The sequence below is a fragment of the Callorhinus ursinus genome, unplaced genomic scaffold (genome assembly GCF_003265705.2).
Source record: "Callorhinus ursinus isolate GAN/ISIS: 27379988/994484 unplaced genomic scaffold, GSC_fseal_2.0 scaffold14, whole genome shotgun sequence".
NCBI lineage: Eukaryota > Metazoa > Chordata > Mammalia > Carnivora > Otariidae > Callorhinus > Callorhinus ursinus.
In genome coordinates, this window is record NW_027397076.1 from 15,263,974 (window position 1) to 15,325,280 (window position 61,307).

General features: G+C 42.9%; 1 protein-coding gene and 1 long non-coding RNA gene across 5 annotated transcripts; one reads left to right on the forward strand and one right to left on the reverse strand.

Annotated features, from left to right (window-relative positions):
* Positions 1–8,601: 8,601 nt before the first annotated feature.
* Positions 8,602–15,602, reverse strand: SOCS2 (suppressor of cytokine signaling 2). Of its 4 annotated transcripts, none has more exons than XM_073900523.1 (3): positions 14,569–15,602; positions 11,843–12,200; positions 8,602–10,087 (listed from the first exon to the last, which is right to left on the reverse strand). In XM_073900523.1, exons 2-3 carry the CDS (start codon positions 11,979–11,981, stop codon positions 9,630–9,632), a joined length of 597 nt encoding a protein of 198 aa, XP_073756624.1. In that variant the 5' UTR covers positions 11,982–12,200; positions 14,569–15,602; the 3' UTR covers positions 8,602–9,629. The 4 variants fall into 4 exon arrangements, with proteins under 4 accessions (XP_073756624.1, XP_073756623.1, XP_025738401.1 ...); XM_073900522.1 differs by having other exon boundaries at positions 14,538–15,602; XM_025882616.2 differs by lacking the exon at positions 14,569–15,602 and adding an exon at positions 13,499–13,840.
* LOC141374087 (uncharacterized) lies at positions 12,238–54,006 on the forward strand. Its single transcript, XR_012380653.1, has 7 exons — positions 12,238–12,865; positions 19,091–19,185; positions 19,265–19,478; positions 21,150–21,272; positions 36,389–36,477; positions 36,967–37,120; positions 53,897–54,006. It is a non-coding gene; the product is annotated as an uncharacterized lncRNA (long non-coding RNA).
* The last annotated feature ends 7,301 nt before the right edge of the window (positions 54,007–61,307 follow it).

Below are 61,307 nucleotides of genomic sequence, written 5' to 3' on the forward strand. Positions count from 1 at the left end.
AAAGTGTCAAGAGCCGCGTCTGGCATTACTAAACGTTCTAGCTTTTTCCAGCCCCCTGGAAGCCCAAGAGTTGGCTTGTTATTTAAGGGCCACCTCACTGGCATGCCCTGAGCGTAACCAATCCCATGGCCTACTAAGTGCAGCTTCAAGCTGGATCTCGTGGGAGTGCTCAATCATGACTGAACTCCCCCATGGAGTTCAGCCGGCGACAGCTGCACACCCCCATAAGCTCAAAGGTGTGCCCCGCTTTAAAACAGATCCAGGAAAGTCCAAATATGCAAGGTGGATAGATTGGGGGCAGGATCAATCACGCTCCAAGATTCTTTTCATTTTACCAAAGAATCCAAGATTCCAGTAGTCTTTTGCAGGTTTTTTTTTCTTCTTCTTTTCTTTTTTTTTTTGAATGAACTGCTTGACAAAGAAAAGGAAAACAATAAAGCTCTGTGGTTTTCTTGTCCACTGAGGATCAATCAGAAATGAGAATAATCTATGTAGGTGGAAAAAATGACTCATGAAAACACGGCCGGTGCCCACAATCTTCTAGGAGCCCATCTCTGACCTTGGTCGGGGAGCAAAGACAGCCCTCCATGTCCCTCGATAAAGAAAATGTATCCAGAGAGTGGGTGTGAGAATAGATGACACACATCAGATTTCTGTTTCTCCATCACAACCAAGATCTAAAGCCCCCAACTCAAACTCTTCGATTTGAGGTCGCCTTTGAAGAGCCACAGCCAGGTGAAAACACAAAATTCTTCTAAGTAAACAGGATGAAAAACGGAATCAATGGACTCCAGCTGTGCAGAAGTCCACAGTTAGAAGGAAGTTATTATTTTTTTTCAAAATAAATGAAAATATATTGTGGCATAGAGGTAAAATCTACACTATAATTTATGTTGAAACTGAGACTCCAGAAAAATGTGGAGCCTGCCTCTCCTGGGGCCCCTCCCATCCCAGTGGGCCCACATCTGCGCACATGGGCTACGTCACTGGAAGGGGTTAAAAAAGCAGGAAGGTGCCAAGCTTCTCCTTTTACAGATGAGATAACAGAGGCCCTAAGAGATTCAGTGTCTGGCCCCATGTCAAATGACCAGAAATGGACCCCAAGTTTTCCCAGTCCTGAAAGACGATGTCAGCTACCTGCATTTTGACCTCAGCCCATTCTTTCTAATTGATTAAATTCTTTCAGCTTATCTCTGAACTCAGGCAAAAGACCCTGCAGGCAAAGCACCCTGTGATGAGAACCAAGACTACCCCCTCAGGCAATCAGGACTGCCCTGACGCCAGCAAGACTCCGCGTGATTGACCCCAAGACAATGACCAGCCTTTTACTGCTGACAGGCCTGTACCTACCGACCTTTCTCCCACATCTCCTTACAGAAACCTGCGAGTGTTCTCGGCACTTGGGAAGCCGTCTGTGAGATGTCAGACTGACATCCTCCCGGTGTGGGCCTCACTGAAGTAAATCCCTTCCTTGTTTCACGCCCCCTCCTCTCTGTGCCTTTGGATTTTGTCAGCAGCAAGTGGCTGAACCTGGTGTGTTTGGGACCCCCTGAGCCAGGTGCTCCTGCACCCCTACACCCCAATTACAGTCGTAGTCCACAATTCTGCTCCTGCACCACCACGTCCTCCTTTCCTGAGAATGGAATCGGCCAAGTCCCCCCGCATGCCTGGTGTGGAAGCCAACCTTCCAAGGGAGGCATCCATATGCAAGACCCAAAGCCCCAGACTCCAGGGCAAATGTGAGCCTGCAGACAGGGAAAGGGGTCAACCTCTGCACCCCTCCCCATCTTCTCCCAATCTTGTCTCCTCCTTTCCCCACACCTAGCAGCTCACACCTACCCAGTCTCCTTAACTCCACTCTTGCTTTGTACAGGACATTTTCCAGAGGGGCTCCAGACGGATGATATAAACCACAAACCTAGTTTAGTTACTCCCCCCTTTAAGAAGTTTTTATCCACAGCCCTCCGGATAAATTCCAAGCTATTAAGATCTACAAAATCTACCCCAGCTCACCCCTACCCTCCTCTCCAACCTCTCAGAGAAACACTTTCCCTCTCAGGAAGTCTAAAGACTCCTTGCAACCACCCTTCCATGAGCAGACACAAGGCACTTCCTTTGAGGTCTTCTCTAACCCCTCAAGGCAGGGTGATGGCACCTTGCCCACAGGTAACTATTACTGCCTTTAGCCAGGCATTTTACAATAAACCATTCAGAGAATTTAAGCTCCTGTGCAACATGGGATCCTGAGACACAGACCTTGGGCTTCAGAGCCCAAGAAAACCGGGGTTCAAACCATGATTTCACCAGTTCCTTGTCAAGCTATTTTCTTTCTCCAAGCCTCAGTTTTATTTTAAATAAATGGGGAAATACCTACCTTACCAGTTTGTTGCAAGGATTAAACGGAATGATAATGCAAGCCAGAGAACCCAGGAGATTGTTTACTAAGTGTTCTTTCCTCTCCTCTCCATCTCTTCCCCTGGGCTATCAAAGTTCAGTCATGCAAGAACAGTTTTTTACTCTTTTGTATTCCTCATGAATAATACAGTGGGCATGCAATAAATGTTGGCAGAACAAAGGGGAGAGGGAAGAAAGCAGGTTGAGAAGGGCAGGAGGGAAGAAAGGAAGAAGGAAATTAAATAATGAAATGAATCAATGAATGAATGAAGCCAGAAGCAAAAAAGAGACGCTGATCTGTTAGAGCTAAAGAGGTATTTTATATATTAGTCATAGGACTTTGAGAATGTCCTGTTCTTCCCTACTCTCTCCTATCCCAACTCTGCAAGGATATCTGCAGACACTACTGTGTCACTAAGAAAAGATACTCAATCAAAAGACTGGCTGATCAACCACGAAGCAGTGTAGTTCAATATAGGATTGGCACACGTATTTTTTTTTTTTTAATTTGACAGAGAGAACACAAGAAGAGTAGCAGGTAGAGGGAGAGGGAGAAGCAGGCTCCCCACTGAACGGGGCGCCCGATGCGGGGCTCGTTCCCAGGACCCCGGGATCATAACCCGAGCCGAAGGCAGACGCTTAACCGACTGCGCCACCCAGGCACCCCACGTATATATATATTTTTTAATGCATTCCTCAATTTGTTCATTCCTATTCTGCTCTAAACACTGGACTTGTTACAAAGAAGGATACAAATAAACTGATCTTACTCTAGTGAGGTCTCAGTTACAGAGGACATATAATACCTAGGTCACTGGTGGTGTTAAACCAGTCATCCAGGGAGGAAAAAAAAACAGCGAATTTGTTGTGTCTGCCAATTTCTGTGGGGTAACTATTCCCACCGTGGCCGATTTCAATCTGCCAATGATTTACTCATAATGATTGAGCTCACAAAATCCCTAAGTACAGTGGACCCCCCCCTTCTCCACGGGGGATGCATTCCAAGACCCCCAGTGGATGCCTGAAACACGGGTAATACCAAACCCCACATATACTATGTTTTTTCCTATACATGCCCACCTACAATAAAGTTTAACTATAAGTTAGGCACACTAAGAGATGAACAGTAAGGCTAACATAGAACAATGACAGCAATATACTGTAAGAAAAGTTTATGTGAATGTGGTCCCTCTCTCAAAATATCTTACTGTACTCACCCTCCTTGTGATGAGATGGGAGATGATAAAATGCCTATGTGAGCAGAGGAGGCAAAGTGAACGAGGCAGGCGTTGCAAGGTCGTGCTTGGCTACCGGGGAACTTCTGACCCTACGTCAGGATGAGGATCACCTGCCTTGGGGACCGCGATGGGTCATGGGTAATGAACAGAACCGACAGTGAAGCGCTGGATGAATGAACAGGCACCACTGCATCTACCACCGGCTCTCAGGAACCCTGGGCGGGCCACTGATCCTCCATCCCCCGTACTTTCCTCACTCGGCCATCTTTTTAGCTACTCTGCTGTTTATTAAGAGCCTCGCTGCCTGACGGATGAGGAGAATAAAATGAGATCAGAGAAGCAGCTGATTTTTCTGTCAGTGGTTCGAGCAAAGGAGACTGAATGGGGAGGAAGTCAAAAGTATTAGCTAGAACGTGTTTATGGGCTTCTATTATCCCCATTCTCTCTGCCCCATATTACTGCAGTTAAGTGAAAGCAGATGCCCTAATCAAATGTGCAAAATACAAACACGCTTTCTGACCAAATACCGACTTGATAGCCACAACCTGGAAACAGAAACAGGGAGAAAGCAGCTATAGTGGAAACCTCAGAAAGGTCAAATTCATCAAGATGGCAGAGGGGATGTTAAAATGGGACTTTCTCTGGGTAGGAACAACATGGAAAATATTTTTTCTGAATGTTAAAGATCACAGCAGCTTTCTGGACCCAAATCTAAACAGGCAAAAGCATACCAAACTAACAAGGGAAAACCGTTTGGCAAAACAAATTTTTATCTTAACATGGCTGGAAACCGGGTAGACTCAGGAAGGTTTTCGGAAGTTCTGCGATGAAGTCTCACCCTCTCTGCCACAGGAAAGGGGCTCGTTGGGTGGTTATTTAGTCTTTGACAGAAGAGGAAGGTGGCTGGCACCATCTCCTTCCCTCTCACTAGGACTCTGGCTTGCCTTCCCCTTCCCTGAGTTTCTAACAGAGGCAGCACCACATGAGTAATACTTCACACAATGTGCTCCGATCTCTCCAGCAAGGCAGAGTTCCTCCAGGTGAAGGATGTAGTTCAGAGTTAAGCGTTGTCTATACAAGCACTTTTCTTTTTATGGCTCGGTACATGTTTGTTGATGTGAACCCCGTTCCCGGTGACCACACTTGTCCATCCAGTCTGATCCAAAGCTCCTGAAGGCGTAGGAAGGAATATCTAGCTCTGCTCCATGATTTCAGCTTCCTTACTGTCTAGGCATTTGGGATCCCGGGGCTCTTCACCGCCTACGGTAGTGACAGCTGTTACTTTACTTTTGTAGTGAAGTGAAGGAACCCGAACTCAAGCCAGAGACAGGAAAAAGCAGAAAAATCAAAAATATGTGGCGAGAATCCGAGGACAAAAGAGGCCTACGTGGGAGGACGGAAACAAAATGATCACAGATTCACGCTTTCAGAGGTGACAAAGGAGGGGTGGAGGGCATTTCCCTTCCATTCCAATGGAGAGCAATTTAACAGTGAAGAAGGAGCGTCTGGTACTTTACATTAAACACACACACACACACACACAAATATGCCCATAACCAAAGTGTGGCATTTGGGGCCACCTCCTTGTTTCACAACCTGAAAGCAATCAAAGAGAGATTGGGGACAGATTTAATCTTCAGATATTCTAAATCACTGGGTTACCCAACTCAAGGAGAATATAATTACTCTCTTTCACTGCAGTAAATAAGCCTGGGCAGGGCTGTGTCAGATGAGCTAAAAGGCACATTTATGACACAACGGGGAGAAAGGCAGGCAGCAATTCACTGTGCCATTATGCCCAGGAACAGGCAAAACACAGAAGGAGCTCCACTGGTGAGGACGGGAGGGTGGGGGGGGTCACCCAGGCACCCATGGCTGGGTATGAGTCCCCTCTGGCAGAGGGAGAAAGGAGATCACAAAACACACATGGATGGCAGGTTTCAGATTTTAAAGCAGCAAATAGATTAGAAACGTAGAGGAGTTAAAATTAACGCCGCACTCTAATGTGGATCAGGACATCATGAACCCCGGCAGAAGCTCTCCCCAGGGTTGGGGTGGAAGGAGCCAAGAACTGATATTATCCCACATAGCATTCCAAAGGCCTTCTCTAAATTTTCAGAGGCAGAAAAATGTGATGTTAAAAGCACTGTAGGGGGGCGCCTGGGTGGCGCAGTTGGGTAAGGGGCTGCCTTCAGCTCAGGTCATGATCTGGGGATCCTGGGATCCAGTCCTGCATCAGGCCCCCTGCTCAGTGGGGAGCCTGCTTCTCCCTCTGCCTCCTCCCCGCTGCTCATGCTCTCTGTCTCTGTCTCTGCTCTCAAATAAATAAAGTCTTTAAAAAAAAAAAAAAGGCACTGTAGGGCTTGCAGGGTAGCAAAGAGGAACACGGACCATTCACACACAGGATAGAAGGGTGCAGCTTTCGCAAATATGAAACCCGAGGTTAGACGACCTGGGCTCAAACACTAACCCTGCCATTGAGCTGCTGAACCGTGCGCACGCACGGGCATGTACACACAAATCTCCTGGGTCTGGAAAACCTTCTTCAGGAAAGTGTCAGAACTAAAACATATGATCTGAAAAGTGATTTCAAGCTTTAAAATTCTAGGAAATAAAATACTGGGAGAGGTGACAGGCCTCTTAGTAAATGAAAGGCCTAGAATGAATGACAACCCTTAGAAGCATTAGAAGCGAGACCCTGACCAAGGAGCCAAGACAGGCCTCGGCCCAGCTGTTTAGATGGAACCACAGTCACTCAACCCCCACTACCCTGTGCCTAAACCGACAACCGAGAAGGGCACGGCCTGGTCTCAGGACATTCCATCCCTTGGATTATTTGATGACGTCTCTGTCTCCTAACCTCCTACCAGGGTACAATTTTCTAAAAGCAGAAAAAATCCTTCCCAAGAAAATAAACACTCGAAACAACTGTCCCATTCTGTTACCTATTTGGATTACATAATTACTATGAAGTCAAGACTTTCTTACTGACATGCCAAAAAAGAACTCTCAGCTCATAAGCTAAACTGCCTTTTCTTCACTGTCCAAAGCTCTAAAAAAAACCCCAAGTCCCTAAAAAGCAGTCCCTAGAGCCCATTCCGATGGAATAAAAAACTCCACTGTCACAAATCTGCTCAAAATAGAAACTCACATCAAAATATTTTAAGTCCATGGAGATAGGTAAATTCTGTGTACTCTATTCTTTTAACAGTAACAACCATAAGACAACATACCCTCACTAATGCCCCAAAGTGCCCTCTGTAGGGAAAGAATACTGGCGATTTTTCCTGGCTCTGCTGAGGATAATTTAGTCAAGTGCACATCCTAACTTTGTGGTTCGGCCATCTGTAAAATGGGGCTAGCAACAATCGGTAATGGGCAGCATTTACCAGCAACTGAGTAAGACAGTTAACCCTCTCCCGACTTACCTCCACACCAGAAAAAAAAACCCACTGGGCCAAGGTGATGTGAATCCCACAGAGTACATTAATGAAGGTACCCATACTTCTCCCATTGAGGCAGCAGTAAAAAGGCTGAGGCTTCCTTTTACAGCCTGTTCTAACTTGTCCATCTGGATCAATGTAGAAATAGCAGCAATTTGCTCTTTGTAATTCCTTTCCAGGAATAAAAAGGGCTGGGATGTTCCTGGAATGCCTCCTCAGGTGTACCTCCTGTGATCACTGAACTTTGCTCATTCGGTCGGGGTGAAGATTAAATGAGATAATGCATGTAAAGTGCTGAGCGAGAACTCGAGTCGGTCAACTCAGTAAGTAAAGGATGTTTGTAAACAGCACAGCAAAACAACCCCCACACCCACGCCCTGAAAAAGACTGTCTCCTGATGCTTATCAGCTTACTTGGAACAGGGAAGATTGAAACATTAAGGCAATGGTTCTAGAGCACACCCCAGAGATCTTTGCTCTCCTCTGGTTTTCTCCTAACTAGCCACCTGCTAAAGCTAATGCAGACCTTGTCACAGTCCCGTGAGTACTCATACCCCCACCTGTCTGTCCAACTCTCAGCAGTGACAAGTATCAGAGTCCGAATCAATGAGAACAGAAATGCAAAAGACCTTAAAGAAATTGCAAAGCCCCTGGCCCCGATCCTTTGGAGGTTTGCCAGAAAAGTCAGACACCCCACATTAAACAACTGTTGTCAGTGGGGAAAAGGGGCAAATTAAGCACAGAATCTGAAGACCCTAATGAAAAGGTCCCCATCATAGAACAGACCCCCAAAAGTATCGCTCTTCTTTAAATTTTAGGCTACAAATAAATCTCTTCCTAAGGCACACCTAGCAATCTTTTGTGTTTGGCTCTGCTGTTTGGACATGCATAGTTAGGTTTTCCTTCCAGGCACAAAACGATTTTTCAAGGGCTTCCTGAAAATGTGAATATTTTCATGACATGGAGGTAAGCAGATTTTACTATAATTTATAACTAAGTTTTCTAATTCACTTTGGGGCACACACATGATCTACAATGTTCGCTTTCCCAATGACACACCAGAGTACGTAACTACACAAGGTATTTTTTAAGGCTGCAAAATGAATACTGTCTGGACTGTAAAATTTAAAGATGTTCATCCGCAACAGTCATGAGACTGTGTGACAAAAAATAAATAGCCATAAAACTTTTAATTTTTATTTTGAATTATGCCTACTCAACCCACAAAAGACCAGGATGTGTACAATCTTTGTAAGTTTCTAAACCATGTTTTTGGAAGCACCCAGGGCATTAGTGTGATGCCTATTCAATGTGTAAAAGACCAGGCCACTGGACAATACTTGTCCTGTCGAAACCATGCTTTCCAAAACGCAAAGGGCTAATGTGGCCCATAACTTTAGAGAAGGGTAAGTCATGTTCTACCACTTGCTGAATAGTTGGCTGATTTCACGTGACATGAGTTTTTATGGCAACTGTCTATTACCATGAATGTGTCCGTTCTCTACAATTCAAAGTAATAAGTGCAACTTGTAAAAGTCAAGTTTTTTTTTATTTAATACATTCTAGTCAAATAGTAACAGCAGTAAATAAACACTTTGAAAAAACAGGCAGGTATCCCCCTATATCTGGAAGAGAATTAAGTCAAAGTATTCTACATGGTAGAAGGGAGACAACTGCTGATGTCCATGGTTAGACAATTTAAGGACAACTTGTTAATTTCTACAGCCATTTCCAAAAAGTCAATGGCAACAGGTTGGGACACAGTTACTTGAAAGGATCAAATGTCTGTATCTACATGGTTTTATTAACAGGGATTGAGTTGCACCTGTAGAGCATGACATTCTTGTCTTTAGCCTTAAAGGAAAAGACAAAGTCTTTTCCGTGTGCACCAGTTTGAAATAGTTCTGAGATAAGGCTCCCTTAAAACGGATTACTACAGTACTCATTCACATGAGAGAGTTCATACGTGTAGTAAAAAGTCATATACAGGATTTCATGGTCACCTTTTTGGTTGATTTGGTTAATTGCATAAATGAAGGATAAATACTCACAAGCTTATCTGTTTAACAAAACTCCTAGGTACATCAAGAATGCAAAAAGAGAAAATGGCCTAGAGGGGACTCTGACCACCAGGCATCTAAAATGGAGGCTAAGCCCGGTGTCAGTTGGGTTCCTCCACTCCTTCTGTACTCCTGCATCCAGTTCTCTCCCTACTACCAGGGCGTGGACCTTTGACCTAATAAGGAGGAACCTCAGAAAGGCAAAGGCATTCTGATAAAATGTTCCTTTCAGCCTTTCCTTGGGACATTTTGTTTTTAACTTAGGATTAACCGGTCTTGGTCAGCCTTAGGAAGGTAAGCATCACTCTCAGGTGAAAATATTTGGGGGAACTTTAAATAGCTAGCTACCTCGGCACAGGTTTAAATTAGATTGACTTCAGCTGTTTTTAGAATCCCGAGTAGTTATCCAGAGCAGTCACTCAAGTTTTGGTTCTCTTTGACATAGCTGCATTCGGAGAGACTCTATACGAGGCATGGTTAGAAAAAGAGAAACACTTATACCTGGAATTTATATTCTTCCAAGTAATCTTTTAGTCTTGTTGGTAAAGGCAGTCCCCAGATGGTACCGGTACATTTGTTAATGGTGAGTCTACAGAGATGCTGCAGAGGTGGCGCTGATGTGTAGAGCGGTTTGGTCAGGTAAAGGTGAACGGTGCCGTTCCGGGGGGCTTCTGGGCCCGTCCGCTTATCCTTGCACATCTGAACATAGTAGTCGATCAGATGAACCACACTGTCAAATTGTTTAAGCTTGGACTTGACACATATGATAGAGTCCAATCTGAATTTCCCATCTTGGTATTCGATTCGCAGATTAGTTGGTCCAGCTGATGTCTTAACAGATATTGTTAGTAGGTAGTCTGAATGCGAGCTATCTCTAATCAAGAAAGTTCCTTCTGGTGCCTCTTTTAATTTCTCTTTGGCTTCATTAACAGTCATACTTCCCCAGTACCAACCTGGGGTTTTTGTTCAAAAAGAAAAAGAAAAGAGGGTAAAATAGTTATTATAAGGAATTTTTAAAATAGGACAAATACCTGGCAACAGTTTTTCTAGCTCTAAGTAGAAATGTGTGAGTGAATATTTACCAGAGACTACCACAAATAATTTCGGTAGAAATTTAATGAAAATTAATTTTCATTAAATTTCGGTAGAAATTTAATGAAACTTTAAATGAAAATTTAAAGAAACATTATACTTTATGAACCCAAACTAAGAGTCAGCTTTTGGCTTTAAAAAATAGCTTTCTGTAGCTGTTCCTTAAATTATCCAAAGATTTTTCTCCTAATGAAACAAAAGAGTATTTGCAGTATGACACACTGGCTGACAAAGCATGATGCTTCTAGCACTATTCAAGTGAAATCAAAGCAATTTAGAGATAAATCAGAAGTTAGAAATAAAAGTCATGCCCTTAGAAAAGTGGAAAGCCCAACTCCAGTAATTCCAACAGGGTAAAAACCGAAAAGAACTTTTGGGAAGGTTGGTATCCACCCTCCCCCTCCCCAAATCTGTTCAGGGCTGCATCTGTGTTCAAAGCCCTTGGAAAGCACTGCTATTTACGTCTTCTCAAAGTGCAGACCCAGTCTAACAGCTTGTTTGTTGCTTTGATTACAACTACCGTATCAGTCATTGAGAAATGAGGGAAACCCCAACTGATAATTAGCACTTCAAGTTTACAATCTGCAACTCCTTCGGACTTTGCCCTAATCCAAATCCGATCACAACCGTCGGTCTCCCCAGCATTCTCGATTTGATCGGCCTGCGTCCATCCCGTTTTCAGCAATGACTTCGAGACCTTCTGCTTAAGAAGTCTGACAATTTGCTTTCTTCCCCCACCCCCACCCCCCAAAAAAACAGCTCCGATACCTGCAATCTGCCGGCCTGCCCCGCTGAGGGAGAGCTGGTGGTCGGCACTCAAAGACCGGAACTGCGAGTGACTCTTCCCTCTCCCTTGTGCCACCAAAACTTCAACTTAGCCCCAAACGTAAGCTTTTAGGATCCAGATTTTGAAACCTTGCGTAGTTTGCCAGATTGTCCTCCCCCCCCATCTGTTCTTTCAGACGCCGAAAGACGACAGCGGGCCACGCAAAGCGCAGGACTGCCCTCGAAACCAGCAACACCCTGGGCGCGCAGCCCCTGAAGGCCGCGTTCTGCGGGGGCTCCGCCGGCCGCTTTCCGCCCGGCTCCGCGGCAGCCGCCTGCGCCCTAATCTGTCGGTGCTTGGAACTTGGCCGCCAAGATCCCGGGCTGCCGCGGCGGCTCTGCTCGGGAGCCGGATGCAGCTGGAGCCGCAGGCAGCGCAGCGCCCACTCGCCGCGCGGGTTCCCCGCGGAAAGGGAGGTGCCTGGCACTTTCTCCCGCCAGGGTTCAAGCCCGTGTACCAACTCCCGAGCGGCCGCGGCAAACAAAGGTTCCAGCGCCCTACTAGGCTATTTTCAAGAAGCCCTTCTCGCGTTCTGCCCTCCCCTAGGCCTCAGAGTCCCTCGAGAACCACTTTTCTTTCGCATTCCCAAGGACCCAGGGCCGTGCGGGCATCCTCTCCGCGGTCCCCCGCCCCGAGGCGGAACGGGAACCGAGGGGCCCTAGTTCCATCCCATTCTCTGCTCCCCACCGCGGCCCCGTTTCCTAGCCGCGCTCCCCGCCAGCAAAGCCTGCAACCGCGTCTTTGGGGAAGCTACCCCTGTCGCCCGCGTCGCGGCGTTTCAGCTCCTTACCTGTTTGACTGAGCTCCCGTAGGGCCTTCGCCAAATGCGCCGCCTCCGGGGACGACTCCTCCGCGGACCCCGCGGTCCCCCATTGGCTCTGCGTCCCTTCCGCGCCATTCCCGGAGGGCTCGAGGCACCGCAGGGTCATGGGAGAGGGGTCACCGCGGCAAAGACAGGTGGCCACCCGCGATGGGGTCAGAGCGGGGCACGCGTCCTTCTTGGAAGTCAGTGCGAACCCAAAAACGAGTCCCTGCGGGGTATCCGAAATGGTGGAGAGGGAGGGGATGGGGTGCTTCTGGTTCTTCCTCCCCAGGTTCCAGTGGACGAATGGCAAAGTCCCCTGCAGGCGCGGTCACCCACAGTTTGCCTGCAAAAAGAAAGTATGGGTTTGGGTCAGTCCAAGCTGGACCCCCGAGGCTGGGGTGTGGGTGGGGAGACAGAGACGCGGAAAATCCTGGGGACTCCTCCGCGTCTATGCTCCTGCACCATTTAACCCCAAGCATCCAGTGACTGCCCCGGCCCAGCTGTAGAGAGAGGATAAAGAGAGAGCAGGGCTCCAAGACGCAAGAGTTGCCGAGGGGGGAGGGGGTGGGGAGGGACAGGATGAGGGTGGGGAACAGGGTGTCTTCCCGCCCAGGGCTACTGGCTGAAACCGCAGACTAGCAGAGCAAAGTCACCTGCGGGTAGGGTGGCAAATAGGCCCTAGTCAAGGACAAGCAGAAAAATCGGAAAGAATAGGAGAGATCCCCAAATTGGCACTCCTGTGTCTCACTCGCCACAGCCCGGGGGCTCCGGGACGAAGCACCCTGAGTCGCCAGCCCGGGGCGCCAAGGTGCAGAAGCTGCCGCACCCTCCCCTCCGCCCGTTTCCCAGCGCCAGCGTGGGGCAGAGGTGGGGGGCCCCGCCGCGCGCAGTGGCGGCAGCCGCCGCGGGCGCTATCGAGGAATCGGCCCAAGCGCGCAGCCCTCGCGGGGGCTCGGGGCTGAAACCCCGGCCGGGGCAGAACAGGCGGCAGCAAACGCCGCTGGACGTGTAAGACAACGATCGCGGAGCCCTTACCTCGGCCTCGGCCGCCGCCTCCACACCAGGCAGCCTCCCCAGTGGACATGGGGCGGGGGAACCGGGAGGGGCCCGGGAGAGGAGGGGTGTCTGCCCGAGTTTCCCCTGTTGACTTTTAATTTGGGAACGAGATGCCTGGGGATGCGCTCTGCGGCAGCCAGAATTCTTGCGCAGAGGGCAAACAAAAGCGCCGGGGACCATCGCCTAGAACCCCCGGGCTCCGAAATCCCCCACCCTGGCCAGCTGCTGGCTTTTCCTCTGGCTGCGACCAAGGAGGTGGGAAGAAGAGAGGGAGGAGGAAGGAGCTGCTAGGGCGGGAGGCAGGCGGGTGGGGAGGAGCGGCAGATCAGGTTATTAGGAGGATTATTAATTTGGATGGCAGTTTGGGGCGGGGGAGAAAACTCCGCGGAGACTTCCCGACGTCTAGAAGGAGCCGAAGAAAGCAGGCTGCAGCGCCCGGCTGCGGGACAGAGCCGCGGCTCCGACTCTGTCTCCGGCGGTTCTGAACTGCGGAAGCCAAGGCCGCCCCGCGCTCGTGGCCGCGCCCCGGTGCCCTCCCCGGCGACCCCCCTTGGGGAAGAGCCTTCGGGCTCCTCGGACCAGTACCTGCCGCCAACGCCCGGCCGAGCTCCTCCGGCGCCCCGGTTGCGGGCGCAGGGGATCCTGAGGTTGTGCGCGCGGGGCCCCGGGGCGCACTGTCCGCGGCCAGCGCAGCGCCGGTAGCGGCGGGCTAGGAGGCTCATGCTTCAAGGGAAGCCCAAGGCCCGCGAGCCGCGGTGGCGGCGGCGAGACATGGCAAGAGTTAAATGTCTGTCCCCGGAGCCGGGTGTGCGCGCGACTTCCCAGCCCCGCGCGCCTCCCTCACCCCCGCCTCCCTCCCCTGTCCGCGCTCGCCTTGCGCCCCGCCCGGCTGCTGCGGAGGCCGCTTTCCAGGAACTTTCCAGGAATCCACCTCACGTGACCGCGGCCCCCGCTTCTGCTTTAAAGAGGCTCCGGCGCTAATGCGCAGGCTTCAGGGGAGGCGGGCTCAGAGCGCTCGGTGCGGGGCTGGGCGGCCGGGCTGCCTGGGAGTCCGTCCGCCTCCGACTCGGCCGCTCCGAGGGCTCGGAGGCGCGCAGGAGAAGCGCCCCTGCCACCGCCGTCCCCGCTGCGCCGGCCGGAGCCTGCCCCCCGCCGTGCCCGCCGTGCCCGCCGTGCGCGGGGGTCTGAGGACTGAGACTTCCACGGTCAGCCGCGGGGCTCTGTCTCTCCCACCCTCTCCGCGCCTTCTCGACGCGACCCTCCCGGCAGCACATTTTGTGAGCGGGGTGTGGGAGGGACGGGGGGGGCCGACAACGGCCCCTCTCGCTTTACAGCACAGTAACGGAGTGGGAGAGGCCCCTTTCCAGGCGCCCGCGGTCCCGACCGACAGCCGGAGATGAGGGCCGAGGGGAGCGGGCCGGAGGCGGTGCCCTCGCCCAGGTCCTAGAAGGCAGCCCGCGGGTGCAGAGCGGCGCCTCCTTAAGCAGCGCTAGCGGCTCTCAGTCTCCTCCCCCAGGCGCTCCAGCTCGCCGTCTCCCGCACCGGCCCCGCCGGGCTCCTCCTCTCCTCCTCCTGCTCCCCCACTCCGCTCCATCGTCTCCTTCCGGCGGGCAGCCCGGCTCACCTGCACTGACTGCTGAGGGGGGCGCCCTTACCTGCGCGCCCCGGTGGTGCTGGGCGGCCGGCCTCGGTGCCTGCAGTCCCGAGAGCTCTTGTCTCGGCGATTTCCCGCAGGCCTGGCGCCCAGGGACTGGGAATTCGGAAAGATCCCGTCACTTCCCTGCGCGGAGACCCTCACCTCCTCCCACCCGGTTGGAGGCCACCTGGCCTCAGTTGGAACTCAGCTCCTTGCCTGCATGCCCGTCTCCAAAATGTGACCTACTTTAAGTGTGACCTACTTTTTTTGAAAACCATTAACACTCACGGGAAAACCGGATCCAAAATTTCGATAACCATTTTTCTTTGAAATACTATTCTATTGCATCACTTGTCAAAAGCTTGAAAGGTCAATGGCCACTTTCAGTTGAAGCAGGGGCTAAGGGGAAATTGGGCGCGGAAGGGGGAGGAGGCGTGGGGGAGGCGCGGCTCACAAACCTTGCCTGGTGCCCCCCCTGCTGGCCCTAGGAGGAAACGTAAACCAGCTTCCTGCCTTCCATGCCAGGAGTCAGGGAGGAATGGTTTTCTCAACAATTTTCCAGCTTTTGAGTAAATAACTCTGCAAATGATAGGCAGGTGAGCCAAGAAGTGAGGGGGCATTTCCCAGCTAACAAAGGGCTTTGCCAACGATAGAGTCGTGTGCATGGAATCATGTTTTGTTTTTTAGTCTTCCATGTGGAGGGCAGAGCTAATTCAACCCTGGTTAAAACTCCCTATAAAGTAGCTGAATAATTTTGCCCAAGTCATTTAACTTGTCTTTGGACCCTCGGCCTTTTCTATAAAATTAAGGGACCAGACTCCAGTCCTGGCTCAGGGACTGGGATGAATGAACAAATCAGATTCCATGCAGAGTTTGTGTATAGTCTGAGGCCCAGAACCTTTAAGAACTACTAGTCAGGGGCGCCTGGGTGACTCAGATGGTTAAGCGTCTGCCTTCGGCTCAGGTCATGATCCCGGGGTCCTGGGATCGAGTCCCGCATCAGGCTCCCTGCTCCTTGGGAGCCTGCTTCTCCCTCTGCCTCTCTCTCTCTCTCTCTCTCTGTCTCTCATGAATAAATAAATAAAATCTTAAAAAAAAAAAAAAGAACTACTAGTCATACTAGGGTTCACTATGTTCTAAATTATTCCATATGGCTTCTGTTCCTTTCTAAAGAATCCCAGATGAAGGGTGTACCCACTGTTCTGGGTAGTTTAAATAAAAAGATTTTGTCAGTTGAATATGCCAGCAACCCTCATCATGTGCTTTCCTGTTGCCTCCTAACACGTGCCATTCCCTCTTTCTCGCACACACTGTTCCCTCTTCCTGGGTTGCCCTTCCCCAGATTGGGTATGTGGCCAGCTCTCATCATTCAAGTCCGGGCTCAAAGTCACCTCTACAGACAGTCACTGTCCACAAAAATTACAGTGAGCACAATGTCAGCTGTAGGGGCACCAAACTTTGTAGCAAAGTAAGATTCCGACTTTTGTTTCTGAAATGTTTCCCAGTGATACCCAGCATTTTGTTGGCCTTTTAAATCCCCAAGAAACACATATGGGAGCCTCTTAGGAAAATATTTGTGGGATCATAAGTGAAAAAAGGTAGAATATGAAATTGTATCTATGTTATGATTACAACATAAAATTATGTATGCCTGTAGGCAAAAACAGAAGGAAATGTGGAGAAATGAAAGCAGCTGTTTTTAGGGTGGCAGGATATGGGTGAATTTTTAAATTTGACTTTCCTAATGCTTTTCCAGTATATTTTTTAAAAGATTTTATTTATTTATTTAGCAGGGGGGAGTCGGAGAGAGAGAGAAGCAGGCTCCCCGTTGAGCAGGGAGCCAGATGTGGGACTCGATCCCAGAACCCCGGGATCATGACCTGAGCCGAAGGCAGACACAACCCACAGAGCCACCCAGGTGCCCCTTTTTCCAGTATTTTGGATACAGTTCTCATTTTCCAAAACTGCATGTGGATCAGTGTCTTCAGTGACTCGAAGGGAGTAGAGTGTAGTTTGTAGAGCTTATGACCCCAGTCCAGATGGATCTCTCTCCTGAACTCCCAGACATGCCACTCAGCATTGCCTTTCAGATGTCTAATAGACATCCCCAGTTTAACACGTCCCAAACCGAGACCCGATAATTTCTTAAAACAACCCCCTTTGAGACAAAAACAAAAGCAATTCCTCCATTTTCCCCCATCTCTGAAAAATGTCATTTCTAGTCTTCAGTTGCTCTGGTTAAAAGCCTTAAAGTCATCCTTGACTGCTCTTTTTCACATACCCCACATCCCACGTTTTGGCCAATCTTTTGACTCTGATTTCACAAAGAACTCAGAATTGAAGCTCTTGACACATTTCCAGCATATACCAGCCCAAGCCTGGCTTACCAGTCTTGGCCTGGCTGACTGCTGCAGCCTCTTGCTGCCACCCTTGTCCCTCTGACAGACTCTTCCTGACAGAGCAGTGAGAAGGATCCTGTTTAAAATGACAGATGTTGGTGAGGATCTGGAGAAAGGAGAACCCTCCTACACTGTTGGTGGGAATGCAAGCTGGTGCAGCCACTCTGGAAAACAGTATGGAGGTTCCTCAAAAAGTTGAAAATAGATCTATCCTATGACCCAGCAATTGCAGTACCGGGTGTTTACCCCAAAGATACAAAGGTAGTGATCTGAAGGGGCACATGCACCCCGATGTTTATAGCAGCAATGTCCACAATTGCCAAATGATGGAAAGAGCCCAGATGTCCATCGACAGATGAATGGATAAAGAACATGTGGTATATATATATACAATGGAATATTATGCAGCCATCAAAAAAGATGAAATCTTGGGGCGCCAGGGTGGCTCAGTTGGTTAAGTGTCTGCCTTCGGGTCAGGTCATGATCTCAGGGTCCTGGGAACGAGCCCAACATCGGGCTCCCTACTCAGTGGGGAGCCTGCTTCTCCCTCTCCCTCTGCCTCTTTGCCTACTTGTGATCTCTTTGTCAAATTTTAAAAAAATGAAATCTTACCATTTGCGATGATGTGGATGGAACTAGAGGGTATTATGCTAAGCGAAATAAGTCAATTAGAGAAAGACAATTATCATATCTCACTGATACTAGGAATTTGAGAAACAAGGCAGAGGATCATAGGGGAAGGGAGGAGAAAATGAAACAAGACAAAATCAGAGATGGAGACAAACCATAAGAGACTCTTAATCTCAGGAAACAAACTGAGGGTTGCTGGAGGGGAGGGGGTGGGAGGGATGGGGTGGCTGGTGATGGACATTGGGGAGGGTATGTGCTATGGTGAGTGCTGGGTGTTGTGTAAGACTGATGAATCACAGACCTGTACCCCTGAAACAAATAATACATGTTAATTAAAAAAAAAAAAAACAATGATCCTTTTTAAACCAAGCAATGGCATGTCCCTCCTCTGCTCCAATCCAAATGGCTGCATCACACCAGAGTGAATGACAAAATCCAAGTAGCCACTCACAACATCCTACAAGATCTGGTTCTATTTACCTCCCTGATCCCTCCTGCTCTGTTCCTTGATCACTGCCTAAGACACGTTGGACTTGTTTCCAAGACCGACTGTCCTTGCTCCTTCTTCAGAACCTTCTATGCTGTCTCCTTGACCCACCATGCTCTTCCTTCAGATAACTGCATGGCTTCCTCCCTCACTTCCTCAGACCTTTATTCAGGGCCACCTTCTTAGTGAGACCGTGCCCGACCACCCTATTCAGAATCGACCCACCCCCACACACATTTCTCTCTGCTCCAGTTTTCTCCTTAATGCTGATCACTATCTAACCTAGTTTATATTTTATTTCCTGTCTTTCTCCTTCATTAGAATGTAAGCTTCATGAGGACATGTATTTGGATTTGCATTGTTCACAGCTATGGCTCAGCACCTCGAATAGTCGCCATCACGTAGCAGCCATTCCACGGGACTGCTGAAGGAGTGAACAGATGGGCGGGTGGTGTTTAAGCAGTGTGGCTTTAAAGTTAAACTGCCCGGCAGGGTCCTCACTCTGCTACCATTTGCTACATGACTTAACTTTGGCAAATTAGTTAGCCTTTTACAGAGATAATACTGGAACTTACCTCATAGGGCCGTGGTGAGAACGAAATGCGATCATCTATATCTCGTATCTCTATATTTCTCTAAATCTCTATCTCATCTCTGTTCTGTTCAGTGGGGCAGGTGCCTGGCTGCAGTGGGGAACTGTCACTCTACTTGAAGAGGGAAAGGAGAGTGATTTTCACAAAGCTGGAGAGTTTCTTCTGTTGCCCGCATTGAGGAATTGCCAAGGCCTGAAAATCTCTGTGTGCCAAAGTCAAACTGGATGTTCTTGATTTGCAAGACAGATGCTCTAGCACCAGAACTGACAAGTGCTCCACACTGAGCTTTTGCCTAGCTGCGGAGAGTTCTTTAGTTTTTGTTTTAGGGGTGGGGGAGCTATAGGATGGTTGTTGGCTCTTGTGTTGGAAGTGCCTGGGAGCAGAAGGTCCACTTTTAATTGGTCACCGTCTCTTCCTTTTAAATTTTGCCAGGTTACCATCACCACCACAACCACCATCACACATACCCTGCCTCCGGGAATCTCCGTGATTCTGGAACCCACTCCTCTGGAGAGCATGTGACCTAGGTTAGTCAATAGAAGTACCTTATTCCCCTGGACATGGGGTTTTTCCAGAATCACAGCCCAAGAAGATTATTTTTTTCAGGATTTGATGTAAGTGCTGCAAGAGGACTGATCCCTCCCCTTCCAAGAGGATGAGCAGTAGTGACCATGTAAGCCAACTTTCCTACCACGTAGGAGTCCATCAAAGAAGAAAAGCAACAGAGAGGAAAGCAGGGCTCAGGTTTGCGTGAGAGGAAGAGGTTCCCGAGTACTTGACTCCCATATGCCTGAGGCTGCACTACCCTTGGACTTCTCAGGTACCGGAGCCAACGAGTTAATTTTTCCCTACCTCGTTTGGTTTGGGCTTCTGTAACGTGTAATCAAAAATGCTCTTGTGGGGTGTGGTGAGTTGGATAGGGAGGAATCCATGGGAGGGAATGGAACAGAGAATTGAGAAGATGAAGAACAGAGCTGTCTTCTGTATGATAAGCATCTCTTACTTCCCCTCTGGTCCTTCACAATGCCAATTCCCTTTTATAATGTCCTGCTTGCTCCATCCCCATAATGGAGGACACTCCCTGGTGTCCTGGCTGGCTTCAGTGCTCTGGGTCAGGGACTGCAGGAGGGAAAAGCCAGGCGGATGGCTTTCCCCTAGACTTCTAGAACCCAGGAACTTGGGAGATGGCCATGCCCTTGGTCTTTGTATGCACAGAAGTTGAGGGGAATCATATTCTAGAACAGTAGTTATTAATATAAAGTCATAGATCTTTCAGAAATTCTGGTAAAATCTATGGACCAGAGTTCACAAACCACCTGCCTACGGGCCATATTTGATCCCACAGGCTGTTATGGCTGGTATGCCAAGATTCTTTTTTTTTTAATTAATTTTTTAAAAGATTTTATTTATTTATTTGACAGAGAGAGAGATAGCAAGAGCAAGGAACACAAGCAGGGGGAGTGGGAGAGGGAGAAGCAGACTTCCCACTGAACAGGGAGCCCAAGGCGGGGCTCGATCCCAGGACCCTGAGATCATGACCTAAGCCTAAGGCAGGCGCTCAATGACTGAGCCACCCAGGTGCTCCCCAAGATTTAAAAAAAAAATATGAGTCACTGGAGCGACGGTGATGGGTATTAAAGGAGGGCACATTCTGCATGGAGCACTGGGTGTTATACGCAAACAATGAATCATGGAACACTACATCAAAAACTAATGATGTAATGTATGGTGATTAACATAACATAATAATAATTTTAAAAACCATTAAAAATATGAATCAAATTAAAATTCTGGAGATTTGGGGCACCTGGGTGGCTCAGTTGTTAAGCGTCTGCCTTCGGCTCAGGTTGTGATCCCAGGGTCCTGGGATCGAGCCCCGCATCGGGCTCCCTGCTCCGCGGGAAGCCTGCTTCTCCCTCTCCCTCTCCCCCTGCTTGTGCTCCCTCTCTCGCTGTGTCTCTCTCTGTCAAATAAATAAATAAATGTCTCTCTCTCTGTCAGATAAATAAATAAAATCTTTAAAAAAAATTTTTTTTTAAATTCTGGAGGTTTCACCCCCAAAGTGATCCAGATTCCTGCTTTCTCTTAACCAACCCTGAACTCTGTCAACACCGGATCCCGTTCCCTCAAGGCAGGGATCAGCTGAAGCAGGGTAGTGCCTGCCTGTGTGGAAGGCACATTCACCACAGTCCTCCCGTTCACCTCAGTCCTCACCATCCCCTACAGTCTCCCCAGCACTGACTACCATTTGCCATTGGTCATCACCCTTGCAATGTTGTTTCTCTTATGGTGAAGAAGTATTTCTCTGGACCTAAGTCTCTACCAGAAGCAGGGAAATGAAAGATCCAAAAGACTGGATATTTCAAGACAAATTGGAGAAACCTTATTTCTCTGTGAAAGTGAAACATACTCCTCTGTGTATAATGAGCCAAGGGTGTGCAAGTTCTCAGACCTGACCTATTTCATTCTTCTATATTCCTACATGGCCCAGGCATTTGTATACGGGCTCCATCTAAGACTTTCTCTGTGGAAAATGTCCTGGAAGCACAGATTTGGGGGATCAATTGAGAATCTGAAGGCCAACTACGAATCCCGAGGGTCCTCGTGACCTCAGGTGAGAACCCTGTGCTGAGGGTGATAGCCTCCGTTGAAGTACTGCTCCGGAGATAAAAGTCTGCCTTCAGCATCGTACGGGACTCTCTTTATTGCAATTGGTCTATATAGTCAGAGGATCATCAATTGTAAGACTTTGGTGTTAGAAAGGACATTATTGCACTAGTGCAGAATAATTTTCTTTGTCTCTTTTCTTCTCCCGCATGATGTTCTAATCCTCTGGCCTCCTTGTTTCTCAAACACACAAAGCCTAACTCAGGGCCTTTGTACTTGTTCTCTCTGAAATGTTCTTTCCACAGTATTCTCATGGAATCACTCCCTCACTTTTTTTTTTTTTTTAAAGATTTTATTTATTTATTTGAGAGAGAGAGAGAGAATGAGAGATAGAAAGCACGAGAGGGAAGAGGGTCAGAGGGAGAAGCAGACCCCCCGCCGAGCAGGGAGCCTGATGTGGGACTCGATCCCGGGACTCCAGGATCATGACCTGAGCCGAAGGCAGTCGCCCAACCAACTGAGCCACCCAGGCGCCCCTCACTCCCTCACTTTGTTCGGTCTTTGCTCAGAGAGGCTTCCCCTTTTTTATCAGTGACCATTTCTTTCTCCCGCTTTATTTTTCATCTCAGCACTTACTACTACCTGATGTGATAATGGTTTTTATTTGTCATTTGTTTCATGTCTCTCTCCTCTTGGAACATAGGCAGGGACTTTGTCTATATAATCATCACTGTGTTCCCAGTGCCTAAAGAAGCTCCTGGCCCCTAATAGATACCCAGTAAAAAGTTATTGAATGAATGAATGAACTGAATGCTTCTACAAGTAAGGAAACTGAAAGGCTTTTTTACTCCCTTCTTTCTGGCCTGGGTGCCTTGAATTCTCATCTTCCCCAGCTAGATGTGCTTCTCACCCTAATTTATGGTTTAAACTTTCAGACTCTGGTCTGCTACCAAGAGGAACTTGGCTGTTTTAGAACATCTCCTTAATCTCCTGGAGCCTGACCTCACAACTATGGTACTTAGTAGACAGCATGTGAGGGACTCACCCGCCTAAGAAACATTCATGAGGCCTTAAATGTTCCAGGCCTTGTAGACAAATATAATTCAGCCCACTCTTAAGGGGGTCTCAGTTTAGGGAGAGAGACACCACTGACAATTCATTCTAACGAAGGGTTAAAAGTCATGGAGAAATGCACAGACTGGTTTTGCAAACAGCTGGGAAGCACCACTCCAAACCACCTTGGGAAGTCCCAAAAGGCTTCACAGGAGGGGTGTTTCTTGATCAAGCCCCTTAACTTCCCTGGATTCTTGTTTTCTCATGAAAAATTTGGATTTGATGAGCAGTTAGGTTTCCTTCTCATTCAAGTCACCCTCCAAGCCCTGTTCCAGGGCCTCCCAAAGAGCAATTGATGGTGTTATTAGACCTAAGCCTGGGTGGCTTAGGTATGTTTGATTTTCCAGAGAAGTTCACAAAGGTCGAGGCCTGGAATGGTGATGTGGTAAGCAGAGCAGTCAGAAGAAATACCTGTTAGTAAATAACAAACACCGCTCCTGGCTTAGTCATGGAATTCTGAGAAGCACCAGCACCCAGTGAACCAATCTGGAGATTGGCAGTCATGGATGAAACTAACTTTAACCTAAGGCATGTGGCAGAGCTACAAAAGGCAGCTCTGAATAACACAAACAGTCAGCACCTCCACGAGCCACAGGACAACCTCTATATACGCTCCACATAGAAAGGCCAGCAGACCACACATACAGGCCTTTTAAGCTAACCTAGCACATTACACTACGGCGGTCATGCCCCGACATAATGGAAAGCAATACAGTATCTTCAGTTCGCCTGTATATGATGACTTAAATCTCTCTTCACCAATATATTATGGCCTATACCTGATTTTATTCTTGTAATATTTTGACAGTGGTAAAAAAAAAAAAATGCCACTTTGCATGGGAATAAATAAAGCCAAAGTAGATTAGGTAGGTTGTTCTGTACTTGTAAACAAATCGTCCTTAGGAAAACAGTATAGGGTTTAATATGAACAAAGAAAACATTTTAAGTGGGAAAGTAGCTTGGAGGGTAAGTTACTTTTTAAATAGGTCATTCAAATCACTGAAAGTGTTATTCCAACAAATGTGGCTGTAATATTTTCAAAGGTTATTTACAATATTTGAACCAAAGCAAGTGATAAAGAGTTGAGGGGAAAAGTGAGTTTCCTTTGTTTTGTTTTAAAACACTCCCAATCAAGAAACTGTTACATTTCAGTATATGCCAACAATTCTAAAATAAACACAAAAGTGAAGTTTTATTTCGTACAAAATAAAAAAAAAATCTATTTAGAAAAACTCTGTGAACATTGTGCTGGTAAGTCCTATCATTTTTCCCTTTGGCTTTTCCAGTGTTGCTGAAAAGATTTTTATTTCAAGTTCTCCCTTTTTTCCCCTCCCATTTTTAAAACCAATACTTAAAAGAAGCAGATTAGTCTCACAACATCATCAGGCAAATCCTTGTCTTTTGTGACACAATATTTGTAGCCCAAAGTCTACCATGCCTTCTGTTTTGCCACTAGCATCTAATTTCCCCTGCTCCATGCTCATTGCCAACAGATCAGTTATATTGTAATATAACAGCCATTTAGTGGACAAAAATAAAGATGGCACAATAACAATGGTATAGTAAATAAAGATGGTATGAATAAATCTCACTGATAGCAACTGGGAAATCAGAAGACAGTTATAATATGACAATGTCTCACACAAAGACGGCTGCTACAGAAGAATAAAACACTAAATCCTTCTCAAAAGAAATGGATAATCTGGATAGCCCTATATCCATTTAAGAAATAGATTCCAGATTCAGAAGCTTCACAGGTAAATTTTACCAAACCCTGAAGAGATAACACCTATTCTTCATAAACTTTTCCCAAAAAATAGAAGTGGGAACATTTCACAGTTCCTTCCAGGAGGCCAGCATCTTTCTAGATACCAAAGATAGATAAGACAGAAAAGAAAACTATAGACCAATATCTCTCAAAAGAACACTCACAAAACATTAGCAAATTGAATCCAGAATACATAAAGAAGATAATATATGAATGACCCATGTGGATATATTCCAGGAAGGCAAGGTTGGTTCAATATTCAAAATCAGTCAATAATTCACAATTTCAACAGACTAAAATAGTAAAATCATATAATTATCTTAATATATGTAAAAAAAATTGTAAAATTCAACATCCATCCATCATAAAAAAAATTTCAGCAAACTAGGAATAGAAGGAAACTTCCTCAATCTGACAAACCTTATCTACAAAAAAACCTCCAGCTAACACCATTCTTAATGATAAAGGATTGAATGCTTTCCCCCAAGATTGGGAACAAAGCAAGAATGTCCATTTTGACAACTTCTTTTCACCACTGTGATGGAGATCCCAGCCTGTGCATTAAGACAAGAAAATAAATAAAAGTATATAGACTGTAAAGGAAGAAGTAAAAATGTCTTCAATTGCAAACAGCATAATCATCTCTGTAGGAAATTCTAAGGAATCAGAAATACAAATAGGTACTACAATAAATATGTGAGTTTAGCTAGGTTTCAGGACATAAGGTCAGTATAAAAAATAAGTTGTTTTTCTATTTACTAGCAACAAACTATTGGAAATGTTAGAAATATCATCTACGATAGGTTTAAAAGCATGGAATACTTAGAGAGTAATCAAATATGTGCAAGACCCATACATGAAAAATAAAAATTTTAATGCTGAGAAAAATTAAGGAAAATTAAACAAATGAAAAGAGAGACCATGCTCATGGATGGGAAAGGTCAATATTGTGAAGATGTCATTCTCCCTAAATTGATCTATAGATACAACACAATTTTTTTGTGTTTTTGTTATATTGTAGAAATCAACAAACTGATTCTAAAATGTATTTGGAAATGCAAAGGACCTAGAAATCATTTTTGAAAAAGAATAACAAAGGTAGAAGATTCACTCTGATTTGAAGATTTATTCTTCTTTTTTAAAGATTTTATTTATTTATTTGAGAAAGAGAGAGAGAGTACACATGCAGGGGGAACAGCAGAGGAATAGTCAGAAGCAGGCTCTCTGCTGAGCAGGGAGCCCGACGTGGGGCTTAATCCCAGGATTCTGGGATCGTGACCTGAGCCAAAGGCAGACGCCTAACTGACAGAGCCACCCAGGAGCCCCTTGGAGATTTATTCTAAAGCTATAGTAATCAAGACAGAGTAGTACTGATCTAAAGATGGACATACAGATCAGGGGAACAGACTGGAAAGTCCAGAAATAGATCCACCAAAATATAGTCAACTGATTTTGACTGCCTAGGTAATTCAATGAAGAAAGGATAGTTTTTCAACAAATGGTGCTGAAACAATTGGACATCCATACACCAAGAAAATGTGTATACACATTTTCATACCATACTTCATACCATACACAAACATTAATTTTAAATGGATCATGGGGCGCCTGGGTGGCTCAGTTGGTTAAGCGACTGCCTTCGGCTCAGGTCATGATCCTGGAGTCCTGGGATCGAGTCCCGCATCGGGCTCCCTGCTCGGCGGGGAGTCTGCTTCTCCCTCTGACCCTCCCCCCTCTCATGTGCTCTCTCTCTCTCATTCTGTCTCAAATAAATAAAATCTTTAAAAAAAATTTTTTTAAATGGATCATAGACCTAAATGTAGGAGACAAAACATAAAACTTCTGAGAAACATAGGAGAAAATCTTGTTACCTTGGGTCAGGCAAAGTTTTCTTAGATAGGACACAAACATCACAAATGGTAAGAAAAAATTGATACATTGGACTCATCAAAATGAAAAATTTCTGCTCTTCAAAAGATAATGTGACTATATCTCAATAAAGCTGTTACAAAAAAGATAATGTTGGGCGCCTGGGTGGCTCAGTTGGTTAAGCGACTGCCTTTGGCTCAGATCATGATCCTGGAGTCCTGGGATCGAGTCCCACATCAGGCTCCCTGCTCAGCACGGAGTCTGCTTCTCCCTCTGACCCTCCCCCCTCTCGTGCTCTCTATCTCTCATCCTCTCTCTCTCAAATAAATAAATAAAATCTTTAAAAAAACAAAAAAGATAATGTTAAGAAAAATTTTAGGGCACCTGGGTGTCTCAGTCGGTTAAGCATCTGCTTTCGGCTCAGGTCATGATCCCAGGGTCTTAGGATCAAGTCCTACATCCAGCTCCTGGCTCAGTGAGGAGTCTGCTTCTCCTTCTGCTTTCCCCCTGCTTGCGTGCATGTGCTCGCTCTCTCAAATAAATAAATAAATAAGATCTTTAAAAAAAGAAAAAAGAAAAATTTTAAAAACCACAGACTTGGAAAATTATCAGAAATTTCTATATCTGATAACAGATATTCTAGATACAAGAATACTCATAAAGAACCTTTACAACTCAATAAGAAAAATATAAAAATTCAACTAAAAAGTGGTCAAAATATTTAAACAGGCACTTTCATCACAGAATATATATAAATGACAAATTAGTTCATTAAAAGATGCTAATTTGAATTTAGGGAAATCTAAATTAAAACATGATAAAATACCATTACACACCCACTAGAATGTCTAAAATTTAAAAGATTGACATTACCAAACATTGGCAGGCATATGAAGCAACTGAAATTCTCAGATTGCTGGTGAGAATGGGAAACGGTAAAACCACTTTAAAATAGCTTAGTGGTTTCTTATAAAATCAAACATACACTGATTATGTTTAACAGCAATACCACCCCCAGGTATTTATGCAAGAGAAATGATTTCGTATGTCTACACAAAGGCCTGTACATGAATGTTTATAACAATCTTAGTCATAATAGCTAAAGACTGGACACAACCCAAATGTTCAGCAACGGGGACTACATCCAGACTATAGAATAATACTCAGCAATAATAAAAAAAAAAATTTAAAAAGAGCAAACTACTGACACATGCAACAATATGAATTAGTCTCAAGAGCAATACGTTAAATATGAGAAGCCAGGCACAAAATGCTATATATTATAGGATTCCATTTACATGATTTTCTGGAAAACAGATTAGATGTTGCCAGGAAATGGGAGTGGGTGAGGAGATTGACGGCAGGGGAGCATGAGGGCACTTTTGGAGCTGGTAGAAAGATTTTACATCTTGAATAAGGCAGCAATTACATGACTATATACAATTGACAAAACTCATTGAACGATACACTCTAAAGGGGTAAATTTTATTTTATGTAAATTATTCCCCAATAAACCTGACTCTTAAAAAGATAAAACTAAAAAATAACTAACTTGGAGAGGAACAACTTAAAGGTCTAGACACACACACCCCCCGCCATCCCCACCTTAATTCAAGTGATTCAAGAAAGAGAATAGTTCAGGGTCAGTGAAATTACAGATAAGAAAAGATACTGATTTACCTTTAGCATAAAAAGAGATTTAAAAATAGCACTCTTACTAGATGCTATAACCACAAAAAGAAATAAAATTACAGGACAAGAGTGATAATCATGTTGCAATATATAAATGTATCAAATCGACATGTGGTATACCCTAAACTTACACAATGTTATATGTCAATTATATCTCAATTTTAAAAAATAAAAATAAAAAAACAAAAATATCACTCTTACATTCTCCCATTGCTAGGGCCTTTTCTTATTTGTAATTTTACTGGCCTCTTCATTCTTCAGGTCTCAACTAAGCCATTGTTTCCCTTGGGAAACCTTCAATAACCACCAAAGCCTGGGGGCCCCTCCTGAATGTTCCCACAGCATCTCTACTTCTGGGTACATGAACACCCACCACTTCATTGTAATTGCTTGTTTTCCCCACTAGCCTTAAATACCATAACTCAAAGACCGTATCGTATCTGTCTTATTCACTATGGTAGCTGTAGTAGTAATATCAGTAATAGTAGTAATAATAATATGAGCTAATGTTTATTAGAAGAATGTCTGTTATATATAAAGTACCTAAGTGTTCTGATGTATTAACTCATTTTTAAAAATTTTTTTTAAAGATTTTATTTTTAACTCATCTCTACACCCAACATGGGGCTCAAACCCACAACCCTGAGATCAAGAGTTGCACGCTCCACCGACTAAGCCAGCTAGGTATCCCTGATATATTAACTCAAATTAAACTTCACAGTTATAGGTAGAGGCTATTATTCAAGATAAATGCTATTATTATCATACTTCACAGATTAGGAAACTAAAATACAGAGAGCCAGGTAACTTGCTTGAGGTCAACATTCTAAGAAGAGTGTTAATAAACAACAACAGCTATTTATTGTGTGCTCCCTAGTTCCTAGCCTGGTGCCCGGCAGAGAAAAGATGTTCCATAAATGTTTGCAGAATTGATTTGAGGTGAGGAGGTTGTACTTGAGCTGGCAGCTCCTATCTGGCAGAGAAGAGAGGGCAGGCAGGCAAACTCACAAACATCAGGTACCTATGCCAGGCTTACGTGCAGGGACACGGTGGTAAAAACACTCTCCAGCAAAGCTGCTCAAAGGCCTGAAGAAGGAGCTCCAGCTTCTCAGAACAGCTCCAGGAAGATTTTTATGTATTATTCATTTTTATTTCCAGGAGCCATACTCTAGACACAACCTTAGAATCCCCCTTACGGATTTATCTCACCCTGCGCAGACTGGTGACCTGGTAACCCTCCCACTTCCCCCTAAAATGATTCTACACCCCATCTCACCCGTTTTTCTAGGGGCTCTCTCTTGTGTGCATGTTATGTGACTTTCCTGGACAGCTACTGAGGTGAGGACACACCACTGTGACTAATTAGGGGTGCCCTGGATGGGGCTGTTCACTCTGCACAGGAGTGTCTTTTGTGTCTTGTGCTTCTGGAAGTCGTAACATGGTCTTGATGAAAGAAAGCAGCACGTTTCCACTCGCTCCTGACGGAACAGGACAGGGTGACAGGGAGAATTGGATCTCCTATTTGTCCTTCTCTGAATAAGTAACTCCTGGAGTCCAAACCCCACTCATTTGCTGAGTGACCATAAGCAAGTTACTTAACTCTCTGAATCTCAGTGTCCTTTTTTCTAAAGTAGGGATAATGCTCCCTCGTAAGAATGTTGCAGGAGATAAATAAGATGGTCCATGTGAGGTGATAATACAATTTATAAATAATACAATACAATTTATTTCTTCATAAATTGCAAAGCTTGAGCCAAAAAGTCACAGCGCCTGACAAATAGTAAGTGCTCAATAAATGGTTATGTTTTTGTTTTTGTCTTAGTTTTCTATAAAGGGTGGTAATCTCATCCCCTAAACCAGGACTTCATTCTAAACTTCATTTTTGGCTTTATTTTTCATTCCAGGAGTCCTTCGGATGTTCTCCCTCAGATACTCCTAGGTGTTACCTTTAAATACCCATCACGTCGATTCTGCCCTAACCACATTTCCATTGCATCAATGTGATCGTTGATCTTACACAGTCCACGTGACCGGGCAGAGAAACACCCAGATACCGGATAAAACATTCTTGGTGTGTCTGTGAGGGTGTTTCCCGAAGAGATTAATATGGGTAGACCGAGTGAAGATCACCCTCCTCCTCCCCATGTGGGTGGGCACTGTCTAATCTGTTGAGGGTCGGAATAGAACAAAAAAGCAGAGGAAGGGAGAATTTGTTCTCTGCCTCAGCTGGGATGTTCATCTTCTCCTGCCCTCGGGCATCACACTCCTCATTCTCAACTCAGCCTGGGACTTAGAACCATCAAGTATCCCAACCCCCTTCCTTGGGCCTTTGGGCTTGGATTGAATTATACCACTGGCTTTCCTGGTTCTCCAGTTTATAGACAGCAGAGGGTGAGACTTCTCGGCCTCCATAATCATATTAGTATGTGTATATATATATATCTTCTACTGGTATTGTTTCTCTAGAGAACTCTGGCTAATACAATCACCTATGTCTTTCTGGAATCTTCAGGCAGGAGCTTCTTGGATGATTGTTTCAAGGAATCTCCTCACCTCCTACTGATGTCAGTGGATCAGTTCACATCTCATGGGAGTTTCCACCCACAGTTTCCTGTCTTCCTTGGAATGCAACTTTGTAATCAGTGCTGTTGTGTCCTGTCTGCACGGAGTGTCTTTTGTGTCTTGTGCTTCTGGAAGTAGTAATTTGGTCTCTGTCTCTGAAAGATCTCTGTCCAGATCCCCTAGCCAGCCCATGACTGCTGCAAGGATTAGCTGCTACAGGCTTACTGCTGTACCCATCCCTGCACAGTTGCCCTTGACCTGTGGAAGCCACCTTGCCCAGAAATATTTGGGAGGTAATTCTACCCGTGGGGTAGCCTATAGCCAGTGGCTAGCTGATACAGGGCATAAAAGCTCATCCCCCTTACCTCAAGCTGGAGCAATTTTGTGAGACTGACTGGTGTTTTCTGACTCCACTCCTGACACCGAATATGTGGTTTTTCCTAACACCAACCAATTCTCCAGCACCTACTGGGTGTCCACAATTCAATTCAATCCTAATACTATCTACACCCGGAGTTTGTTACCATGAGATCCTACAAGTTAAAGGGCTCAGTCCCACAAGACTGCCCCCACGTCAAATGCCAGTGGCAAATGGGGCCCTCAGGTGACCAGCACTTCTGCTTAACTGACTACAAAATTCGGGGGTCCCCACGATGCCCCCCACCTGGGTTCAATTATTTACCAGAACAATTCACAGAACTTTGGAAAGTGCTTCACTTACTATTCAAGCTTATTATAGAGGATACAAATGAACAGCCAGATGAAGAGGTACATAGGGTGAGATGTGAAAGGCTCCCAAGGGCAGGAGCCTGGTGGGTTAAAGGTAGTCCACCCTTCCTGCATGTAGATATGTTCACCACCCCATTTCTAAGGGTTTTAGGAGCGCTGTGCCAGGTATATAACTTTTTATTGTATCACAGGCAGCAAACATCCTTGTGAGATCTTGGCTCCAACCTAGAACACACCTGTAGCTTTCAGCCCCTCACAGGTATTCGTGTATCTATCATGTGAACTTTGGGCATTCCTTGGGATTTAATCTGGACCTAATCTATCTTCGCCTTCCTGTAACATCTTCGCCATGCCTTACACACACACAATTGTCAGAAATGTTGTGGAAACACAAAATATTTCATATTTTGAAATCACTTACATGGCTGGGCAGAACTGTGAAATTACTGGCTTGTTTTCTCTAATTCCCATTCTGCACCCGCCCCCCCCCCCCACAAACTGGGCACACGAACGGCGCAATTCTCCTCGACGAAGACGAGGGCAAAGGACTTCTAGACGCAGGAGAACAGGCCGGTGTGGAAGGACCCCCAGCCATTCCGCCCGGTGCCGGAGAGACACAGGGCTGCTCAGTGCCTCAAGTGGTTCCGTTCTTTCTGGCTTCTCTGCCCGATCAAGTTAAATAGTCCCTAAGAGTAAATAAATGTGGCAAAGATAAAACAAATATTTTTTTCCAATTGGATTGGTTCAGTCCTTGTGTGGGTTCAGATGAGGGAGAACCAGAATGTTTTGATTAAATCAGCTGCTGCCATGAAATGATCTGCTTGTTTATTAATGGGCTGTCTTAACTTCTTGTCATTATCTACCAGAGTAGGAATTCTTGGTATTATTGAGTGCACAGCTTTGAATAGGAAAATGACAAGGTTCCTTAACCTAATGTTCTGACTATGTTACCAAGTGTAAAATCACTGAATCCAAGGCAACAGGCAAGTCCAACGCTGCGTAATCACAGAGTAGAGAAAAAAAGAGAGGCAGGCGTGTGTCCTTTGTGTCCCATTTACGAGTCTCTCCTGTGTGTTTCTGACAACTGAGTTTTCCACTTTCTTTTCTTTTTATATATCGTATGTGCATCTCCCCCATGATTTGACCTCCTGGAGGAGGAGGGGTGGTGTTGCTCGGGTAACTCCCCCAGTATGGAAACCACAGTTCTTCGCAACTGAAAAGGTCTTCATGGTCCCATGAGGAGCCACTGACCCGAGGGTGGCTGTTCCGTTATTCATCATCCAGAGTGATGGTGACCCTGGAGGACTGCGAACAGTGATGATGACAGAGAACATTTACTGGACCTGTCTGGCATTGTTCTAGGACTTTAGGCCCATTAATTGATTAAAGCCTCATCACAACTCTATGGGGGAGGTAACTTTAATATCATCATTTTACACAAGAAAAAACTGGGCCTGATTGATGTTAAATAACTTGCCCAAGCAGAGAAGTTCTAAGTGACAGAGCCAACTTTGACCCCCCATATTGTGGCTCTAGACCCAAGGCTTACAAATCACTACACAGACTGCCTAGTAGTATTAGCCCTAATAGCAACCAGTACTATTCGAGTCTTAATCATATGCCAGCCACGATGCTTAGTTACATGCATTAACATCAGTTCTTGGGCGCCTGGGTGGCTCAGTCGGTTAAGCGTCTGCCTTTGGCTCAGGTCATGATCCCGGAGTCCCGGGATCGAGTCCCACATCAGGCTCCTTGCTGAGCAGGGAGCCTGCTTCTCCCTCTGACCCCCCCCCCTCTCATGTACTCTCTCTCTCTCTCATTCTCGCTCTCTCAAACAAATAAATAAATCTTTAAAAAAAAAAACATCAATCCTCATTAAAACTCCATCAGTTAGATAGGTATCATCCTCTTTTTACTGAGGCACAGAGACGTTAAGTAACTCGCCTAGGGTTGCCCAGCCAGTAAGTGAAGGAACCAGGTTTCAAGTCTGTATAGAATGCCTTTGGAGGTAACACCCTCAGGCTTGTCTGCTCTTACTCACAGGTGCGATGAGCTTTGGCTTTTTGGAACAGGTGCAAGCTACTATTGACAACACTTTGGAAAGTATATGCTATTCTGTCCCCCTTGGGGAAATATCCAGAGAGCCACAGAACAAGACACACCAGAGACCCAGGCTACGGTACACATCTGCTCTGGTCTGTCTGTTCACCCACCCGGCATTTCCCCTCATTTTGGGAAGAGCACTCTAGTTCCCTATTGGGAACGTATTCGTTTTCTGTTGTTGCTATAACACATGACCACTAACTTGGTGCCTTAAAACAACACAAATTTATTATCTTACGGTTCTGGAGGTCACAGGTGTCCAGAACAGGTCTCGCAGAACTGAAGTCAGTTCCTCCATCTTCAAAGCCAGCGGCGTGCAGCCAAGTCCTTCTCTCACTACCATCTCTCTGGTTGCTCATCTTCTGCCTCCTTCTCCCACTTCAACCCTGTTGCTTGTATCGGGTTTACCTGGATCATCTCCCTAGTTGAAGGAGCTGACTGGTAACCTTAATTCCCGTGTGCCATGTAACCTATTCATGGTTTCTCAGCATTAGGATATAGACCCCTCTATATCCTGATGGAGTGTTCTTCTACCTGTCACTGGAAACCTCCCCTTTTCACTCTTGGATCACACATTCTGGGGTAGTCCAACTCCACAACCCTGGTTCAAAGGCTGGGTTTGGGACTTCACTGGAATTCTTGGAAAAGAGCCCCCCCCCGCCCCCACCAAATTGCCGATCATAGCTCATCTGCTCCGAAGATGGCTCAGGAGCAGGGCCTCTCCTTGAGCGGTGGGAGCCCTTTCTGTATGGGTTGTTAGATATTGTGACAATCTTCCCTGCTGCTGGGGTTGATGAGCCAGTAGCTTCTATGCTCACCTGCGCCAAAGCATGGGATGAGCGTTCCTAAAAATGAGGCCTCTTCCTCCCGCTGCTTCTTCAGGAGGCTACTATCTGGTACTTACAACCTCTAAAAAACCAGAGATAACTAGAATAAGATCTCTTTAATGCTATCCAGCTTAGCACTGTTTAGTACTTTGTTTAGTCCTTGCTGGCTTGATTTGAGCATTAGGATTGAACACCAATGTTCAGCATCTTGACTCCTCTCTAGCCTCTTCTTTGTCATCCTCAGCACCCCAAAAGTTTTTTAAAATGCAGTAAAATATCTGTTTGCTAGGGTCCACCTGAAGGACATGTTATTTGTTGGGCTTCTGCTGTGTGAATGCTGTAGAAAAAATGACTCCAAAATCTCCGTGGCATATCAGAAGCATTCCTTTTCCTTCCTCCCAGGTCTGTAGGACTGCTGGGACAGCTCTGTGCTGGGCTGCAGATTGGGATCAGGTCCACCCCACATTTCTCTCATTTTCCTTGGACCGGAAGTTGCCCAGGACAGTTCTCATGGTGGAGGACAGGGCAAGAGGCCAAGCCAACTACAGGAGCACGTTTAAAGTCTCTGCTCATCTCATGTCTACTATATATTCCACTGGCCAAAATAAGTCATATGCCAAGTCCAACATCAGTGGACGGGGAAACATAGTCTGATCCCTCCAGTGGGGGGCACTATCTAGCAACGTGGCAAAGACTGGATACATTCCAAGAGGGAGGGGGGAAGAGAAGAATTGGAGTAATGCAGTCCTATCACCAACACCCTCCATTTTGATCTTGCCCTCTTCTTTCGTGAAAAAAGAGAAAACTACATAAAAAGGTAATTTCAAGGATTTCTGCAAAATTTTTCTGAAAGTTTTTTTCCAGAAGTTACCAGGATTAGTAAGATCAGTAAATTTATGGTCCCAGATAGTGAGGATTAATGCTCAGAATGGTGACCCTCAGACCCATAGATTCTAAGATGATCCCAAATCCATTTATAATAACCACATTCTTTCATTCATTCATTCAACAATGTTTATTGGGTGCTGTTGTAGTTCTAGGTTTTAGAGGTAGAACTGTGAATTAACCAGCCCTGCCTTCATTGTGTTTACACTGTGCCATACTTCCTGTTATCTGCCCACCAGACAGACAACTTGCATGTACAGCTGTTAAGGGCAAATCAGATGCAGACACACGTAACAGAGTGTGCCATCGATAACGTGGGGTGGGGGTCACACGCAAATCCCAGCAGTCAGCAGCAACTCCATGCGACCCAATCTCTCCCATTCAAGGAAACAAATCAGAATGCAAGAGGGTAAGAGCAATAATATCGGAGAGCTCATCTTAAACCCACTCTGCAGTGTAAAGATAATAAATCTTCCATAACTTGGCTACTTTAGATTTTGTTCTGGTCTCTAAAGTGGTAAAAAGACAGATCCACTTTAGAAGGGTTTTCAACCATGAAGACTGAAGTCAAAGAGCAAACTGAGTTTCTGGTTAACATCTCCCAGGGGCTCTGCAAATATTGTGAGAAATGCCACTCGGTGACAGCTTCAGCTGAATCCCAGCCCCATCCCTCAAGACAGCTCCTTCCTCTGGTGTTGCTCAGAGGAGTGGAAAGATGTCAGATTGCTGATCTGCTTGAAAGATCAGAACAGGTGTAGTTCATCCTTAAGCAGCAGGGATTCCGCCCTGGAAGGGAACCGGACCCTTTTCTCATTGGCTTGCTTTACAAAAATTCATGCCCTTGGGCCCAACACCCTGACTCACCCCCACCCCAAACCAGACTCTCTGCTTCCAAGCAAGCCCAGCTGGAGTAAACATGCTAACACAACACACAGAGGTGAGGCCCTCCCTGAGACAGAGGGCCCCAGTGGCTCTGTCAGGCTTGTTCTCCCAGGCTCCTGAGACGTAGTTCTCAGGCCTTAGCCTGCATCAGGATCACCTGGAGGGCTTCTTAAACACAGACTTGAGGGCTCCACCCTAGAGTTTGTGATTCATTAGGTCTTGGGCAGGTCCGCAAATTTTGCTTTTCTAGTAAGTTCCCAGATGCTGGATGCTGCTGGTCTGGGTACCAGCCTTTCAGAAGTACTGCTTTAGGGCATTGCCTCCAGTCCTGAAAAGTTGCCTGAGCAACACTGTCCTCAGAGCTGAGAATGTTCCCGAACAGACCCTAATTCTCTGGCTTCTGACCGGCCCTGCTTCAACTTTCCTCAATTCCCATTCACTCCTCAACTCCCTTTGATAGTCCTTGTGCCCCACACTCCACGGAAAGTGTTCTTCCTAAAGTTAAAAACGATACACCTGCCGCGAATTTGATGGACAGGGGACAGACATCACTCTTGGGCGTCTAGCTGCGTCACAACTCAGCACGTCCAAGTGGAACTCAGCGTCTTCCTCCCCATAGTGTTCGTCCGGTGTTTGAGCCTGAGCAGCGGCCTCTGTTCCCCTCCTTCTGATGAGTATTGCTCTTCTTTGCAGCAGCTGCCCCTCCCAGTTACCACAGTTCAGATGTGACTTCAAGCCAACCCTTCTGACACCTTGATTTGGGACTTCTGGCCTCCAGAACTGTGAGACAATAAATTTCTGTTGTTTGAACCCCCCTCCCCCCACCCAACTTGTGGTAATTTGTTACAGAAGCCATAGGAAACTAATATATCCTGCTTCCACTCTAACAGGGCAGTAGAGGTAGGGGAACCCCGCTTAGGAGATTTGACCTAAGACAGAGAAAGTAGGAAATTTTAAAGCTTTCTCAGGGCAGGTCTGGTCTTGAAAAATAGTCCAGGCGCCAGCCTATCCAATATGAAGACAGTCGCCATTTTGGCACAGATACTTAACCCACGGAAGTAGGACTCTCTGGCTCTTACACCAGTCCTATTTGTTGGGTACCTTGAGGTTGTAGAGCATTCTCTCTCTGGTTGATCGGAGACAGGCTTTCTTTGTATAATAAATTAAGAAAAATTTCTGGTTTTACTGAACATCTCCTTTCCTAGAAAGTTTAAAATTAATTTTCTTTGTAATTTCTGATAGTAAATACTGATTGCAAATTTCCTTGCCAGCTTTTGTAATCCCAGTGTCATCACAGAACTTCCATTGCTGTGGGAGATTGTTCTGCTACATGGCTGTGATGACATCAGCCTCTACGAGGGGAAAAAGAGAAATAACAGGAAATTCAGCTGTTAACTGATAGATGAAGGAGGAACTGGTTTTCAAGTAAGTTCCCTTAACTAAGAAGCATTCTCAATTACTTGGCTTTATTCAGTCTATTTATTTACATTAAATCACTTGAAGTATAATTCCCTAGTCAGAAAATCAGGGTATATACTGCAGAACCCATCACTTTGGGGCCCTAGGTCATACTTCATGTCAGGAGTGAGCAGCGGAGCTAAGAAGGACCCAGGCACAGGGCAAGGAGATAATTTTAAGAAAGAGAGAAAGAGAGAGAGAAGAAAGAAGAGAGAATGAAAGGAGAAAGAAAGAGAGGGAGGAAGACAGAATGAAAAGGAAGGAAGGAAGAGAAGAGAAAAGAAATACAGGTGGCTAATGAGCAGCTGAATGGGGTAACTTCACTAGTTGTATCAGTCAGGGTTCTCCAGAAAAACAAAACCAATAGGATATGTGTATATTTAGAAATTGGCACTTTAAGGAATTGGCTCATGTGGGGATAGGCAAGTCCGAAACATGCAGGGCAGGAGAGCAGGCTGGAGACCCAGGAAAAAGTTGACTGGAGTCTTTTCTCTGAAGGCTGCCAACTGATTGGACGAGGCCCACCCATATCGTGAAGGGTAGTCAGCTTAACTCAAAATCTACTCATTTAAATGTTGATCTCTAAAATATGCATTCACAGCAGCATCTAGACTGGTGTTTGACAAAAAAAAAAAAAAAAAAAAACCAAAACACACACAAAAAACAAAAACTGGGCACCATAGCCTAGCCAAGTTGATGCATAAAATTAACCATTACATTAATAACAAAAAAGCAAATATAATTGACAATAAGCTATTTTTCACCCAGCGGGTATCCAGAGATCGAAAAGAACTGCACTTTTTGTTGAGAGATAACAAAGTACCCATACCCCATTGTTGGAGGCACAGACACCAAAACCTTTCTGTACGGCAGTTTGGCAGTATTAAAATGTCAAATGTGCATACCCTTTAACACCACAATTCCACTCCAAGAGAATCTTCAAACAAATACAAAGTGGTATATGCAGATGGGCCAGCAATGTTACATATAATGATAAAAAAAACTGGAAGCAGGGACGCCTGGGTGGCTCAGTCGGTTAAGCATCTGCCTTCAGCTCAGGTCATGATTCCAGGGTCCTGGGATCGAGCCCGGCATCTGGCTCCCTGCTCAGCAAGGAGCCTGCTTCTCCCTCTGCCTGCAGCTAGCTCCCCCTGCTTGTGTGCCCTCTCTCTCTCTGGCAAATGAATAAATAAAATCTTTTTTAAAAAGTAATAAAAATAAAAAACTGGAAGCCCCTTCAGTGTCCACTGATTATGAGCAGGTTAAGTAAATTACAGAACATTTATACAATGTACACCCTAGACTTTAGAAAGGGTGAAGATAGTCTATATTCCTGACATGAAATGATCGCCATAGTATGATGTTGTGTAAAAACCCAGGTTTCAGAACATCACATAGAGTTTGATTTCATTTATGTGCAATTAAGTAAATTGATATATTTCCTAGAAAAGATATTTACCAAAATCTTAATTGTGCTAATCTCTGGGTGGAGAAATTTCAGGTTATTTTTGTAACATTTATTGCGGGCTTATTATGTGTCAGGCATTCTTTTTAAGTACTTTACATGGACTCAATTCATTTAATAATCTGTATTACTTGCATTTTTAAAAACAAAAGCATGTATCATTTTCCCCCCAAAACTACAAAGCAGTTTTTAAAAATATCTCTTCTGTTCTCCTACATGAGAGGGAGCCCTTGTTTCCTAAAGCCCCACAATCTTGGAACTACTGAGAGTCTGAAACTGCTCTATGCAGATCCCACCAAGTGTTATTATTAGGAATCTCCCCATTTTTGCAAAAAAACTGACTTTCTCTCCTTGCTGTTGGAGTGTTTTGTTGGTTTGTTTTCATGTTCCTTCTCTTGTTTGTTATAGATTGAGTGAGTGAGTAATGTGTTCCCTTTTAACCCTCCTTCTTACTTCTAACCCTCTCCCATAGGCAGTTCTTCTGATGTACTGAATTTGCATCCTTTGGTTTCTGTGTGCGCTTCCAAAGTATGCATTGTTTAATAAGCTTGTATTTTTAATTTACCCAAATGCCTAAATGGTCTGATTTTATTTCTCATTCCTGGGTCCTCCCTGCCCCCATCCCCCACATCCTTCCTTCCATCCAGCACCAATACTCTGTGCTCACTGTTTCGGCTGTTGCTGCCTCAGGGATTCCTGGAGCTGCAAGGGTGTCCTTCATCAACCCTCCAGCAACCACTGACCCCCAACCCCACGGCTGGCCGCAGCACTTACAGTTAACCCCAAAGTCAATCTTGGTTTGTTTTGTCTTTTCATATGCACGGCCCTCTCTGCTGAGAATCTTGGTACAAGCTCCCCCATTTGCCAGCCTGGAGGGAACTGCCACGCTAGCATGAGTGCCCAGTCCAGAGCATTCAAGGCATCTGGACGAGGCACTCTCTCAGCTCTCTTACCTCCACGTTACCCCCCTGCCCTCCTAAGTCACTTTCTCTTCTCCACTGGGTTGAAACAGCCTTGCTTTCCAATTTGTGCTAATGCTTACATCTGGAGGCCTGATAGTCACCCCCAAGACTCCTTTATGTATCTTCTAGAAGACCTAACATGTCCTGCGTCATCTCCCAGCCTGAGAGCTCAGTATTTGCAAGAGGAATAAGAATGTATGTGATGGGGTGCCTGGGTGGCTCAGTTGGTTAAGCATCTGCCTGTGGCTCAGATCATGATCGCAGGGTCCCGGGATCAAATGCCCCATCGGGCTCCCTGCTCAGCGGGGAGTCTGCCTCTCCCTCTCCCGTTCCTCCTGCTTGTGCTTGCTCACTCTCCCTCTGTGTCAAATAAATAAATAAAATCTTTAAAAAAAAAAGGATGTGTGTGATGAGTCCCCACTGTGACCTTTCTATAATTTCTGCCTTCTACTCATCCCTTTGGCTGCCTTTAACTTTAGTCTGATTTAATCTGCAGAAAAATGCTAGGGGTGGGGCACAGTCAGAGGAGGATTTATCTCAAAGTTAATGAAGCTTGAGTTTCAAGGCCTTTAACTTGTAAAGGCCCTAGAAGGATCCCTAATAATGTATTCACAAGGGGCATGTGTTGTTGTTAAACTTGCAGAATTAAGGTATTTTAACCACAATCAGTTAAGACCTCTGTCTTTGCTCTCTGATTTTCCTTTCTTCACAATCTCCCTCCTGTCAGAGAGCTTTGGAGACGGGCCTTGGACATTATGGGATCTAGCTAAAGGAAAAGTTGGCTTGGGGATACACATAATAGGGTTTGGTGGATATATTTAGATGTTTCTTAAGAACTGCTGGGTCTCTTTGTTACCGTATTTGTATCCTAAAATTGTATTCTTTTCTTTTTTTTTTTTTTTTAAAGATTTTATTTCAGAGAGAGAGTGAGCACAAGCATGGGGGGCGGTGCAGAGGGAGAAGCAAACTCCTTGCTGAGCAGGGAGCCCGATGTGGGGCTCGATCCCAGGACCCTGGGATCATGACCTGAGCCAAAGGCAGACGTTTAACCAACTGAGCCACCCAGGCGCCCCAAAATTGTATTCTTAAAGAGGGTTTCTAAAATTATAATGCTTTCTTCCACTTCCCAGAGCTGAATCTTCCCACACAGTGAAGCACAGTGTGATTCGCTTCAGAGCTCACAGACCCCTAGGGGTGACCTTGGATGATGGTTTTGTCCTGATCTTAGTTTTGAAACATTCCTGTTGTGGGTGGACCCCTAATTTCCACTTAACAAGTGCAGCCCTTGGCTCAGAGTATGGCTTCCAACTCACATATCTTTGTTGGTTTTCTTTCTGGGGCCTCTCCCCATCAACGCCCCCCCCACACACACACTTTTATATCTGCTTCATTTGAATCTCCTATTTAAGTATCACAAGCTGGAGTGCAGAATGGCAATGAGCCTGTTTTTGAAGATGAGCTAAAATGTACAAGGCAAACACTTTCAAGAATGCCCACAGCTGCCAGTCTTAACCTTAGAGGGCAAGTTAGGAAACAGGCTTACGCGGCAGGTGCTCTGTCTGGGTCTTTGGAATCGAGGCTGTTTAATGAGGTAAAAATATTTCCACCTCTTCACCTAACAAAACGGTAAAAGGATGAAACTCTTTTGAATTAGAAAAGTTCCTCAAACTAACATCTCAGCAAAATTTTTAGCACACAGAAAAAGTGCTCAAGAACTATTAAGTTAACAGAATCTCATTTTAGAGGAAAGCACCTCCAGTATTGCAAATGGACTCCATTTCCACCTACAATGTCTTGAAAGAAAGTTTTTTCCATTGGCCTACATTCAAGATCAAGTTTTTTTGTGTTTTCTTTTCTTTTCTGTTCTTTTTTTTTTTTAGGGGAGAGAACTGTTTTTATCTTCTTTTCTCCCTCTAAAATGCCGTTGCAGAAGTGTTAACCCTACCTATAGTTTTAAAAAATGTTAACCTTCATTTCTCTGGCAGTAATCCATTCATGTATTGATTGAACAAATATTTATTGAGTGCCTACAATATTTCAGGCCCTATTCTAGGAGAATTTCACTAGGAGAATTTTCCTATGTTTTTAAAACTCTTTGCAAACATGATTTAATATCATAACATTTTATAATAAGCAGGGCCCAGAGTTTATTTAGCCATTCTCTTTTTGTTAAACATTTAGAGCATCTCTAATTTCTCCCTATTGTAAGTAATGCATCAGTGATCTTCCTTGTAATAGATGCTTGTCCATATCTATGATTAATTCTACAGGACATATATCTACAAGTGGAATTACTAGATCAGAGGGTAGGAACACTTAAGTTTCTTGATAAATACTCTGGCACACTTTCCAAAGCATATCATCACCTTTGACTTCCCCAAATCCTCTTCAACTGAAAAATCGCCCACCACTATTTAAAGCATATTCTATTCCTTCTATACACGCTTGCTGATTCCTAAAATAATTTTATTTCCAGGTGGCAATAAAAGTAATCGGGTTGTTTCCTTGAACACCTCTAGTCCTTTCTGTACCACATTCATTTTTTAAGGATCACATTTCTGCATTCTTTTCATAAAGAAAAAACACTTAAAGAAGAGCGAGTATCCATATAGTTGTCTGTTCATTATTATCACTCCAGACAGACAAGAGGTCAACCTGGGGAGGAAATCATCCATGAGAAATACAGAATCATGCAAAGGTATGTAAGATTATAGTAATCATCTTCATTACTGTTCATATTGGGGCTTTTGGGGAGGGACAATGTGTAGCTAAACACATCTCTGAAAAGCCTTGCTCACAATAACAGCACAGTGGGTAAATGAGCCTTCCTAGCTCATCAGCATCTCTGCTCTGGCAAGTCAAATGGTAAAAATACCTCACAGAGGTGCTTTTCAATGTAGAAGTAAATTTCATTGCATAGCGCTTTGTCCTCTAATATTTTCTGGAATAACTTTATTCCCTCTCAAGAAAAATTTCTGCTTTCCAAGAAAACCAGTGCCACCTTGAGAATGCCCCCAGTACATGGTGCTCAAGGAGAAACACTAGGATAAATAAACAGAACCAGGAGCAAGTCCCCTTTGGTCTAGTTCAAGGTGGAATATTTGTTAACTGCATTGCCTTGTTGTCTTATTTGTATCAGAAGCCCCTTTGAGCAGGAATTTTATTTTTATAATAGTCTGCTTAGGACAAGAGCTATGAAGATTGAAATTCAAGCTTTTCTCTTTCCTGGAAGCCAGGCAGCCTAAAAGTAACTGACTGCCTGGGATTTTTCCCCCCTCTGACTGAGTCCAGGTTGCAGAAAAACTCCTGATAAGGGCAGACTTTCCTCTCTGGTTGACCAAAAGGTGTTTTACCAAAGTGGAGAACAGAATCTGTGGTGGGTGAAGAATGACCATCATTTGTTCACCTGTCAGTGAGGTACTGAATGTTTAGTACATGCTAGAAATCAGGCTGGGGGGCACTGTGCGAGTAAAATGGGCAGATAACCTGCCCTCATGGAGCTTGCTCCTGAATGAGAAGCAAATTAAACAAATGATCATGCCCATAAATATAAAACTGCAGTCTTGGTAAGTGCCAGGGCATCAAGAACACAGACCATGAATGCCTATGATAAGGAATGACCTTAATGCGGAAGGTAGGCAGTTGTGGGAAGGAAGTGTGTTTCTGGCAGAGGGAAGAGCATGGACAGAGGGACTGAAGGTCAGAGAGTGAGAAGAAGTGGGAGCATGCAGACTCCAGAGATGTGATCAGGGCCATGCAGGGGGTTTGGTCTTCATTATAAATGGGTCTTTAGATTGTTGAAGCCCATATTTCTTGACAATTCCACTCTTAAGTATTTACCGAAGAGAAATGAAAACTTAATGTCCTCAAAAGACCTGGATATTTATAGCAGCCTTAAAATAGTCTAAAACTGGAAACAATCCAAATCAACATCAACAAAAGAATGGATAAAGAAATTGTGGCAATATTCATACTTAATGTAAAGGAATGAACACAACAACATGGAACACTCTCAAAAAACTTACATTGAGGGGGCGCCTGGGTGGCTCAATCAGTTAAGCATCTGCCTTCAGCTCAGGTCATGATCCCGGGGTCCTCAAATCGAGTCCCTGAGTCGGGCTCCCTACTCGGTGGGGAGCCTGCTTCTCCCTCTCTCCCCTGCTTGTGCTCTCTCTCTCAAATAAATAAAATCTTTTTAAAAAAACTTACATTAAGTAAAAATAGTCAGACATAAAAAAGCTCACACTGTGATTATATTTGTATCAAATCCAAAACCAACCAAAACTAATCCACAGTGATAAAAATCAGAAAGCGGTTGCCTCTAGGTGTGGAGGCCAGGCAGGGGCCAATGACTGGGAAAAGGGAGCAAGGGAACTTTCTGAAGTAAAAAGAAATGAAAAAGAAATGTTCTATATCTTGTTTGGGGTGGTAATTTCACAGGCACATTCAATTACCAAAAGTCCTCAAACTGTACTGAACATCTGTGCATTGTGTTATTATATAATATATATCTATATATATTATATAATACATATTATATAATATATATTTGTATAATATATATCAAAGTTGGGTGTTTTTTTTTAAGTACAATACATACAATAAAGTGTTTTAAGCACAGCAGTGACATGAGATTTGTAATATGACAAGAGCCCCCTCCCTGTGGTCTGTAGAAAGATAAGAAGGGGCCAGAATACATCAATGCATATTAGCCTCTCATCAGCCTTTAAATAGGAGAATTCAGACTGCCCCTTGTTGACATCCCCCAGGAATTGTGCAAAGCAGTTGTCGATGGGCCGCAAAGGGAATTCAGCTGGGGAACAAAAAAGCTGGGAAACTGTGCTAAGAGCACTAAGGAAACCACAGAAAAAGGAGATAGGTCGAACCAGATTTCTATTACATAGCATCTTTCAAGACAGGATTAAAGTAATCATGTTTGTTTTAAATATTCCAAATCTGTCAAATGCTTTCTTAGGTTCTCTTCCCCACATCTACAGTTTTTCACCTGAGATTAAGAAATCTAGCAGGCTAGACTCAAAAATTATCTTTTATCTCTAGTTAGAATGAACAGAATTAAAATGAGATGCGAATCAGGTTGTCTCCACAAGAACATGGGCAATACTAAGCAATGGAAGAGGGTTTGGGGGCAGGAGGACTGGCTTGTAGCATCATGTGTGGAATCCTAAGGCACCAGTACAAAGTCAGAGTGACACCTGCTTGATAAAGGTTGAAAAGAACCACAGAATCTAATCATTTCAGAGCTGGAAAGGATTCTCAGAAAGCATATCAGCCTACACATTTTACAGATGAAATGCAGAGGTAAAGGGAACAAAATTACCTGGGAATATTCATAACATTTGATTAGCACTTCACCAAGCATTTCCACATTTATTTCCTCATTAAATCCTCATAAAGTGCTGGCAAATAGCAATTATTAATTTTTCTTTTCAGAAGAAACATCGGGGCTCAGAGTGTGGGGCAGAGAAAGCTAGTTCTCACCAATGCTCACATTTCTCCTCTTGCAGGACATGCCACGAGCTCACAGTTCTCAGCTCTCTGGCAGTTGGTGGAGTGCACTGGCAGAGAACTGAGTTTTGGCCAATGGAATGTGGCAAAAGCCCCACCCCCCTTTCTGGGCTGACTAAAACCTGGCATACAATCCTCTCTTCCCCACATTCACTCTTCTTTTTTGCCTGCCATTAGATCATTAGATGTATGGGATCCAGTAGAGGATCTGAGGCCCCAGGGGATGAGGAAACTACCACTTGGCAGGAGCCTGGGTTCCCTGAATGACTCTGTGGAGCAGAGATGTTTTTTTTCCATTCACTGACCCAAATTAGACTGTAACAGGAGTGAGAAATAAACCTTTATTGTGTCCAGGCACTGAAGTTTTGGTGGTGGCTGTACTGGTTAGACTAACTAACATAGAAAGGTTAAGGGACTCATGCAAAATCTAGATATTAATTTAACAAAAATCTGCTGAGCACTTATTATACATGCCAGACATTGTGGCATAGTATGGCATTGTGTGTACATCGATGAATTTGAGAGAGATCTGGGCCATGACCTCATGGGGCTTAATCTAGTAGCTCACACAGTTATGGACAGGGCTAGGATGCAAATGAAAATCTGCTAACTCTAAATTTCTTCTATTTTCTACTCCACATCTTTCCTCCCAAATAATATGAATCAAAATGTATGACATTCCTCAAAGATTGCTTTGAAAAATAGAAGATTCATCCCAACATATGAATTATAGGATGGAGAAAAAGAGATAGAGATTCTTTATTTAAACTTCTATGTCCTTCCAGACCTGAGGAGGCTCAGCCATGAAAAAATTCCCCTGTACTGGACAGCTCAGTCAGTTAAGCATGACTTCAGCTCAGGTTATGATCTCGGCATCCTGCATCCTGGGCGTCCTACATCCTGGGATGGAGCCCCACTATGAGGACCTCCATCATCATCATCATAGTCATGGTTGGGCTCTGTGCTCAGCGTGGAGTCTGCCCCTCCTCTTCCCCCTTCTCCTCCCCTTCCCCCTGCTCATGCTCTTTCTCTCTCTCAAATAAATAAAATCTTAAAAAAAAAATTGGCCTGTACTGTAGAACTTTAGACAGTAGAAGAGACTGGAAAACCATTATTTTCATTTATTTAAATTTTCAGTTATTTAAGGACTAACTTAAACCATGTATTTCAACTTACATTGTGAAAATGGCATGAGTCTATTCCCCTTTATTACTAAGTAGTAGGTGATTTTAACTCCTCCAGATCTAAAATTCTATGAGCCTATGGCTTTTTAAAATTTTTTTATTTAAACTCAATTAACATAGAGTGTATTACTAGTTTCATAGGTAGCATTTAGTGATTCGTCAGTTGCATACAACACCCAGTGCTCATTCCTTCAAGTGCCCTCCTTAATGCCCATCACCCAATTACCCCATCACCCACCCACCTCCCCTCCAGCAACCCTCAGTTTGTTTCTTAAAGAGTCTCTTATCGTTTGCCTCCCTGTTTTCATCTTATTTTATTTTTAATAAAAATATGTTAATGTTTTGCTAAAATATGTTACATTAATGTTTCCTTCTTAAATTCCACATATGAGTGAAATCATATGGTATTTGTCTTTTCTCTGACTGACTTATTTCACTGAGCATAATACCGTCTAGTTCCATCCGCGGAGCCTATGACTCTTTCTGATAACTGTGGCTTTCTGGTACCTCATGATCACTACTCAGAACTTTTCTCATTATAATGCATTGTTACAGGACTGGGCTATACCCCAAGCAATTGGTTGGATTTTTTTTTAGAATACTCAGAGCCTAGTTTCTTATGCTTTACTCTCTTTTCTAGATGATTAATTTTGGCAAGTGTGTAGGACAAGCTGACATGGCCAATAGACGCTGAGTTTTCATTTGTTTCTTGGATATTGCTCTAAAAAAATTCAGATATATATGTACTTATCTAATTTTTCCTCTTATTCAAGTGAATTTTACATGATCCTTATTACATCGGTTAAGATTCTTTTGTTTGTAATTAACAGAAATATTCATTCAAATGGGCTTGAGCAAAAAGTTAATTTTTGATTCAAGTAATTAGGCCTGGGTTTCTCTTTCTCCATCTTTTGGCTCCATGCCTTTTAGGTTGACTCCATTCTCAGACAATCCCTTCATGTTCATGAGACGGATGCAGAAATGCCAACCTCATAAACCCTTAAGTTCATATCCCAAGGAGAGGAAAAACATATCTGCTGGTGGCATTCATAGAAATCTTGAAATGTCCTCAGACTGTACCGGTTTAGGTCATGCACCTACCTCAGGAACACATGTGCAGGTTATCTTGGGCCTGGGTCATGGCTCCATTCTTGATATGGAGAATGCATTGAGACCTCACAGACTCAGAGTGGGGTAAAGGTAATTCCCTAGAAGAAAACTAGAGGCTAATTCTATTGAGGAAGGCAAATACGAACTACGGAATGCAATGACTTAACACTGCATTAAATACATTAATGATTATAAGCATCGAACCAAAATCAGATTCTTTTTAAAGAACAAAGCCATTAACCAACTTGGATAGCTGTCCTTGAACTCAGCAAATGTCTTGGTAACACAAGGCTTAAGGGTTCTACTTAGCCTTAAGGACTAGAAAAGCTGAAAGAGTAGACAGTAAAACCTGTCAAAATAACTCTCTGTTAGAGAAAGTGTAAGCTTGAGTAAGCACTTGGTAGGTTATTTGTAACTAAAGGGGAGAAAGATAAGAAAGTATACATACTTTCTCTTACAAATCATTTATTTCTTGTTCCCTTAGAAACGGACAATTTAATAAAGCAACAAGAGAATATACATTCAGTGCAATAATGTGATGGGGAAATAATGCAAGGAAGGGAAATACAATTTAAACTAAGGTTGTTAATAAGAAAAAGATCCTTGGTAGATTAACTGTGATAGATGTTCTAATATTAGGCATAAGTAGGAAAAAAATCAGTTTGAACAACTGCTGTTTTTATTAGGAAAAACATAATAGCCATTGATGGTCACTTTATTTCCTACCATTTGGGTTCGATGTTTGAGATGCTTATCAAAATGAAGTTAACTTCATCTTTAAGGTTTTAAAGGATAAAGGACTAAAGACCTAAATGTGAGACCTGAAACCATAAAACTCCCAGAAGAAAACACAGGCAATAATTTCTTTTACATCTGTCATAGAAACATTTTTCTAGATTTGTCTTTGTCTCCTGAGACAAGGGAAACAAAAGCAAAAATAAATCATTGGGACTATACCACAGAATAAAAGGCTTTTGCACAGCAAAGGAAACCATCAACAAAACAAAAAAGCAACCTACTGAATGAGAGAAGATAATTGCAAATGACCTATCCAATAGTGGGTTCATATTGAAAATATGTAAAGAACTTACACAACACCAAAAAAACAAATGATCCAATTAAAAAATGGGCAGAGGACCCGAATATTTTCCCAAAGATATACAGATGACCAACAGATGCATGAAAAGATGCTTAACATCACTCATCACCAGGGAAATGCAAATCAAAACCACAATGAGATATCACTTCATACCTGTCAGAATGACTAAAATCAAAAACACAAGAAATAAAAAGGTTGACAAGGATATGGAGAAAAAGGAAACCTCACACACTTTGATGGGAATGCAAACTGATGCAGCCACTGTAGAAAACCCATATGAAGTTTCCCCAAAAAGTTAAAAATAGAACTATTCTATGATCCAGTAGTTCTACTACTGGGTATTTACTCGAAGAAAACAAAAACACTAATTTGAAAAGATACATGCACCCCTCTGTTTATTGCAGCATTATTTATAATAGCCAACATATGGAAGCAGCCCAAGTATCCACTGATAGATGAAAGGACAAAGCTGTGAGTTTTATATATATATATAATGGAATATTAGCCATAAAAAATTAAAAAGCCATAAAAAAGAATGAGCTCTTGCCATTTGTAACAACATGGAAGGATAAAGAGGGTATAATACTAAGTGGAATTAGACAGACAAAGACAAATACCAAGTACAATATGATTTCACTCGTATGTGGAATTTAAGGGACAAAACAAATTAAAAAAAAGAGATAAACCAAAAAACAGACTCTTAAATACGAAGAACAAACTGGTGGATGCCAGAGGGGAGGTGGGTGGGGAGAGGAGTGAAATAGATAAAGGGGATCAAAGGTACACTTACCTTGATGAGCACTAAGAAATGGATAGAATTGTTGAATCACTTTATTGTACACGTGAAACGAATATAACACTGTATGTTAATATGCTTCAATTTAAAAAGGGGGGAAATGAAGTTAACCTTTGACAATATAAAAGAAGTAATAAGCTTTGACAATATAAATTCAAACAAGACTTATTTGAAGTCATTGTATGAGTGAGGTCTCTCTCCTTTGGTGAAAAGTGACTGAAACCCAAGTCAAAACTAGCTTAGGCAAAAAGGAATCTGTGTTGGAAGGCTCATGGGTTCTGAGATGGCAAGAGCACACCTGGGCCTCACAGACAAGGGATCAGAGATTCAAATGCCACCTGGAGTCTTCTTTCATCTCTCGTCTCTGTTTCTCTTGTACTGGCTTCTTCTTAAAAACTATGCCACAAACACATCAATGCGCCAGCTCTCTGTCTTAGAGAGGGAGTAAGCCTCTTTCCCAAAATCAGTTTTTCAAGTCCCAAGGAAGGACTCTCATTGGCCTGGTTTAGGTCATCTGCTCACTGAAGACCAAAACATAGTATTTTTGATCAGCCCTACTTGATGTGGTTACTCATCTTTAGTCCAATAAACTTTAGCCAGGAGTTGGGACTCCCTACAGATGTTTGTAGTAAGGAAATGGACATTTTCTAGAAGACAGAGGGTTGGAATACTTGGTCAACAAAATCAGAGATGTTTACAGCAGACACCCAATTCTTTTCTCAATGATAAAGAATATTAAAGTCAATAAGCATAATTATCATTTTAGTAAGTAGAGACTTAACAATTCCAACACTAAAGCCCACATGCCAGGATAAAATGCTTGACACAGGAGATAACCCAAATATTTCACAAGTGGCTTCAGTCTTTGCTTTGGTGCCCAGCCTTTGCAGATGGCCTCACTTAATGCAATATTGAAAGGCAGAGCTTCACCCAGATTCCTAAAATGAACCCTAACCTTTGGAGTTCTATGTGCCACTCTGGAACTCAAGGTCACAGCATCCTTATCTTGCTTCTGACCTTAAGCTTCAGGTCTGATAATCAGAACTCTGCTTTGCTTATCTTCACTTAAGCCAAGTTTCCCCTTCTCTCTGACCTTCCATTCCCTCATGCGATCACCATATAACCATAGGCCTTCACAGGCAAGCTTCTTTAAAGGACTAGTACCCCCAGATCATGGTTTCTAAATATCATTTTCCATTCAAAGGAAACAGGAGTCCTTAGACAAATGGCTGATGCTAGGGCTAGGGCAGGGGAGAATAAGAGGAGCCTAAAACATCTTACTATGCAAGAAAGTAGAGGTACTCAAAAAATGATGGGACATGTCAAATGGCTTGAAGGTCTCCTTATGTCACTTGACTTCTTAGGGGCATATAAAACTAATAATATTCTCCTTCTTGAAACTTTTTCCTTCTCTAACTTCTGGTCTTTTTCTACTTCTGATTCTCTTCTCTTCTTTTCTCAATGGCAGCTTCTTCTAAGAGTCTTTTCTGGGTATCTCACTTTCCTCTCACCTCATAAATACAGGTGTTCCTTGGGGTCCTGTCCTCAGCCCTTTTCTCTTCTCATTCTATTCCCTCCCTGGTGATCTTAGCTAACCCCACAGTTTCGATTATTATATAAATAATGGCTCTCAAATATATATTTCTGAGTATACTTATGTATGGGTAGAGATGAGAGATAGATACATTCAGCACAGACATCTCTCTTAAGCCCCAGAGCCATATAGCCAACCAAAAGCCTCCTGGATAGCTCCACGAAGTTTAGACCACTATTACCTCAAAGATAACCTGTTCAAAATTGAAGACATTACCTTCCTCTCATCTAGTATTTTTTATTTCTATTACTAGTACTACCAACACCTGATTGTCCAAGCACGAAACTCTGGGATTATTCTTAATGTCTTTCAGCCAGAGACAACCAGGAACACATCTCTAGTTGGAGGTGAGTCTATAACTCACTTCAGGAAGAACGCACAGCATAGGGAACCATGGAACTCAGTATGAGAGCATTATAAAGAACCCATATAGGATTTGCTATTTGCGTGAGAGATTTGAGAGAGGGTCTAAGGAAGCAGAGGCCTATTCTAGATTGGATGCTGTCAGAAAGAGGGGGAATTTTATGATTGAGATCTCAACACATCTTATGTACAGGATGGACCGTCCAGAGCAAAGATAATGCTATAATTGGTAAGAAGTAGCTGTTGCTCATTTCAGCCGAAAGAAGGGGGGGTGTGGAATTTGGTGGATGGCACAGTGACTGCTTTTGTTTGTGCTTAGACAAAATTATGGAATGAACCTGTTTTGTCTCATGTGACTATGGCCTCAGAATAATCTTATGCCCAACAGGAAATAACATGTCCTACCTGTAAATGCCAGGCCAGCTTCTGGATGTCAGGAGCTGCCATTTCCCCCTTCCTCGTTCATTACATTCATTACTAATATTCCCATATAAATTAGTTACCAAGTCCTATTAATTTTCTCACGTATCTCTGGGCTCTGTCCTCTTCTCTGCATCTTCTTTGCTTCCTCTCTAACCAGGCCATTGTCATTTGTCATCTGAGTGACTACAGCAGTCGCTCAACGGTTCACCCATTTCCTCTCCTTCCAGTCCATCAGCTCCCCTCCGTCCTTCACCCACCATGATGTGGGGCAGTACAGCACCCCTGCCTAAACTCTCCTTTGGCTACATTACCAGCTAGCTGTGTTGCTCATATTTAAGTGGTAAAATTAAAAATCAGTAAGGTTAGCAATGAAAATTAACTTTTTTCCTTTCTCCCTAAAATGAATCAAAAAAGGTGGATTCTAGTACTTACTAGTACTACCAACACCTGATTGTCCAAGCACGAAACTCTGGGATTATTCTTAATGTCTTTCAGCCAGAGACAACCAGGAACACATCTCTAGTTGGAGGTGAGTTTATAACTCACTTCAGGAAGAACGCACAGCATAGGGAACCATGGAACTCAGTGTGAGAGCATTATAAAGAACCCATATAAGGAATCAACTGGATATGGAGACTGTTTTGATATTCTGATTCCCTCTTAAGAAATTATGACTCAGTGTGAATCAAGAGTGACAGGACTGCTAAAAAACTTACTGCATTATCGGCACCATTAGCAGAAGGGTATTTATTGTCCAGAACAAGAAATTTATGTGCAATTCAGTTCTGGGTGATACATTTTAAGAAAGACATTATTAAAAGAGTATGTCCAGAAGAGGGCAGCCAGTACAAGGAGGTTCTGGAAACCATGTCATAATCCAATCAGAACAAGTGAGGCTTACAAAAAAATAAGGGGGGATATGACAAGTGTTTGCAGATATCCAAAGAGCTGTCATATGCAGAAGGGAGTAAATTTATTCTGTGTAGTTCCAGAAGTAGGATCAAGTCTGAAGACCACGAATCATAGGAAGATTGATTTCTGTTCAGTCTAAGAAAACATTTTCTAATAATCAGAACAGTCCAATAATGAGTTGGCTTCCTGGAAAGGTAATGAACTCCTAGTTACTAGAAGAGTTCAAGCCAAGCCAAAGCTGAATAATGGTCTGGAAAGTATACTGTAATACAGGAGTTGTCAAATCTTCTGTTGAAGGGGATAGTTCTACAATCTGGTGTGGTCTGATACTCTTATAAATTACAAAAAAAAAAAAACCAAACACCAAAACAAACCCTAAATTAGTAGAAATGAAAAGAAAAAAGTTAAAAGTACAGGCTTAAATTTTTTACTATCTGATTCAATGAACATTAAATTTCAGCAACTAGAATTTGAACAAACATAAAAGGGAAAAAGTGATAAAATAAAACTTGCTCACTGAAAATGCACATTTAAGATTGGAGAATTTCTAGAACTCTTAACATTTTGTTGTTCTTTAATTGTAACTGAAGAAAATTATAAGTGTATTGTAATTCTCTAGACCATTACGTACATACTTTGAATAAATACCTTGCGTATTAATATTTTTAAGTTTTTAACGTGACAGATTAGCTAGTTTCTTATTAAAATATCTAATCCAGGGCGCCTGCATGGCTCAGTTGTTAAGCATCTGCCTTTGGCTCAGGTCATGATCCCAGGGTCCTGGGATCGAGCCCCGCATCGGGCTCCCTGCTCTGCAGGAAGCCTGCTTCTCCCTCTTCTACCCCCCACCTCCCCGCTTGTGTTCCCTCCCTCGCTGTGTCTCTCTGTCAAATAAATAAATGAAATCTTAAAAAAAAAAAAATCTAACCCAGGTTGGATTGACAATGCTACTTTCAGGGAATGATGTATATCTAAATTGCTTCTATGTGTTGCTTTAATATTATTCATAAGAAATAACTATATTTACAAAGGGATGATGAAAATGGAAAAAAGAGATTTTAAAATAATTTCCAAATGCTTGGACTATTCATTTTTAACTTTGTCCAAAATGAAGCAAGTGATGTTGTATTTTCAAAATTCATTTTCAATTCTTCACTAGTTGCCAGTTTATAATTAAATTTAAATCATTTTTTGATGAAATAAATGGATTCCAGATCCATGAATTGGCTGTATCTGGACATTCTTTTAGTGGAAAATAAAATTCAAAGCATCCTATGAAATTCATAATGGTTTGATAACTTTTTTGCAGATGTGCAACATCAAGATAATCACCTTCACTGGGAATTGTTGTTAAATTATGGAACATGTAAGTCTATAGAAACCCTATTCTTTCAAGCTTCTACCTTTTGTTGTGTCCTTCAGTTTGATCTGCCATTGAAAAACATGTTGCATTCCTGCCTTGCATAGAAGAATTCTGAATATATCAAAAAAAATTAGTAACTTTAGTTGGCCAATTTATATTTTGAGACCAAACTGGTTTCTTGCAGTGATGCTGAATGTTCAAATATGTTCAAAAGAACTCTCCCTCTGGATAATCATATCTCAGCATGCAATCACAGTTGTTTATGATTGTCTTCCATATTATCATGTAATAAAAAGAATAATCTTGAATTTACTGAATTAGCCTTTATGTAATTTATAATCTTCACCAAGTCACTAAGCACACTGTTTAGTTCAGTTGACCAAGACTTTCTCAAAGAGAGAAGTGGTATGCTGACTTACATTTAATTATAAATTAAGGTCCTTAATTTTGGTAACTACTCCAAAATGTTTTCTTGTCATTGCCACTACACATCCAATTGTATTCCTGCACAAAACTTCAAACCACATTCATTGACAATATAATTTTTCAGAGCTTTCTGCTGTTTAGAGTTAGTTGTTTGTCAGCAATGAAGCTGAAAAAGGAATTCCTCCTTCATATTACCATCATATTCCAATAGCACATAAACTAAAAGAATTGTCATATTAGCAGTATCTATATATACATTCATATCCATCAATAAGGTTGCAGAGAAAAATAATTAGCTTTATTCGTTCTATGAGATAATCTACCCAAATATTCCAAGTTGTTAGGTTGTTGGTAAAAGTGACAATTAAACTACGTTCTTCTTTGCCACAGATTCTCCCAACATTTTTAAGAATTTTTTTTTTAAGATTTATTTATTTGACAGAGAAAGACACAGCGAGAGAGAGAACACAAGCAGGGGGAGTGGGAGAGGGAGAAGCAGGCTTGATCCCAGGATCCCGGGACCATGACCTGAGCCGAAGGCGACGCTCAATGATTGAGCCACCCAGGCGCCCCTTTTAAGAATTTTTGATGCAGTTTTTCACTAATGCCTTGACAGTTACATACATATATGTTAGTTTAACAAGCTAAAGTTGCTTACTTTATAAAAAGCCTATAAAGCATTACAGTTTATTTATAAAATTGAACGTCTGCTTTTTTCCAGCTTTTTAAATTCACTTATCTTTCTTTGAAAGCAGTCTTTTGGCTTTGGACTTACCACTATGTCTAGGCCCAGGTATAGGGGAAAACTGACAGCAAAAGGGACATGAGATAATTTTGGGGGGAGATAAAAATGTTTTCTATCTTGATTGTGATGATGGTTACATGAATGTATACATTCGTTAAAGGTCATCAAACCACACATTTAAAATGTATGCATTTAATGTATATAAATTATACCTCAATAAAGTAGATTTAAAAAATGGTTCTCTATGAAGCAATCATAGTGACTGCTTTTCCTGAACTTGAATGATGGTATAAAATTTATCAATTGATTACTTAATGTCTTATCTTGGTCTCCAATTGTTAGGCAGGCAATACTGCCTTATTGTTTAGTTCTCCCCCCCACCTCAACCCTTACTAACTAGTGTGTGCAGGAGAAACACTGTTAAAATATATGAATTAAATTGATAAGGAAATTATCAGTTACTGCGTGTATCAATGAGTGATCATGCAAGTAAAGATGGTTTATGAGTAAAGGTTATGAGCTTCTTTTAAACACTGGAAAAGAAAACTCTAATCAACTTTTGACTGAGGGCCAACCATATTAGGTGCATTCAGTTCTGTCCCACAGATATGACAATCTAAACCCCAAATCAGTAATGGAATGGAATGGCCACAGTATTTGTTATTTCTCCCTTCAAAAAGTAGAATCTATTTCCCCACTCCCTGAACCTGGGATGGATTTGTGGAAGTAATGTGCCAGTTTGAAGACTAGGCCTTAAGAGACCTTGCAGTTTCCAGTCTCGTACCCTTGAAACCCTGAAGCCATGTGAACAAGCCAGGCCTGACTTGCCTGACTTGTGGAAACACAAAGTTCCCTTATGGCTCCAGCCGACAACTGGACACTCAGTCAATCACTGGACATACGGTGACACCAGCTAAGACCAGCTAGCCTCATCAACCCAGTTAAGACCTCAGATGCATTGGCAAACCCAGTCAGGATCAGAGGGACCTAAGCTAGACAAGAAGATTTACCCAGAACTGTAAATAAATATAGGGTTGTTTCTTTTTGGTTAATAAGTATTTGGGGTGACTTGTAACTTGGCAAATAGGTAAATGATACTCAAAAGATTCATCCAAAGTTCTCTTAAGAGGCAGACCCTGCAAGTAGTTTTAAACACTTATTAAAGGGGTGCCTGGGTGGCTCAGTTGTCAAGCGTCTGCCTTCAGCTCAAGTCATGATCCCAAGATCCTGGGTCAAGCCCTGCATGGGGCTCCCTGCTCGGCAGGAGGCCTGCTTCTCCCTCTCCCACTCCTCCTGCTTGTGTTCCCTGCTCTCAGCATCTCTCTCTGTCAAATAAATAAATAAAATCTTAAAAAAAAACACTCAGTAAGAAGTCGTTAAATCCTTTAACACACACACACACACACACAACCCAAAAAATCCCTGAAAGTGAAGGTTAAAGCTAACATGTAAAGATCATTTATTTCTCCCTGGAAATATTAATCAGAAAATAAGGTAGAGTGTCTTTAAATGGATAAGTAGGATGAGTAAGAAAATGATCCAATGTCTTAATCAGGGGCACATCCAGTGGCATGCTAGAGCTGGTTCACAGAAATCTGAGATCCAATTTCAGAGATTTTGTGAGCTAGTTGTTAAACTGTTAGTAGATTAAATCAGCTATGATGGGATTATTTACACCATGGAAATTGGCAAACATTACCAGGCAGAGCCAGTTGTTGAACCTCTACTAGTATGCCAATAAGCACATCTGTTGTTGCAGGCAAATTTCATCAGTATGTGTATGCATAAATATACATATAAAAATAACCTGAATGTTTAAAGAAGACATTGGTTGGCTCTGCCATGAGGTGATCTTGGGCAAATTTACTGAATCTCTGTTCCCCTCTCTGTAAAATCAAAGTATGTACCCAAAAATCATCTTGAAGTTGTCTTTCGGGTCTACTATTCTATATTCCACGATCCTACTGATGGTACTTATAGCTGGATGGCAATGACGAAAAGGGCCAATGGGATTAATTAAAATTGTCATACTGACCACGTTACTAACCACAAACTTTGCTCTAATTCAAGACAAGTTAAAGAAAGTGATTCATTAGTAATTCAATGTGCTTTGGATTATGGAGAAGGAAGAAGTGAATTCTGACTAGAAGGGAAAGGAGAAAAGGTCTGGGCAAGATATTTTGTCAGTCAGGAATGAGGTCTCATCTTTGAATACATTGTGGCTTAAACTCCAGGTGCTTAATAAAATTTGCTGAAATAATTAAATGCCTGGAGAGAACATTAGAAAATATAATCTTGCTGAATTAAAGACTGACTCAAGACTCTACCTGCAATACCCAGATGTAATTGTGGAACTCTGCCTCGGTTTCTCCATCTAAAAATGTACTAATTTACAAGCAACATTGTAAGAATTTAGGCAATCACAACTGTGAAGTATTTAGGGTTCCTACAGGAAGATGCTATATAAATATGAGGTGATGTTACTAAATCAAAGCAGAGGCCTTTGTACAAAACTAGAAAGCACATTACATATTCTTCCTGAGCATTTCTTCCTGATGCGTTAAAATATCTTTTCTCTCAAAAAGTTAAACAGCACATTAGAAAATAGTAGGGGGTAGTGGCCAAATTGTAACTGGGACATTATTTACAAATTATTTTGCTAAGAATATTAGCAAGTCATTTTGAACTTCTGAGAAAAAAATCTAAGAAATCATTCCCTTTGACTGTAAGCCACGGAGACATTTATTTATGCCTTCAGCAAATAAAATAATTTGCTAACCTCTTGTGTTTATGTGCTGATATTTAAGTTGACTCATTTCTGGAAACTGAAAAATATACATCTGAAACTGGAAAAATATTCCTTAAGTCAGGGTTTGTTCACATTGCTAGGGCCTTCCAAAACGAAGGCATATGATACCTTGTTTTCTCCTGTTCTTAAAAAAAATGTTTGGAATCTAACTAAGGTTGCTTTCTTAGAATATGTGGAAACCACACTTTCTATCTTGTATATCAATACCATTCCAGTACTAGTATTATTATATACTTAGCTGCATGCAAGAACTAAGTAAGGTATGATGTACTTTGAAATAGCCTTTAATGAACTGAAAAACTACAGATTTCTGTTCCTAGGAAAACACACAAGATACATAGTCTCAAAATTCTACACAACTTCAGGAGTTTCATAGATACCCTGCAACCCCTAATCCCATTCATGAAATGAGAGGGTAACAATCCTCTGCATTATAGCAATTCTTTTATAAAATCACATGTCTGTGGTACAATGAAGGTACAAGCCCATATTAAGCACTGGGGACACAGTGGTATACATAGCCAGTCAGGGACCTTGCAAGTTATAGAGTTTACAGTCCAGTAGATAAGACGGATATTTATCAAATAATCACACACACACAAATGCTTAATTAAAAACTTTAAGTGCTCTGGAGTAAGAACTATATCTAACTTCCTTCAGATACCATGGGGGCAAGAAGAGAATGGAAAGAAATATTTAAAGCATTGAGAGCAAAAAAACCCTACCAACCTAGAATTCTCTACCCTGCAATATTATCCTTCAAAAGTGAAGGAGAAATAAAAACTTTCTCAAACAAAATTTTAAAGAATTTGTTGTCAACAGGCCTGTCTTGCAAAAAAAATATTAAAAGAAGTTCTTTAGAGGAAAGGAAAATGATACAGGTCAGAAACTCAGATCTACACAGAGAAAGAGCAACGAAGAAGGAACAAGTGAAGGTAAAACACAAACTTTAACTTTTCTTATTCTTCACTGATCTAACATTAACAGTTTGTTTAAAAATTAGAAACAGGGGCACTGGGCTGCTCAGCTAGGGAGCATGCAATTCTTGATCTTGGCATTGTGAGTTCGAGCCCCATGTTGGGTGTAAAGATTACTTAAAAATAAAAAATTATTTTTAAAAAATAGCAGCAGTGTATCTGATTATATGTATATATGCTTATGTATGAGAAATGAATGACAGCAATGATACAAGAGACAGGAGGGAGGAATTAGGATTATTTTGTTATTATAAAGTACTTGTACTGCCCATGGTGCAATATAGTGTTACTTGAAAGTGGGCTTGGTTTAGTTGCAAATGTATATATGCAACCACTCTAGGGCAACCACTAAAAAAGATTTTAAAAACATAAGTGTATTACAACTTAATACTTTTTTTTACAAAACAAAAAAGAATAACAGATGTGCTAAGGAGAGAAAACAGAATCATATAAATTAATCAAAACCACAAAAGGCAGAAAAAGAGTAAAACACAAAAATAGAAACAAAGAACAAGGGCAACAAAAACAGTAGCAAATATAGTGGATAATAACCCAACTATATCAATAATCACTTTGAATGTCAATGGTCCAAATGCATCAATTAAAAGAGATTGTCAGAGTAGATAAAAACCAAGACTTAATTCTATGTTGTCTGTAAGAAATCCACTTAAAATGGAAAAACACACAGATTAAAAATAAAGGGAGAGGGAGGGGTGCCTGGGTGGCTCAGTCCTTAAGCGTCTGCCTTCTGCTCAGGTCGTGATCCCAGGGTCCTGGGATAGAGCCCCACATTGGTCTCTCTGATCAGCAGGAAGCCTGCTTCTCCCTCTCCCATTCCCCCTGCTTCTGTTCCCTCTCTCGCTGTCTGTCAAAATAAATAAAATCTTTTAAAAAATAAATAAAGGGAGAGAGAGAAAGATATACTATACTAATACTATTCAAAAGAAAGCAGGAGTAGCTATATTAATTTTAGACAGAGCAAGCTTTGTCTGAAGGACAAAGGAACCCTATCAGGGAAAAGAAGGGCATTACTTAATGATAAAAGGGTAATTTTTCTAGAAGACATAACAACCATTAATGTGTATGCACCTAACAACAGAATGTCAAAATACGTGAAGCAAAAACTGATAAAACTGCAAGGAGAAATAGATGAATGCAGTACTGTAATTGCAAACTTTAATCCCCTCTATCAGAAATGGACAGATCCAGCAGGCAGGAAATCAGTAAGGACATAGCTAAACTCAACAACACTATCAGTCAACTAGATATAACGGACATCTAGAGATTACTTCAACCAACAACAGTAGAATACACATTCTTCTCAAGTTCACATGGAACATTCACTAATATAGACCACATTCCTGGCCATATAACACAACTTACCAAACTTAAAATAGAAATCACACAATGTCTGCTCTCAGACCACAATGGGATCAAACTAGAAATCATTTACAGAAAGACAGCTGGAAAATTCCAAATACTTGAAGATTAAATAACACACTGCTAAGTAACACATGAGTCAAAGAAGAAATATCATGAGAAATTAAACAGTATTTTACACTAAATGAAAACGAAATAAAACTTATCAAAATTTGTGGGATGCAATGCAAGCCATGCTTAAAGGGAAATTTTAGCATTGACTATATGGGTTAGATAAAGAGAAATATCTAAAATTAACCATCTAAGTTTCCACCTTAGGGAACTAGAAAAAGAAGAGCAAATTAAATCCAAAGTAAGCAGAAAAAAAGAAATAATAAAAATTAGAATAGAAATCAATGACATTGAAAACAGGAAATCAACAGAAAAAAATGATAAAACCAAAAGCTGGTTCTTTGTAAAGATCAATAAAAAATAATAAGCCACTAGCCACGCTAACTAAGAAAAAAGACACAAATTGCTGATACTACAATTCCCATGGATAACTCTATACCCACAGATAATTTAGATGAAGTGGACCAATTCTCTGAAAGACACAATCTGGCAAAATTCACACAAGATACAGACTACTTAAATAAGCCTGTATCTATTAAAGAAATTGCATTGGGACGCCTGGGTGGTTCAGTCGGTTAAGCATCTGCCTTTGGCTCAGGTCATGATCCCAGGGTCCCACATCAGGCTCTTTGCTAGCCTGCATCAGGATCCTTCTCCCTCTGCCTGCCGCTCCCCCTGCTTGTGCTCCCGCGCTCACTCTCTCTGACAAATAAAGTCAATAAATAAATAAATAAATAAGGAAATTGTATCAATAATAACCTTCCACAGAACATAAAGCACCAAGCCCAGATGTGAATTCAACCAAACATTTAAGGGAGAAATAATACCAATTCTCTACTATCTTATAGAACATAGAGCAGAGGGAACACTTCCTAACTCATTCCATGAGGCCAACATTACCCTAATACC

What these genes read in the sequence shown, in the direction of transcription:
- SOCS2 (XM_073900523.1), bottom strand. Translation starts at nt 11,981, where the DNA reads ATGACCCTGCGGTGCCTCGAGCCCTCCGGGAATGGCGCGGAAGGGACG. An exon ending in ACGGGAGCTCAGTCAAACAG is followed by an intron (nt 10,088 to 11,842) that starts GTAAGGAGCTGA and finishes CAAAAACCCCAG; the next exon opens with GTTGGTACTGGGGAAGTATG.